Source organism: Rhinopithecus roxellana, chromosome 11, assembly GCF_007565055.1.
Source record: "Rhinopithecus roxellana isolate Shanxi Qingling chromosome 11, ASM756505v1, whole genome shotgun sequence".
Taxonomy (NCBI): domain Eukaryota; kingdom Metazoa; phylum Chordata; class Mammalia; order Primates; family Cercopithecidae; genus Rhinopithecus; species Rhinopithecus roxellana.
In genome coordinates, this window is record NC_044559.1 from 15,491,717 (window position 1) to 15,562,674 (window position 70,958).

General features: G+C 44.7%; 1 protein-coding gene across 6 annotated transcripts; it reads left to right on the plus strand.

The window, feature by feature from the left end:
• The first annotated feature begins 2,201 nt into the window (after window positions 1–2,201).
• On the plus strand, window positions 2,202–55,773 carry XPNPEP1 (X-prolyl aminopeptidase 1). 6 transcript variants are annotated; one of them, XM_030940725.1, is made up of 20 exons: window positions 2,202–2,370; window positions 10,825–10,949; window positions 26,765–26,828; window positions 28,024–28,128; window positions 31,263–31,355; window positions 31,666–31,809; window positions 33,536–33,631; window positions 36,059–36,140; window positions 37,658–37,868; window positions 39,362–39,451; window positions 40,099–40,149; window positions 41,959–42,017; window positions 42,149–42,226; window positions 44,745–44,816; window positions 46,931–46,991; window positions 48,814–48,883; window positions 49,768–49,941; window positions 50,642–50,718; window positions 51,856–51,954; window positions 55,231–55,773. In XM_030940725.1, exons 2-20 carry the CDS (start codon window positions 10,833–10,835, stop codon window positions 55,357–55,359), a joined length of 1,872 nt encoding a protein of 623 aa, XP_030796585.1. In that variant the 5' UTR covers window positions 2,202–2,370; window positions 10,825–10,832; the 3' UTR covers window positions 55,360–55,773. The 6 variants fall into 6 exon arrangements, with proteins under 6 accessions (XP_030796585.1, XP_030796591.1, XP_030796589.1 ...); XM_030940729.1 differs by lacking the exons at window positions 2,202–2,370; window positions 10,825–10,949 and adding an exon at window positions 26,316–26,335; XM_030940730.1 differs by lacking the exons at window positions 2,202–2,370; window positions 10,825–10,949 and adding an exon at window positions 26,350–26,469.
• The last annotated feature ends 15,185 nt before the right edge of the window (window positions 55,774–70,958 follow it).

The window sequence follows — 70,958 nt, forward strand, 5'->3', positions numbered from 1 at the left end:
AAAAAAGAATGATGTTAGCTGTAGGTTTTGTAATACCCTTTGTCAGGTTGAGGACTTTTTCTTCTAGTTTGCTAAGTACTTTTATCTTGAAGGGACATTGGATTTTGTCATGCTTTTTCTGCATTTGTTGAGAAGACCGTGTAGATTTTGTTCTTTATTCTGTTGATATGGCCTGTTATAGTAATTGACTTTTCATATATTGAGCCAACCTTGTATTCCTGGGATAAGTCCCACTTGGCGATGATGATCCTTTTTATGTTGTTCTAGATTCAGTTTGCTGGTATTTTGTTGAGGATATTTGTATTTATATTTTACAAGACATATTGGGGTGTCTTACTTTTTTATGAAAGAATAATATGTTTACCCTAGTTAAGAACATCCCATTCTGTCCAGTAAAACTAAAGTCACAGCCATATGAAAGCAGGCCTAGAGTCATTGGTAAAGCTGCCTGGTTATCTGGTTCTGGCTGTGCAGTAGACTGAGCTAATGTGTCCGTCTCTATCTTTACCAACATGTAAACATGTGGTTAAATTATAACTTAATCAACTTTGAGTTCATAGCTAAGTAAAATTCAAAACCTTTTCTATGGCCCACAGTAGGCCCCCTGGTGCCTCTATGACGTTGTCTCTGAAGCACTTACCTCCTCATCCCCTGATACAATCACACTGTGCTGGCCGTCTTACTTTTCCTCAGGTACACTAGACATACTCCTGCCTCATGGTCTTTGCACTTGCTGTTCTCCTGGAACATTGTTCCCCTAGCCGTTCACATGGCTTGCTTCCTCACTCTTTTTAGGTCTGTGTTAAAATGTTGTCTGTTACCAGAGAGGCTGTCCCTGGCTACCCCATATGAAATAATCCTTCCCCTTACCTCCCTGATGCTTTCTTCTCCTTGCCCTGCTTTACTTTTTTTCACAAAACACGTTCTTTTTACCTGACATATTGTGTACTTGTTTTGTGTCTGTTGCCTTCTCTTCCCTATCCTCTCCCCAGTCTCCCTGCCTTGCCCCATGTTCATTTGTTAAAGTCAGAGATCTTGTCTATTTTGTTCACTGTTGTGTCCAGAACAGGGCCCGGATTATGGAAGATTTTTCAATAAGTATTTGTTGACTGAATGAACTTGAAAGAAAGAGAAATCCTCAAGTGCCAAAAATGTAGAGGGAACCTAACACCTGAATGGTATACTAGTAACCTCAGCCTGGGAAAATTATCAGATTCAGATATAGACCTTCGTGCCTGGTGTCCAGGGCATTAGACTATCCCCATATGGGAACAAGAAGTTTGTGTGCAAATCTTCTAGCTAAGAAATTAATGTGGGCCAGGCACGGTGGCTCACGCCTATAATCCCAGCACTTTGGGAGGCTGAGACGGGTGGATCACGAGGTCAGGAGATCGAGACCATCCTGGCTAACACGGTGAAACCCTGTTTCACCTACTAAGAAATACAAAACCCTACTAAGAAATACAAAAAATTAGCAAGGCGAGGTGGCGGGCGCCTGTAGTCCCAGCCACTCCGGAGGCTGAGGCAGGAGAATGGTGTGAACCCAGGGGGGGAGTGGAGCTTGCAGTGAGCCGAGATTGTGCCACTGCATTCCAGCCTGGGCAACAGAGCGAGACTCCGTCTCAAAAAAAAAAAAGAAATTAATGTGAAAGTCTTAGAAGCCAGCAATCACAGAACTGCTTGTACAAACCAGGACCCATCACATTCTTATAGATAAATAGCCTCTATTGAAGATAAGCTCTTAATGAAAGATCGATCATAAAGCACAGAGGGAATGAACCACCAAGAGGGAGAGGCAGCAGACCCAACAGACATGAGGGTTAGTCTCCCAAGATCTGTTTGAAAGTATGGGAGAAATTATAAAATAAGGGCCTAAAATAATGAAGGCACAAAGAGAAGGCATAGAAACCATAGTGAAAGAATAGGACACCATAAAGAAAGAACGGGCCGATGTGAAAAAGAATCAAATAGAACTTGTGTAAGGAAAAAACATAGTCATTGAAAATAAGTCTTCTTAGTCTAGTTAAACAGGAGGTTAGACATAGCTGAAGAGAATTTATGAACTGGAAGCTAGAACTGAGAAGGTTAACCTGCAATGGCGATGTTTTACACCTGCAAGTTTTACATCAAACTTTTATTTATTCTGCCACTGATAATGAGGGTGAGAGTTCTTCTGATTCATGTTAGAGAACTGTTAAGTGAAGCGATGCCTCCTCTGATTGAGCCTTGCAACCTTTATTGTGGTCAAAGTCTGCAACTTCCTGTTCTTTCTCTCGTTAAGGGCGAATCACCAGGATTTTCAGCTGAGAAATTTAAGAATAATTGAACCTCACGAGGTGACACACTCAGGAGACACAGGTGTGGAAACAGGTAATAATTTTGTCTGGAAATTAGATGGAACATCTGTAAAGGATTTTAGATCTCCACCCCAACCCCAGGTTGGGTGAGAAAAGAGGGAAAGGAATTAGTAATAGATCATGACTGGGTGTGAGTATCTGGAAGTTAAAAACCATTTTGTTTTTTGGCTTCCTAAGTGGTTGGTTACTGTTTCTATATATTTACCATTTTTTAGAGAATTTCAACTTTTTTTTTTTTTCATTTTCCATTTTTGTTGGGGTGGTGGTGGTGGAGTAGGAGATAGGTTATTATTGAAAATGTTCTGTATTTCTCTAGTATAGTCCTTTATTGATTATCTTAGAAATTAGCTTTCAATTTTGATCATAAGATTGCAAAATGAGAAAAGCTTATACTATATTATTGTGCTTTATAAATTGAGTGTGCATTTAGGAAAGTCTTTTTGGGAAATATTTCTTGGCTGTCCCTTCTCCCTAGAACTGGTGAATTGTCTGATGGGTTACCAGAAACCTGAATTCTGAAAAGTTGTGTATTACTGTATTTCTATCCCATGTAAGCCAGTACTGTTGTACCGACTACTCAGGAAAACCACTTTTTTTTTTTTTTTTTAAGCTGACTGAAAAATTGATGTCTTTTTTTTTTTTTTTGAGATGGAGTCTCGCTCTGTCACCCAGGCTGGAGTGCAGTGGCGCAATCTTGGCTCACTGCAAGCTCTGCCTCCCAGGTTCACGCCATTCTCCTGCCTCAGCCTCCCGAGTAGCTGGGACTACAGGCGCCCGTCACCATGCCCGGCTAATTTTTTGTATTTTTAGTAGAGATGGTGTTTCACCATGTTAGCCAGGATGGTCTTGATCTCCTGACCTCGTGATCCGCCCGCCTTGGCCTCCCAAAGTGTTGGGATTACAGGCGTGAGCCACCGCACCCGGCCTGAAAAATTGATCTCTTAAAGTATATAAGAAACCATGCCTATCTAATCTCTGTTTGGAAAAGCAATGCTATAATTGCATGCAATTTTAGATCCTTTTTCTTTAAAAAATATAGATGTATCCCACACGGTTTGGACCATATTAGGAGGTAGCAGAGGAAGGAGGAAAAAGAAAGTAAAGAAAGGAAAAACGTGATGGAATCATCAAACTTGGAATTGGAAGATAACTTCTTTTTCTTTTTGTAATGTATGAGGAAATAGAGGTTAGGAAGCTTCAGTTGCCTGAGGTTGTAGATCCCAGTTGGAAACTGGAGCTCACTTGTTTTGCCTGTGTGGGTCTTAGAACACTTTAAGCCTCTGTTATTCCCCCAGATAATATGGTGTAATAGAGCATGGACTTGGGAATTGCGTAGACCTTGAGTCTTGGTTCCTGATGATCCGGCTGACTTGGGCAAGTACTTAACTCCTTTTAACTCCTGTTCCTTTATGTGTAAAATGAGAATAGTGAAACCTGCCTTGGAGAATTGTTGTGAGAATTAGCCACTAATATATGTAAATCCCTTAGCCTTCCCTCAGCTGTGCAACAGAGAAACCAACCACTACCTCTAAAGCTATGGATGCTGAAAGAGCATCTATGCCTGTGTTAAGGTGCTGAAATTGGAGTAAATGGCCCCTTCCATTCTTATGATGAGACATGTGGGAATTCCAGCTGGTGCTTCAGATCCAGATTCAAATATTTCTTGAGCTCCTGCAGTGTATTAGATGCTGTGCATGGTGCTTTCACACACGTTATCATGTTTAGTTTGCCTGGCCGCCAGTGAGATAAGTATGGTGTGCTTTTTATATACAATCAGTGAAAAATCTTGTTTGTGATAAAGGCTGAAGTTGTGGGAGCTTATTTCTAAAAGCAGACCTATATATGCAAGACTTTTTTTTTTTTTTTTTTTTTTTTTTTTTTGAGACGGAGTCTTGCTCTGTCGCCCGGGCTGGAGTGCAGTGGCCGGATCTCAGCTCACTGCAAGCTCCGCCTCCCGGGTTCACGCCATTCTCCTGGCTCAGCCTCCCGAGTAGCTGGGACTACAGGCGCCCGCCACCTCGCCCGGCTAGTTTTTTGTATTTTTAGTAGAGACGGGGTTTCACCGGGTTAGCCAGGATGGTCTTGATCTCCTGACCTCGTGATCCGCCCGTCTCGGCCTCCCAAAGTGCTGGGATTACAGGCTTGAGCCACCGCGCCTGGCTATGCAAGACTTTTAAGTGAGTCATTCTTTGTAAGGCATAGTTTGAAAATATCTGGCAGTGTATGGGCTAATGTTTCATCCTGGACTAGGCCTGTTGCTCTTGGCTTCCTACTTTCCTGCACACTTTGCTTAGCTCTTGACTGTTTCTAACATTTCTGAAAAGTCATAGGATGTGGAATGAGCAGATGTCATAATACAGCACCTTGCAAGAGCCTGTCACTGAAGATTCATTACTGTTCATTGAGTCTGAAAAAATCATACACACGATGTTGTGAATTTGATTTAGCCATCTTCAAGTGAGCGTATGTATATGTTAGTTATAGATACATGGATACAGAGATGACATCATCCCTACCTTCAGGAGAAGTTGTATGTACACCTATTACACGATTTATCACATTGCATTTATGGTTAGTTGTACGTCTAACTCTAATAACATTAAACATTTACATGACGTTTGTTATTTGCCAGGTACTGTTTCTAAGTGCATACGTATAGTAACTCATTTACTCCTTATTACAAATTACGAGGGTCATCAGCTACAACTTTCACTTCCTCCATCTTGGCTGCCTTTTCAACCAGTGCCACCTTAATGGCTAGGACTTATATAATTGCACCAATTTTGTTCTCTCCTTAGCTCCAGCTGCTCACACATTCAGTCACTTTCATCACCTGTTTTCCTTGTGGCTACAGCTGCCTCAGCCACCAGGGCCCACTGTATTCACTTCAGTGGTAGCTGCCTCACTGCCTCAGTCATTGCCTGTTGCTGTTTTCTTCACCTTCACTGTTGCTGCCACCGCCCCTTACCACATCCTAACTGTTGGTTATGGCATTGGGACTTCTTTCATCATGTCTGATATTGATGATAAAGAAGTAGTTGCATTTCACCCAGAACATGAATGTGATGGGCCTGAAGGATGAGGAAGTAGGAAGAGGGAAAGTGTTGAGTGTCGATGGGGGCAGGTAGCATTGTGGAGGGGAGTGGCAGTGAGACTGATGAGGCTCATGATTCTGTGGGGGTCTGATCCACCAGTCACCAGGGGAAACGTGATGATATGATGGTGGTGGTGATGAAGGTTGGAATGTGGAAATGAGGAGGCAGGTTGTGATGACCGGGAAGCAGAGGATGTTTTTGAACAGCTCCAGTTTGTTTTTGTTGGTTTTTTAGTTTGCAGTTGAAGATTTTGTGCTCATCATTGGTTGGGTTAACTTTATTGATGAAGTTAGTGACTGATAATATTGATACTATAATCAGTACTAAACATCCAGTAGTGCCACCAAAATCCTTAAGTCAGAATGTACCTAAATGGAAGGCACATTCTATAAAGAAATAAATGATCTTGAAAGAAAGTATATTGGACTCTTACATTTTTGCATTTTAAAACTTCTGAAGCCAAGGATGTACTCCAGACCAGTTAAGTCAGATGTTCCCCAGATAGTCCTAATGCGCAGCCAGTGTTGAAGTCCTGCTCTAAGGAAAGCTTTGTTTTTGCTTGACTGTTTTTAAGAATGATAACTTGCCGGGCGCGGTGGCTCAAGCCTGTAATCCCAGCACTTTGGGAGGCCGAGACGGGCAGATCACGAGGTCAGGAGATCGAGACCATCCTGGCTAACCCGGTGAAACCCCGTCTCTACTAAAAAATACAAAAAACTAGCCGGGCGAGGTGGCGGGCGCCTATAGTCCCAGCTACTCGGGAGGCTGAGGCAGGAGAATGGCGTAAACCCGGGAGGTGGAGCTTGCAGTGAGCTGAGATCTGGCCACTGCACTCCAGACCGGGCGACAGAGCGAGACTCCGCCTCAAAAGAAAAAAAAAAAAAAAAAAAAGAATGATAACTTGCTCAGAAATATGATTTGAGGCCGGGCGCGGTGGCTCAAGCCTGTAATCCCAGCACTTTGGGAGGCCGAGGCGGGTGGATCACGAGGTCAGGAGATCGAGACCAACCTGGCTAACATGGTGAAACCCCGTCTCTACTAAAAATACAAAAAAAACTAGCCAGGCGTGGTGGCGGGCGCCTGTAGTCCCAGCTACTCTGGAGGCTGAGGCAGGAGAATGGCGTGAACCCGGGAGGCGGAGCTTGCAGTGAGCCAAGATCGCGCCACTGCACTCCAGCCTGGGCGACACAGTGAGACTCCGTCTCAAAAAAAAAAAAAGAAATATGATTTGAAATCACAATAAATCTATTCTGAAGCTCCTGAAAGAGATCAGAGTAAAATTTTTAGATGCTGGCAAGCTTGTGAGATCACGATGGGCTTTATTTTCAACCCCCAGTGGAGGTGTTGACATATAAACTTGGATCAGACCAGATACTTCTGATCCCTTTTTCTCTGATAGGTGAGAAGTTATAGGCTCAGTAGATTAGACAAAAGGAAAGGATAGCTGGATGCAGTGGTGTGTATCTGTAGTCCCAATTACTTGGGAGGCTGAGGTGGGAGGATCACTTGAGCCCAGGAGTCCAGCCTGGACAATGTAGTAAGACCCTGTCTCCCCTCAGAAAAAAAAAAAAGAATGCCCCTCTGAACAATATTCAGAAGCAGCTGTAACACAAGGAACATGGATGTGCTTGAATTATGAGGACAGTTTCCATTGACTCTTCCTTTGAGTACTTCTCTCTTCTGAGACTCCTGAAGTTGAGTCCTAGGGCCTGCTGTTGAAGTTGCCCTTGCTGCAGATGGTAAGTGAGGCACTTTTTCTAGCTCAAGATCAGTATGGTACCCCATAGGGGATTCTGTTGGAGATAACCATAACAAGTGAGGCATAGAAGCCTAAGGTGCTGGTGATGATGAAAAGGAAGAAGCAAATGAGTATGCTAAAGAAAAAGATCCAAAAAGGACCTATGCCCAGCAGGGTTTAAGCTATAGTAAGTCAGGATGTCAGTCCTTGAAGATCACCTCATGTAATTGCCTTGATTTAACTCTCCATTACTTACAGAGTTGTATGTTACAATGTTTTTGATTAAGTAATTTTTTTTTTTTGAGGCGGAGTCTCACTCTGTCGCCCAGGCTGGAGTGCAGTGGCGTGATCTCGGCTCACTGCAAGCTCTGCCTCCCAGGTTCATGCCATTCTCCTGCCTCAGCCTCCTGAATAGCTGGGACTACAGGCGCCCACCACCATGCCCGGCTAATTTTTTTGTATTTTTAGTGGAGACGGGATTTCACCATGTTAGGCAGGATGGTCTTGAACTCCTGACCTTGTGATCCGCCCGCCTTGGCCTCCCAAAGTGCTGGGATTACAGGCGTGAGCTGCTGCGCCCGTCCAAATATGTTTATTTGTTAAAAAATGAGTTGGCAAACTCCAAAACACCAAAAACACCAAATGAGTTGAAATCTTATGTCCACCTAAAACCTGCACACAGATGCAGCTTTATTCATGGTTACCAGAACCTGGAAACAACCAATATGTCCTTCAGCAGGTGAATGGATAAATGGTGGTACATCCAGACAATGGAGTATTATTCAGGGCTAAAGAAATGAGCTATCAAGCAATAAAAGACATGGAGGAACCTTAAATGCATATTCCTTTTTTTTTTGTTTTTGAGACAGAGTTTTGCTCTTGTTGCCTAGGCTGGAGTGCAATGGTGCAATCTTGGCTCACCACCACCTCTGCTTCCTGGGTTCAAGCAATTCTCCTGCCTCAGCCTTCCGAGTAGCTAGGATTACACACATGTGCCACTATGCCCAGCTAATTTTGTATTTTTAGTAGAGATGGGGTTTCTCTATGTTGGTCAGGCTGGGCTTGAACTCCCGACCTCAGGTGATCCGCCCGCCTTGGCCTCCCAAAGTGCTGGGATTACAGGTGTGAGCCACCGTGCCTGGCTTAAATGCATATTCTTTTTTTTTTTTTTTTTTTTCAGACAGAGTCTCGTTCTGTCGCCCAGGCTGGAGCGCAGTGGCCGGATCTCAGTTCACTGCAAGCTGTGCCTCCCGGATTTATGCTATTCTGCTGCCTCAGCCCCCCGAGTAGCTGGGACTACAGGCGCCCGCCACCTCGCCCGGCTAGTTTTTGTATTTTTAGTAGAGACGGGGTTTCACCGTGTTAGCCAGGATGGTCTCGATCTCCTGACCTCGTGATCCGCCCGTCTCGGCCTCCCAAAGTGCTGGGATTACAGGCTTGAGCCACCGCGCCCGGCCTGAGGTTGTTTTTTTAATGTAGACATAGGACTACAGCTATGATGTTTATCAGAACATTAACTAATATCAGTGATTGTTGAGAAAAGGTCTTTTTGAAGAACCAACTAAAGTAGTTAAGTCAGCGTGCATCATCTGTGCCTCCACTTAGTGAGTACAAGAGACTATCCCTGACTATAGATATAGATGAAACAAGTTTACGAATTTCTAGTAGGACCACAGTTAACATCTTTTACATTTCATTTTAATTAGTTTTATATTTCTATTCCTATTTGTATTTTCTTTTTTTTTTTGAGACGGAGTCTCGCTCTGTCACCCAGGCTGGAGTGCAGCGGCCGGATCTCAGCTCACTGCAAGCTCCGCCTCCCGGGTTCCCGCCATTCTTCTGCCTCAGCCTCCCGAGTAGCTGGGACTACAAGCGCAGCCACCTCGCCCGGCTAGTTTGTTGTATTTTTTAGTAGAGACGGGGTTTCACCATATTAGCCAGGACGGTCTCGATCTCCTGACCTCGTGATCCGCCCGTCTCAGCCTCCCAAAGTGCTGGGATTACAGGCTTGAGCCACCGCGCCCGGCCCTATTTGTATTTTCTAAAGCTGGTGATTCCAGCTCTGGTTTTATTTAAATGGTAGACTCCCCTGGAGCCTTGGAACTTCGTTTGAAAACCTTGAGTCTCATCCACTCTCGCCATAGTTTAGATGAAGTATTGAGACAGAGTCTGCCTCTGTTGCCTAGAGCTGCAGTACAGTGGCCTGATCCTGGCTCACTGCAAGCTCTGCCTCCCGGGTTCACGCCATTCTCCTGCCTCAGCCTCCCAAGTAGCTGGGACTACAGGCGCCTGCCACCACGTCCGGCTAATTTTTTTGTATTTTTGGTAGAGACGGGGTTTCACTGTGTTGGCCAGGATGGTCTTGATCTCCTGACCTCGTGATCCACCCGCCTCGGCCTCCCAAAGTGCTGGGATTACAGGCATGAGCCACCGCACCTGGCCACTCCCACCATACTTTAAAAGAGGAGAACAGAGCATTGAGGCCCTGGCCCCCTTCTCCCTTGCACAGCTGGTTGGTAGCAGGTATTCACTAGAAGATAAGACTTTTGACTCCTAGTGGACGGAACTTTCTTCTCTAAATCTGTAGCTGGGTATTTAACAAAAGGTTTATAAAACATACTTCTTTTAAAGCAGTCAAATTTAAAAAGCAGAAAAATACAAGAAGACAATAATCACTCCAAATTTACTTATTCAAAGGTAACCACTCTTAACACTTGGGTCACTGTCCTTATAGAAACTTCTCTCTGCATATATACATACACAATTTTAAATAAGAACAATCTATATGTTTTTCTTTTTGTTATCTTTTTTGTTGTTGTTGTTGTTTGTTTTTTTTTTGAGATGGAGTCTTAGTCTTTCGTCAGGCTGGAGTGCAGTGGTGTGGTCTCAGGTCACTGCAACCTCCGCCTCCTGAGTGCAAGCGATCCTGCCTCAGCTTCTGGAGTAGCTGGGACTACAGGCACGTGCCACCACACCTGGCTAATTTTTTATATTTTTGTAGAGATGGGATTTCACCATATTGGCCAGGATGGTCTCGATCTCCTGACCTTGTGATCTGCCTGCTTTGGCCTCTCCTAAAGTGCTGGGATTACAGGCGTGAGCCACCTTACCTGGCCTGTCATCTGTTTTTAATCACCCACAAGTGTTCTCTAGGTATCTTTCCAAATCAAATATGTAAGTCTATGTAATTCTTTTCTAGGTCTGTGTAATTTGTAATGAGTACACAGTATACTGTTGTATGTATTATAGTTTAACTATTAACTATAAAATCATACACTTCTCCTGTTTTTTTCTACCATAAACAAAGATAAACACCTAAATTTCTGTATACTTGTTTATCTCCTATTCATGAGTGAAGTCCTAGGAGTGAAAGCGGTAACCAGTCAATTTGAAAGTGGTTAGTAACTAAACTTTTCTGGCCACAAATGGCTATTTGGAGGTAGTATTTAAGAACTGTGAACATTGGTGTTTCTGGCAGCTTTGGTCTCGGTCTGGTGGTGGGGTGGTCAGTTTGAAGACCTAACTGGGAGTGGGTCAGAACATGGAAGGCACTTCTCTCTGTGGCCCACTTTGAACTGGACATTGAATTGCAAGGGGCAGGTGGGTTTTGAAATAAACTCTCCTGTTGTTGCAGACAGCAGAATGCCTCCAAAGGTGACTTCAGAGCTGCTTCGGCAGCTGAGACAAGCCATGAGGAACTCTGAGTATGTGACTGAACCGATCCAGGCCTACATCATCCCATCGGGAGATGCTCATCAGGTACTGCGTGGAAATGGGCTGTGATGGAACTCCTCAGCCTCTCCTTTCTTTTCAGTCTGTTTTTTTGCCCAACCCTAATGCAGTTTGTAGGATTCTAATTGTCAACCCACAACCAGGGCCACAACCAGGCCTTTCCAGGGCTTGCTATGGGGATCTGTGTCCAGTAGGTCTCACTGAATGCTTGTGGATTGGCCCTGGGTTCCTTGATTCCAGTGACTTAGCCATCTTTCAATGAAGAATTAGTGGGCAAATTAAGGGACAGAAGTTCTAGAACTTTCTGTTGCTGGCATACTCCACATCTCCTCTGCCACACTCTGTTCCTAGCAGAATTGTTTGCCCTGTCTTTCTTTTGCCCAATCCAGGAGAGTTGGAGAGGCAGAGACCTCGTGTGATAGGGTTGACGGGCAGTAGGGTAAAAGGATTCTAGGATCCAGTGTGAGGTCATTGAGTCAGCAAGTGTTTGAGTGCTTACACTGTGGTTATGGTGCCGTGGGGTTCAAAGATGAACTTAAGGTTGAATGTCTGCTCTCACTGGGGTTATGGTTTAGTGAGAGATGAAATAATATAAGAGTGCTATTCTTCCACAGAATCATCTGTAAGTATAGTTTTCCCAGCCTTTGCTTATGTATAAGGCCCTACCCATCTCAGGTATTAGACATGATACAGAGATGAGAATTGTTCCTGGTTTTAAGAAGCATATAGCTTAATAATGGAGTTGAGATGTACATGCACATACCTGTATTGTAAAATGTGGTAAGTGTGATCAAGAAAATTTGGACAGAAGGCTGTGGAAGTTTGAGGGCGAGAGGGGAAGATGATAAAGAGCTTCATGGCGCAGGGGAGGCATTTGAATTGGACCTTGAAGGATGGGTGGAGTTTGGGTAAATAGAGGGATGGGGTGGAGAAGGAGGAAAGAGGTTCTAGGTAAAAGTATTAGTGGCAGTGAAGGCAAGAAACAGGGGAAGCTTCGAGTGCTTTTCAGAAACAATGGGACAGGTTTCCCTGGCAAGAGACCAGGGAAGTAAAAAGCAGTAGTGGGAGATAAAACTGTTGTTACAGGATTCTTCAGTTGCAGGTTATAGAAACTGCCTTGAGATACCTTGATCAATAAAAATGCTTTTATAAGGATTCAAGGGCAGAACCACCATATTGGCACAATGCCAGATTGTGAATGGTGCTCTCAGAGTTATGCATGTCAGGGCCTCAGATAGGGTGTCTTGTGGAACCTGAGGGCAATAATGCAGCAGGCCTTCAAGAAGAACTGGGACGGGAGAGTTTTCAGGTCTTGCTGCATATCAGTTTCTTTTTTTCAGCCAACTGGGTGGGTCGTATAAACCTGACAACACCTACATTTATATCTTTTCCTCTCTTACTTTCAAAATACCAGATTGAGCTAGAACCTTAATCCCCCAAATTCAAAGTCCAGGGTGAGAACTTGATTGGTATATGTAGCAACTTGGTTCTGTATGGTCCTGGTTACTCTGTGTGTGTGCACGTGCGCGTGTCTGTGTGTCTGTGTCTGTGTGTCTGTGTCTGTGTGTGTATCTGTGTGATGTCAGACATCACTAATGGGGGTCCACCAGTCCACCATAATGGAGGGGGTGGTAGATAAGGGTATTTCTGTAAGTTGAGCAAGATTCCAAAACATGTCCATACTGGCTGGCTGACTTCTTGCCTCTCCCCAGAGGTCCTAGTCTACATGATTGCGACAGTGTCAGGCCTGTGTTAACCTGGGGACAACTCAACCACAAGATTGGATCTCTGCCTGGAGACATGGATTTCTAGCCTTAGGAGCAAATGAAGGGCTTGAAATGAATAACCAAGGGGATTGGATGTTTGAGGCAATGGTATGAAGTTTAGGATACTTTGATGTTTAGAACAGTGTTCCCCAAACTGTGTTCTTCAGTATTCCTGTTGTGTCTTGTAAGATGCTCTACAAAAAAATATATTGGTTAGTTGAAAAAATAATGAAATGAGCTGAACAGCGTTTTTTTATTGTGGTAAAAAATGTATAATATGACATTTATTTTGATCATTTAAAAATGTACAATACTGTAGCGTTAACTACATGCACGTATTTTTTTTTTTTTTTTGAGACAGTGTCTCGCTGTGTCGCCCAGGCTGGAGTGCAGTGGCCAGATCTCAGCTCACTGCAAGCTCTGCCTCCCGGGTTTATGCCATTCTCCTGCCTCAGCCTCCCGAGTAGCTGAGACTACAGGTGCCCACCACCTCGCCCGGCTAGTTTTTTTTTTTTTTTGAGACGGAGTCTTGCCCAGGCTGGAGTGCAGTGGCCGGCTCTCAGCTCACTGCAAGCTCCGCCTCCCGGGTTCACGCCATTCTCCTGTCTCAGCCTCCCGAGTAGCTGGGACTACAGGCGCCCGCCTCGTCGCCCGGCTAGTTTTTTGTATTTTTTAGTAGAGACGGGGTTTCACCGTATTAGCCAGGATGGTCTCGATCTCCTGACCTCGTGATCCGCCCGTCTCGGCCTCCCAAAGTGCTGGGATTACAGGCTTGAGCCACCGCGCCCGGCCGTTTTTTTGTATTTTTTTTTTTTTTTTTTTGAGGTGGAGTCTCGCTCTGTCGCCCGGACTGGAGTGCAGTGGCCAGATCTCAGCTCACTGCAAGCTCCGCCTCCCGGGTTTGTGCCATTCTCCTGCCTCAGCCTCCCGAGTAGCTGGGACTACAGGCGCCCACCACCTCGCCCGGCTAGTTTTTGTATTTTTAGTAGAGACGGGGTTTCACCGTGTTAGCCAGGATGGTCTCGATCTCCTGACCTCGTGATCCGCCCGTCTCGGCCTCCCAAAGTGCTGGGATTACAGGCTTGAGCCAGTGCGCCCGGCCTACATGCACATATTGTTGTGCAACAGATCTCTAGAACTTTTTCATCTTGCAAAACTGAAACTGTATATCCATTAAACAGCTCCTCCCAGTCTCTCTTCTCCCCTTCTATCCCTGGCAACCACCATTCTACTTTCTCTTTCTAAGATTTTGCTGGGCCAGTCATGGTGGCTCACGCCTGTAATCCCAGCACTTTGGGAGGCCGAGGCAGGCGGATCATGAGGTCAGGAGTTGGAGACCAGCCTGATCAACATGGTGAAACCCCAGTCTCTACTAAAAATACAAAAATTAACCAGGTGTGCTGGCGCATGCCTGTAATCCCTCCACTTAGGAGGCTGAGGCAGGAGAATTTGCTTGATCCTGAGAGGCGGAGGTTGCAGTGAGCCAGCCGAGATTGCGCCACTGTACTCCAGCCTGGGTGACAGAGCGAGATTCCGTCTCAAAAAAAGTTTGCCTACTTTAGATAACGCATGTAATTGGAATCATGCAGTATTTGTCTTTTTGTGACTGGCTTATTTCACTTAGCATAGTGCCCAAGGTTCATCCATGTTGTAACGTATGACAGGATTTCTTTCTTTTATAAGGCTGAATAATATTCCATTTTATTTAGAGACTTTTTTTTTTTTAACCTGTTCTGTGGATGGTCATTTCAGTTTTTTCCACCTGTTGGCTATTGTGAGCAATGAACATGGGTTTGCAAATATCTTTTTGAGATCCTGTTTTCCATTCTTTTGGATATATGCCCACAAGTGAGATTGCCAGATCATATGATCCTTCTATTTGTAATTTCTGGGGGAGCTTCCATACTGTTTTCCACAGCACCTGTACTATTTTGCATTCCCACCGGTGGTGCACAGGGATTCCAGTTCTTCCACTTCCTCACCAACACTCGTTATTTTTTGTTTTGTTGTGAGGTGATGGCTCATTGTAGATTTGATTTGTATTACCTGATGATTAGTGTTGTTGAGTATCTTTTCATATGCTTTTTGGTCCCATTTGTATATTTTGTTTGGAGAAAATGTTTATTCAAGTCCTTTGCCCCTGTGAGTTTCATAGCTGCAGGACTTCTCAGGGCCTTTAATATGCTGATGTGCACTCTGTACCTCTAAGGAGGGGATAAAGTATTCAACTTTTTGTGGACTTAAATGTCCATGGAATTTTCCTAGTTATTTCAGGGGTGGGGTGGGAGAATCTAGTGTTCCATGGAATACCTTTATGTGTTGTTCTGTGATAGCACTTTTCATCTGATGATGGGTCTTGCATGTAGAGGTGGATGAAGGGAGAGGTCAGAGTGAGAGGTATATTCAGGCACCAGCTCACTGGCTGTTCAGCCTGGCAGAATATAGGAAAAGTAGAATATCAAGCTGGAAGCAGGGTGGTGGCATGTGAGGAGGCCATGAGGCTGGGTACATAACTGTTAAATTTAGTAGGCAGTGGGAAGGTGAGGATAGACTTGGTGAGGTTCATCTGTGTTCTTTAGAATAGACAAATAAGATTGATCAACTTCAGGCTGGGTATGGTGGCTCATGCCTGTAATCCGAGCATTTTGGAAGGCTGAGGCAGGCCGATCACCTGAGGTCAGGAGTTCGAAACCAGGCTGGTTAACATGGTGAAACCCCGTCTCTGCCAAAAATACAAAAATTAGCTGGGTATGGTGGCTCATGCCTGTAGTCCTGACTACTTGGGAGGCTGTGGTGGGAGAATCACTTGAACCTGGGAGTGGAGGTTGCAGTGAGCTGAGATCATGCCACTGCGCTCCAGCCTAGGCGACAGAGCAAGATCCTGTCTCAAAAAGCAAAAAAAAAAAAAACAAAAAAACAACAAAGTTTGACCAACTTCATATGAAGCAAAGTATCATCTTGACCAAGGACTGGATGAGTAAGTAGGCTGGCCACTGTGATTTGGGCCTGAGTTATGGTAGGAGTTATAGGTAGCAGAGGAGCTGGGCACTCCCCTGTTTAAGAAGGGCAGACCATTGCTTTGTCTTCAAGGAATTTTGTTTTTTCTTTGGGCCCCTCTGATGAGCTCTTCCTTGTTTCCTGTCAGTCCCAGGCCTCAGCCTTTGGATGTGGGCTTCATGTCACATGGATTCTCTGCTGGACTCACCAGTGGCATTTTTAATTTGCTGCCCTTCAAGCATTGGACAGTTGCCTTAGGCCAATTTGATTGCAGTCACCCTATTAGTGTTGAGCAGATGATGGTTCCTGCAACTGGAGCACGTTATGATTATGTAGCAGTTGGTTTGGCCAGTTCTGTAAGTCCCCTGGCACAGTTGTCTGAAATTGGGGCCCCCCTCCGAAAGGGTTCTCACAGGCCGTCATGGAACCCCAGCTGAAGACTCCTTAATAGCTCTACTATTTGTGAATCTTCACCTCCAGGGGAGGCCTCAGTATACAGAAAGATTCGACCAGCTTATGTAACTTGAATTAAAAGTGGAAGGTTTCTGGTTAAGGGTGTGTTGGAAGCTTTGTAGTCTTTGTATTTCAGTTTCAGTTTTCTTTTGCCTGGAGTTAGGATATTATCTGTGTGTTTACTGGTAGGAGACACCGACATCTTGTAGCTAAGTCAAGTTCATCTTGATGTTCTTGGTTCTGGGTGCTGTTCCTTTTCCAGCTTTTTTTGTTTGTTTGGTTGGTTATCATAAAGCTGATTTTTGGATACCCTGACTGATACTTAAAAATGTTCTATCTTTGACAGTAGGTGTGGCCTAATACACCCAAAGCAATTCCTTCTGGGAGTGGCAGTGAGGCCATCCAAGCCACAGGGTATGTTCTAGGCTTTCCCTCAGCTCTTTATCTCCTGCTAATGATCCTGCAATATCCGAATTAGATGGCTTTTCCCTCCATGAGGAAACTGAGGCTTTAATCCCAGACAGATGTGTTTTCTAGCAACATCCTGAAAATACAGAATGTGTCAAGCTTGCTTGGTGTTAGCTGTTGCTCTTATTGCAGAAGTTGCTGTTTAGACTTCGCACTCTTACATTTTTTGCACTCTTGCTGTCCTTCCATCTTCATCACCCCTCTCCACTTTTTCTTTTATAATCTCCACTGTCATTTCTACTGCTGTAGCTTAGCTGTCTGTCTTACGTATGTGGGGAGGTTGTGTTTTGTTTGCATGTTTTCTGACTGCTGCTCAGGGCTAGGTCCTGGGGCAAATGACTGCTACTTGGGGCCAGGTCCTGGGGCAAATGCAGAGGGCAGGTAGTTAGCATCTAGGTAAGTGTATGAGCTCTAGAGCCTCTCTGGGTTCAGATGCCAGATTTGCCACTTACTAGTTGCTTGACATCAGGCAAGTTACATGAAATTCTGAAGTGTCAGTTAAACTTTCTGGGTCTCAGTTTTTGTATTCTCAAAAAGGAGATTGTGACAGTATGTACCGCATGGGCTATTGTTAAGATGAAATGAGTTCATACTGTAGATGTGAATGCTTGAAGCACTTGAATGCTTGCAGCTTCAACGCTTGATGTCACCTGAAAAGTCTCATCATATTAGCTGCAGCTGTTGTTGTTATTATTACTGTTGTAGAGACGAATGAAATTCCTTTTGAAGAGATTAAAGAATAGGTAAGCCACAGTCATAAATGCAAACACAAAAAGAAATTGGTGCATGTCATGTGAAAGGACCTCATTTGCACTGTCTGGTAGAAATCCATGAGATACATATGTAATATTAAATGTTCTCGTAGACACATTAAAGTAAAAGAGCAGTGAAATTAATTTTAACAGCATATTAATCCAACATATCCAAAATATTATTTTAGCACATCATCATTATAAAAATTATTAAGAAGATACTTTACATTCCTTTTTATGCTGAAATTTCAAATATGGGAAGTATGGCCGGACGCGGTGGCTCAAGCCTGTAATCCCAGCACTTTGGGAGGCCGAGACGGGCGGATCACGAGGTCAGGAGATCGAGACCATCCTGGCTAACCCGGTGAAACCCCGTCTCTACTAAAAAATACAAAAAACTAGCCGGGTGAGGTGGTGGGCGCCTGTAGTCCCAGCTACTCGGGAGGCTGAGGCAGGAGAATGGCGTAAACCCGGGAGGCGGAGCTTTCAGTGAGCTGAGATCCGGCCACTGCACTCCAGCTTGGGCGACAGAGCGAGACTCCGTCTCAAAAAAAAAACAAAAACAAAAACAAATATGGGAAGTATTTTACATTTCCAAAACTGTGCAGTTTGAATGTGAAATTTTCATTGGAAATATTTGATCTGTGTTTAGATTTCATAAAACTAACAGTTGAAAAGGTGGACTCACATACCCAAGTTTTTCTAAACCTACTTAAAAGTTTTCCAGTAACTGAATCTTGAATATCAGTTTTTAAATTTGTATTTCAATTTATTAAAGTGAAATAAAATTAAGTATTCTGTTTCTCAGTCACAACAGCCACATTTCAAGTTCTTAGACACATGTGGCTGGTGGCAACTGTAATGTAAGTTTACTTAAAGTGTGAACTGAATTCAAAGGTGACAGTATTTTAAGCTGGCAGGATCAAGGAAGTCTTCATGGAGGAAGTAGGATTTAAATCGGGACGTGAACGGGTAGAATTTGGATGTATGGAAAGAGGGAGAGAAGTACAAGAAATACCATGGATATCTTTTTATTTTTTATACTTTAAGTTCTAGGGTACATGAGCACAACATGCAGGTTTGTTACACATGTATACATGTGCCATGTTGGTGTGCTGCACCTGTTAACTTGTCGTTTACCTTAGGTATATCTCCTAATGCTATATCCCTCCCCCATCCCCCACCTTGTGACAGACCCCGGTGTGTGATGTTCCTCACTCTGTCTCCAAGTTATCTCATTGTTCAGTTCCCACCTGTGAGTGAGAACATGCTGTGTTTGGTTTTCTGTCCTTGCGATAGTTTGCTGAGAGTGATGGTTTCCAGCTTCATCCATGTCCCTACAAAGGACATGAACTCATCCTTTTTTATGGCTGCATAGAATTCCATGGTGTATATGTGCCACATTTTCTTAATCCAGTCTATCATTGATGGACATTTGGGTTGGTTCCAAGTCTTTGCTATTGTGAATAGTGCCACAACAAACATACGTGTGCATGTGTCTTTATAGCAGCATGATTTATAAATCCTTTGGGTATATACCCAGTAATAGGATGGCTGGGTCAAATGGTAAGAAATACCATGGATGTCTATGGAATTAGGAGAACATGCATGACAATAAGCTTGAAGAAGAAAGGAAAACAGGGGCCTGATTAAGACTATCCGTGAGTTACCCCCGACTGGTCATGGTTGTTTTTGACCACGAGAATCAGGATTTTAGAGTGACATGATCAGAAGGAGCAGTGTTTAGTATGGATTGGAGAAAGGAGACTCTGGGAATTGAGAAACCTGTTAGGCCTTGCAGGATCTCATAGTTGGGGTAAAGAGGGCCTGGACTTGGGTACTGGGGTTAGGAGCAGAGAGGAGGGGTAGGATTTGGAGAAGTAGTAGAACCTGGATTAAATGTGGACCTTGCAGGCACGTGGCAGAGGGGATTGGGAAGGTTTGAAGCCTGAGAGTGTTTATGGTATCACCAACAGAAAGAAATGGGTTCCTTGTTTTAGTTCCTGTGGAGAAGAGAGACATAATTGGGGTGACTCTGTTAAGTGGGACTCTGGATCCTTGCTGTGATTGTGAGAACAAGAAGGAAGGGCTGGCTTCATGTGTGACCTGCCATAGCAGTCTCCTCAGTAATAGAGAGGCTGCTATTCCCTGCGGCTCTTGTTCCTAATTGTTTCGTTTCAGGGTAAATTCTGGGTTGATGGAGTTTCTCCTACGGTTGGGGAGGGGAGGGTGTTGGAGAAGTGAAGGGGAATCTTGAATTCTGTCCTTTGTGTACTTTCCAAAACACAAATATACACACCCACACACTGTTCCCTGCTAGAGAGAAAACGTACCTCAAATGCATAATTACGCAAGGACTTGGCACTCCAGTGGTCTGCTTCTCTCTGTCCTCTGTAACTCTTAAGGGTTTCTTATTTTTAAACTCAGAACAAGGGTTGTGGTATTAGGGTTGTGGATTAATGAGCTTGGGCCCTGGGGGACTTTTTAAGCAAGGGATTGTCTGTTCTCTCTGGTACAGACATGGATACTTTCATGTACCATCCTAGTCATATATCAGGATTTGTGGTCACCACTTGCCTCAAACCAGGAGAATCCTTGGTTGGAGTCACAGCTGTGCCAGCACTGCCTTTTAGAAATCCTGATTCCTCATTTTCCTCATCTGTAAGACCCCATATTATGTTGTTGGGCTTGGCTTAGTCAAAGGGTGATGTTTTGTCAGGGACTGACTCTGCCAGTGTGAATTTTTGGCTTTGTTTATGGTTCCTCCTCCTGGAAGACGTGAATCAGATTTTCCTAAACTCTTTGGACCCTACTCCTTTCTCCTGGAGTCAGCTTCCTGTTTTGTTTTGTATTTCATAAATAGGCTTTCTCTTGGGGTGGGGTTAATGATTTTTATCCCACAGTGATTTTATCGGTTGTGTTAGAATAATGCTAGCTGTGGTAACACATCTCGAAGTTTCAGTGGCCTGGTATTGTAAAGGCTTATTTCTTATTTCATGTAGCAGTATAGAGTGGGTGTTCCTGGTTGGTGGGGGACTTCTCTCTACCTTGAGGGAAAGTGATTCAGGGATCCAGGCTCTTTCCATCCCATAGTGCCATCATTTTAGCTGGTGGAAGGGGAAAGGGATGGACAGGGCACACTCATTTGTAAGAGCCCTGACCCAGGCATCACCTCTTACCCACATTTCATTGGTAAGAGTCAGTCATGTGACCTCACCTCAATGTAAGGAGGCGTGGGAATGAAGGCCTGGCTGGGCAGCTACTTTCCAGTGACTCTTCTACACTAAGGAAGGAGCATGAATCTTTGGACAGCTGTCAGTTTTTCCCACATACCCTGACTTGGTTTATTTAGGAGAGAAAAATATGCCAAAAACTTACATTTGGAAACAAGGAGTCTACATCTCCATTCACAGCCTAACCTTTGGTACTTCCTGTGGACCGATGGCCCTTTATTCATTCAGTTTCATTTTTCTTGAGAACCTTGTATGTTTGAGGCACAGTGCCAGGCTCATGACTGGTGGGAGAACAGGGTCAGGGAGGGGGAAAGATGTCACCCTAATGTGGACTCTAGTAACTTTAGTCGTGCTTATCTTGGCAGTCAGCTGTCAGCTTTACTTGGCAAGTTCCATCTCCATGTGACCAGCCATGTTGATCCCTCTTCTTAAAACCCAGCTCTGGTCATGTCACCACCCTCTCTTCAACTTTTAGTGTCTCTCTAGAACTTGCAGGATAAAGTTCAAGCCTCTTAGTGTGATATTTGAGGTCTTTGACTATTTGTCTTCAGACGGCCTTTACAGACATCTCTGCAGCTGCTGCCTTGAACTTCTTGCCCCTGCCATTAGGCTAATTGGCCTCTCGCCTCTTGCCTCTTGCTTCTCGGCCTTGTCACACCTTTCCCTTTCTCTGGACTGTTTTCCTGCTCTCTTCATCTGTCCTTGGTGGCCCAGTCAAACCTCTGAGCTTGGCCTGATGGATCTAAGGCACATCTGAGCATCCTTTAAACTGTAGCAAATACCACACTGCATATTCAGCATAGTTTATATGGCTGTTTATTAGTGTTAATGTTTCATGGAGTATCTGTCTAAAATTGCTGATTGTCTACTTCGAGAAGATAGTTTCTTATGTTTGCTGTAGAGTCAAGCTTGGTGCAGTACCTAGCAATAAGTGCTGCTGTTCATCAGATGTTCGGCATGCACTAATTGCTTTATGTCACACCTCAACCCTTCAAGGTGGGTATTATTTTCATCCCCATTTTACAGATGAGGAAGTTGAGCCCCAGGTTCACCCAGCTAGTAAGTGGGGAACCAGGCTTGAACAGAATTCTAACTGCTGGTTGTAGGAGATGTCTATTATGTGGCTGATGAAGGTAGAGGTAAGTGCAGCATACACCTTGTATTCCTTGTTCCCTCAGAATTTATAATTCAGTTGTGGGACTCGATGTGTACAACTTCTCTACAAAATTAAAAGAGGTTGCTTGGCAGCTTGGAAGGGTATGGGCTTTCAAAAGTCAGACCTGAGGCTGGGTACAGTGGCTCATGCTTGTAATCCCAGCACTTTGGGAAGTAGAGGTGGGTGGATCACTTGAAGTCAGGAGTTCGAGACCAGCCTGACCAACATGGCAACACCCTGTCTCTACTAAAAATGCCAAAATTAGCTGAGTGTGGTGGCGGGCGCCTGTAATCCCAGCTACTTGGGAGGCTGAGGCACGAGAATTGCGTGAACCTGGGAAGTAGAGGTTGTAGTGAGCCCAGATTGTGCCACTGCACTTCAGCCCAGGCGACAAAGCAAGACTCCATCTTTAAAAAAAAAAAAAAAAAAAAGTCAGACTTGAGTTAAGATTTTACTGTGGTGTTACCTTGGGGAAGTTAGTTATTTTTCTAAGCTTCATTTTTTTCATCTGTAGATTGGCGAGGGAGGATACCTTCCAGAACTGCTATGAGGATTAGAATGAGAGGAAATTAATACAGTTATTGACTAGTAGGTGTTGAGACAATAATAAACAATACAGACTAAATAATCTTAGCTAACATTATTTGTCAACATTACCCAAGGTAGGGTATGGATAAGTGCCAACGTGGATGGTCCTATAAAATTCAGAGATGTGGGAGCCTCTGAAAGCTGAAGTGGGTCAGTCAGCTTCATGGAAGAGGGGGCACATGAACCAGATTTTTGAGAGATGACTAGCTTTTTTTTTTTTTTTGTAGTTTACGGATGCTTTATTTGGCTATGTATTGTTTATATTGTTGGAATTAGATGCCAACATTTAAAAATTGGGTAGTTTCTCATGAACCCACATTTCTAGCTTCTTCTGAAATATTGAAGACTGGCAACACATGGCCTGCATTTCAGAAATCACAGCTGAGTAGGAGCTGCTGTCTTTAGAAAAGACATCCTTTGTCCTGTACCCTGAGGTATTTGAGTTTGAAACCCCATTTATAATCCCTTACGATCTTTTCTCCCTTAGATAATGTGTTAGTTTCCTATCACTGCTATAACAAATTACCACAGTGACTTAAAACAAATTTATTCTCTTATGGTTCTGGAGGTCTGAAGTCTAAAATGGGTGAGCAGGGCTATGTTACTTCTGCAGGCTCCAGGGAGAGTCCATTTCCTTGTCTTTTCCAGTTTCTAGAGGCCACCTGCATTCCTTGGCTAATGGTCCCTTCCTCCATCTTCATAGAGATGGTTGAGGTTTTAACTGGATGTGGGGAAAAGCTTCATGTCTCCTTCTGCTTGTTCATTTATAATACAAATGTGGATTGAGGATCTACTGTGTGTCACCTGTGCTGAGTGCAGGAACAGTGACAAGACAGATACCCTGATCTCATGGAACTTACATGCTTGGGGGTAAGATGGGGCTTGAGGAACAAGACAATAAAAATGTAAAAAGTTCATTAAGAAGAGAAACATTGCCCAGCATGGTGGCTTATGCCTGTAATCCTAGCACTTTGGGAGACCAAGGCAGGCTGATCACTTTAGCCCAGAAGTTCGAGACCAGCCTGGCAATGTGGTAAAACCCCGTTTCTACAAAAAAAGCAAAAACAAAACAAAACAAAAAAACACAGGGGGTGTATCCCTGCTGTAGCCCCAGCTAGTCAGAAGATTGAGGTGGGAGGATTGCTTGAACCTGACAGGTCAAGGATATAATGAACCATAATTGTGTCACCACACTTCAGCTAGGATAACAGGAGGAGATCCTGTCTCCCCCGCCCCCCCCCCCCCAAAAAAAGGGCAAATATCTAGAGTATGTGTGAGCTATACAGAGACTTAAAAGTGGCTGGGTGGCTATTATAGCTGGGTAGTACAGGTAGGTCTCTCTGTAGAGGTGACATGTGATCTCAAGTATAATGATGAGAAGGACCTAGCCATGCCGTGATCAGAAAGACTTTTATAGGCACAAGGAAGCTCATGTGCCAAGGCCCTGAGGCAGGAATGAGCTCAGGATATGCAAAGAGCAGAAAGGAGGTGGGTGTGGCTGGAGCATGGTGAATGGGAGCAGAGCTGCAAGAGGACTGGCAAAGTCAGAGTACCTTGACTGGGCCAGAGTTTGGATTTTATCTTAAATATTATAGGAAGCCATTGGAGGGTTTTAAGGAGGTTGCTAACATGATCTTAGATATTTGGAAAAGCTCACTCTGAGTGTATGTGCAGAGTGGATTGTAGGGGCGGTAGTCCAGGTAGAGATGATGGAGGCTTGGACTGAGTGCTGCTGTTAGAAATGGAGAGAAGTGGGTGGTTTTGAGAAAAAGCCAGCAGCTGTGCTTCTTTGTTCCTTTTTCCTAGCATGCTACAGCTTTGGTTTATTTTGGGCCCTATGCTGTGCTCTGAGGAGACCGCCCCTGGGCGTTGCCAGCTTCATGCCTGGGAGAAGGAGAGTGACAGTCCTGGGCACAGTGCTTGTCTGGCTTCTGCATAGCCTGTCAGTGTGGAGGTGATGCTGTGGCCAGCCTTGCTCAGCGATGTCTTTCTGGAATGTTGACCACTTAGGTCATGTCTGGACATTCTTACCCCAGACCTTGTCTCCATCCCAAACTAAACATGTCCATTTGCTGTTAATTCCACCTCCCTTTGGAGGAACTCTTTCCTTGCCTTTGCTGATGGAGAAGTCTAGCTAACCTGCGGATCTTCCATCTCTCCCAAGCTTGCCCAGAAAGGGATGGGGCATCCCTAGAGTGCTGTGTCCCTGAGTGGAAGAGTTCACCTGGGCTCAGACCTGCACTGCGTTCTCTGCCAGCCGTTGCCAGTATGTTCACCCTGTGTCACGGGTTGAAGAGCCCCAAGCCCATGGAGTCATGTTGTTGGTGGAGAGTGCCCTCACTGTGTATTCCCCATTGTGCGCAGTGATTTTTAGCACAAGAGTTATTTTTAACTTAGTTTTCCCAGCCCCTTAGATGCCTTGTCACTGTTTAGGAAGAAGAGATTAATAATATCTCTTCCATTGCATATGTGCAGCACTTTCCGGTTTCTGGTGAGTTTTCAAAGACATTAACTTACTGTTTCTTACAAGAGTCCCAGGAGACATGTGGGCCACCCTTCCTCCCCCATTGTTACTTTTTAATAAAAAGTCTTGCACACAGTGATTACTGGGTTAATAAACACAGGAGGATTCTGCAGTTCTAAACGATGCTGGTGGCCATTTCTTTCTATTTCCTTAGTGCTGTTGACTGAATGTTCCTTTATGCTTTAGGAATAAAATGTGCTTGCTGTTGCATTTAGCAATCTGAAATGACCTGTCTTAGAGATGAGGAAATGAGGCTGAGAGAGCTGCCAGGACTTGTTGCAGACTATGCAGCTGGGCCTGGGCTAGAGGGCAGGTGGCGCAGAGCTGCTTTATCCTGCCATTGCGGTTCTCTATGCTGAACCTTCTGGTATCTCCCTGGAGGCTGGTTTGAGACTGTGATTGCTGGTGCCGTGGTGAAAGAGGCAGTTCTTTTTATTTTTTTTATTTTTTGAGACAATGTCTCACTCTGTTGCCTAGGCTGGAATACAGTGGCGCAATCACGCCTCACTGTGCAGCCTCAACCTCCCGGGCTCAGATTATCCTCCCACCTCAGCCTCCTGAATAGCTGGCACTACAGGCACGTGCCACCGTGCCTGGCTAATTTTTGTATTTTTTGTAGAGATGAGGTTTCACCATGCTTTCAGGCTGGTCTCGAGTTCCTGGGCTCAAGCAGTCCTGCCACCTCAGCCGCCCAAAGTGCCAGGATTACAGGCATGAGCCACTGTGCCCGGCTGAAAGGGGTAGTTCTTAACCATATTGCAGGAAAGGAACATGAGGGCCTTTTCCCCCTACATCACGTTGACTGTCCTAAAAATGCCTTGGGTCTGGCCAGCAGCCCCATTCCCTACCCCGAACTTTCTTAACCTTGCCAGGTCCTTTGGCTTGGGAGAATCCTGATAACTGCAGAAGGAGCAGCAGCTCTGTACTCAGGCAGGCGTGGCTTTGGATCCTGGCCTACCATTAACTTGTCAGTGGGCAGGTTACTTAAAGATTCTCTCTTTGAACCTTAGTTTTCTCGTTTGCTATTGGTCTTATCCTAGAGAGTGATAAGGGTGAGAGATAAAGTGTCATGCATTGGCAGCCTGGCATAGGGCTTCAGAGTCCAGACTCTGGAGTTGACTGCCTAGGTTCAAATCCTGCCTCTGCTACTTAATTAGCTGTGTGATTTCGGGCAAGTTACTTAAACTCTCTGTGCCTCACTGGCTATTACCAGAAGTTGCACACTTTGACTTGTACCCTTTGCTTAGGCATAAGAATTTCTTACTTTCTTCACTCCCTAACCCCCTTACATACAGAAGCAAAGGGATTATCAGCCGAGAAGACCTTGGTTTTGGACGTGACATTTTATTTTGCTGAAGCCTCCTGGATTGGATGAAGCATTTCCGCTCACTCCCTAACAGGAAGGGATGGGGTCTGCATGGGAGAGATTGGTGATGCTACCTCAGAGGAGGACCCAAACAGGAAGTTTGGAAACAAGTCAGTATCTACAGAAACTAAGTTAGGGAATTATTGGTGCTTAACACAGAAATTCAGCCTTACTCTTCAGAAAAATAACAGATGCCTAAATGTCAGTGGCAAGGAGGGGAGAAGGCTATTGGTTTGATTTTTGAGTAAGATCTCAGTGAAGAAAGAGCAGTTTTTATCTGTTTCTCCTGATGTGCTTTTGTTCTCCTAGTGAGGAAATAGAGGTTAAAGGGAACAGCTCTCTCTGCCCTTAATTAATTAGAGTCTTCTGCAGTGTGTGCTAATCTGTTGTTTTCATCTAGACTATTGGCTTCTTGAGGGTGGGTGCCAAGGATTCCGCAGTCTTCGTAGTCCCTGCTGTGCCTAGCACAAGGCTAAGCAAGCAGAACAGTCTGCTCATGAGTGATCGAGGCCCACTTTGTTGTCATCTTTGTTTTCCAGAGTGAGTATATTGCTCCATGTGACTGTCGGCGGGCTTTTGTCTCTGGATTCGATGGCTCTGCGGGTGAGTCACTGCATTTTCTCTGTTCTTTCTGCACCTTTGTTCGCCTCCTAAAAATAACTGAACCGAGTTTCAGCCTGTGATATAGAAGCAAAAAGAAAATGCAAACCAGATGCTCCACATTGACTTTCTGCAGAAAGGTGTGGGTTCCCAGCCTTTCCCGGCTCCCCAAGGTCGCCTTGCAGTAACCCTTTTTATTCCTCTCTGTACCTTTGCTTTCAAAGTTTGAACAATTCTTATTTTTAAAAAGTTTTTGAACTTTTTATTGAATATAATATACATATAAAAGTTCTATCAATTAAAGTGAATATACCTGTGTTACTAGCGCCCCAAATAAGAAATGAGACTGTAATATTATTTCAGACCCTCCTCTCTTAGCTTATTGGTCCCAAGCAATTCTCCCAAGTGCTTGGCTTTTGGTTTCTCTGTTTTCACTCTTGGCTTAAATAACACAGGTTAATGTTAAGCTGCATTGGTGTTCCTCAAAACCATTATGCCTTTGAGTTTAGGGTGGACTCCCCACTTCAGATTTGTCTCTAAAGCAAGCTGGACAAGGTGGGAGCTCCCCTCCCCTCAAGGTTATTAGCACGCTGCTTCCTTTGGCGTAAGTGCTTGTGTTGGTTGGCACATTAGGATTGACTTTGGCTGACACCTCTGCCAAAAGCCCCAAGTTCTGCCAGGTCTGTGGGAACGGAGGGCGGATAGAGGTAGGAGGCATAAGCTTCCTGCTAGTGACCACAGCAGGAACACTCATAGGGCCCACTTGGTCTTTCTCCAGGAAAGGTGAAACAGCTCTTCTGGGGTGTCTGGTGGAGCAGAGGAGTGGCTATGATTGCTGAGCAGGAACCATCTCTCCCTGTGTCTTGATTATACGAGACCACTTTGGCCATATGTCTGCAGTTCTCCATTCTCTGTTTTTGACTCGTACTGCGCAAGTGCAGTCTTTTTTGTGCAGGGACCAGTGCCAGGCAGCTTGGGTCTCAGGACTGTTCTTTCAGAGCTTGACACACAGCTTGTTCTCAGTGGTGTGGTCTTCTCTTGCCCAGAAGTTTCTTTGGAGTTAAGGACCCATCTGCCCCACTAGGAGGAGCTGGTGCCTCTTACTGCTCTCACCTGCCTGCTGTCATTTTGTGCAGCTTCTGGGCAGTTGTTAGAAACCTTTCTTCTTCTTTTTTTTTTTTTTTCTCCCCTGCTTCAGGCACAGCCATCATCACAGAAGAGCATGCAGCCATGTGGACTGACGGGCGCTACTTTCTCCAGGCTGCCAAGCAAATGGACAGCAACTGGACACTCATGAAGATGGGTGGGTACAGGCATGGCTAGCCTAAACTTAATTGGCCTGGTCTCGGCAGGGATCCTAGAGGTCCTCAGGACTCCTGGATCGTACTCCTTTTATGTAGTCGTGGACCTTTTTGAGAATCCAGGGGAAACTGAGGGGAAAAAAATGGCATGCTTATACATACATACCAATGTACATTCAATTTTGGAGGACCCTGGTTCAGGATACTCATTTTATTGAGGGGAAACTGAGGGCTAGAGAGGACAGTTGATTTGCTGCAGATCACATTGCAGTGCATTTCGCTCCGGTACTGGGAGCCTTCTACTATTTGCTGCCTCATGATTCAGAGTGAGATAAAGGCAAGGAGTCATTGGCAATAGGAGCCAGAAAGTTTTCCCCTGAGGCTCTCTCTGAGGATCTTGGATTTGCTTCTGGCAGTTTAGCTCTAGAGAGGAGCAGCATGCAGGACAAGCGAACGGGTCTGGAACTTTCTTGGGCTAGTCGCTTCACTTGCAGTGCTTTAGTTTCCTCATCTGTAAAATGGATTAATCACAGTAAGTAAATAACATATAAAGTGGTGAGAATTAAAGCAATACTATGTGGAAAGCGTGTAGATCAATATTTATTGAATAATGTGTGTATGTACTCTGTTTTCATTTAATTTACTGCTGTGTGTATTTTCCTGTCATTAAAATAGTCTTTAGAAACACGGTTTTAGGGACTGTACAAAGTCTTTGCTTCCTGATTTTTGAACTTGGGGAACAGAAGATAAGGAAGGGCCAAGTGAGAAAGAGAAGATGAAACAAAATACCTGATGCTTCTTATTTGTTGTAGGAAATAATGAGGAAAGGAAATAGTCCCCAGACTCACAGGAGGGAACAGAGGACTAGACCATGACCCTGAGATCCAGGCAGCCAGCTGACCGAGGGGTGTGTGCACTCAGGTGTACGCCACACACCCTCCACACACATACACGTGTTCTTTGTCTTTGGGAAGAACAAGGAACATTTTTGTCCTGGCATTGGATTAAGTTTCTATTTCTCAAAAATCATTTCATAAATATAAAAACACCAAAGCTACAGATTGTTGCCTGTGCTGCATTTGATTTCTCCTTCCCCTTCTCTCTCTGTCTGTCTCTCTCTCTCACACACACACACACACGCAGGCAGGCATTTGAGACTGGCTGTTATAAATGGACAGGCTAGTGGTCTTTAAATTTTTTTGTTTGCGTGCTTCTGTTAATGGGAGTCAAGTACCCACGACGTGCATGTATGTTTATATGTTATTTATATGTGCTAGTGTTCCTCTATATTCCAGATATCAAAAACTAACTTTGTAATTTCTTTATAAAAAATAAATACAAATAGAAGCTCTGATACTTTCTTCTTGTACCCAGTAGAACATTGTGTCCGCCCCTGGGGAGCAGGCATCTCTCTTTGGGGCCCACAGATTCCGTCTGTTAGGTCTGTTAGGTCTGTTAGCATTTTGGGGATCAGAATGTCAAAGAGGTGTGAACACTGCCTACCTGTTCCTTAATGTAGGTATGTGGTAGCACGGGGGTGGCAGAGGGAGTGAATCCTCCTCTCTTCCAGGCTCCTCCCTAGTTTCCTCAGTCAAGTCTTCTGTGTAGGGAGATTCTGATGGGTTTGGTTGGCCAGTGAGTGATTCATCCCTGGGGTTTTGCCGGAGATCTGTCTGCGAGGAAATGACATGGCTTCATCCTATGAAAGCTATACTATATAGTGTACTAGGGCGTTCGGAGAAACTGTGTTAATGAGTGGCTTGTTTAGTGGTTTGAAAAAAAATAGGAAAGAATCAAATAGAATGAAACTCAATGTCAGCTTCTAGGCGTTTTTTTGGAGTTGGAATTCATGAGCTTCTTTCTTTATAAACCTTTGCACTTCTCTTCTGTGGTTATGTGGTTGTATCAGTAGTCAGTAGAGAAAAGTAGTAAAGATAAGTTTCTACTGTTTTAGAATATGTGAACTTTTACTCTAAATATATGTTTATTTTATCAAGATGTTAATTATTTGGCCACAATCTGATTGGTTAAAAAAAGTATACATCTCAAAGATAACTGGCTAGATATGGAAGATGTTGGCTTAGATTAAAGGAAAACTGGAATATAGAAGTAATTTTAGTTCCATTCTGGAGGCTGATATAGTGTCCTATGACTAGCGTCTTAGAAATAGAAAGGGCTGTCTCATCCTGGAAGTTGGGGAACCCAGAGGCCCATGTTAAAGACAACAGGACGGCCAGCACTTTGGGACGCTGAGGCGGGAGGATCACTTGAGGCCAGGAGTTCGAGACCAGCCTGGCTAACATGGTGAAACCCCATCTTTACTAAAGATACAAAATTACTTGGATGTGGTAGCATGAGCCTGTAATCCCAGCTACTTGGGAGGCTGAGGCAGGAGAATCGCTTGAACCCAGGAGGTGGAGGTTGCAGCGAGCCGAGATGGTGCCACTGCACTCCAGCCTGCGTAACAGAGTGAGACTGTGTCTTCAAAAGTAAATAAATAAATAAATAAATAAATAAATAAATAAATAAAGACAGCAAGATGGGTGCCTGCGTGCCTCTCCTATAAACTTTGGGAAGATCTCTTTGCCACCGAGACTTGTGCTTAGCCCTCTATGCAGAGGCTGGTTATGGGGCAGGGGCCTTCTCTTGGCCACCCTGCCGTTGCAGATGAGTGGCGGGCACTGGGAGCATGTTATCACCTTACCTGGTGTGTGATATGTGGGAAGCTCCCAGTTCCCAGACTTCACCAAATCACTGCCCACATTCTCATCAAGTGACCAGTAGTGGGGAAGTGACTAAACTGAGGAGATTATCTTTGTGGTGACACCATGTGCCTACGTGGCAGTGATCCCCAGGATATTTTTATAAGGAGTCAAGTGAAAAATCGTACTTTTTTCCCTTGTGTCTCACCCTCGTCTTAACGCTTTTCATACACACAAACTTAGACTTCTCCCTCTTTCTGTCGCCTTCCAGGATTAAGGGAGGTTCAAAGATTTTCTAAGTCATATCAATCCACTTTAAAGAAGCTGCTTAATAAAGACCCTGCTATCATGATGTTAGAGAATTGTATCCTTCTGGTGGGATAATAAGCATGGACCCACTGGGAATTGTTTCTTACCAGTTCTTCCCCGCATAGGTCTGAAGGACACACCAACTCAGGAAGACTGGCTGGTGAGTGTGCTTCCTGAAGGATCCAGGGTTGGTGTGGACCCCTTAATCATTCCTACAGGTAAGTGAGCTTGGTTCCTTTCTGCTTGGGTAAGGAAGTGGCTTTTAGACTCCCCTCCATCCTTTTTGTTTTACTTGTGGGGTGTGGAACATTGGGGGGCTCAGCATGACTGATTTTATAGTAGAGGTCAAGGTGAGGAGAGAGTTCCACTGTTGGTGAAGATGTGCTTTTACAGTTCTTCATCCTGCACACCCAGCTCTGGGCTGCGGCAGGACCACCTTTCTGAAGGTTCTGGACTTTCAAGGCCCTGCTGCCTGCCCCGCTGCAATGGGCATTCGGCTCATGGCTGGGCCACAATGTGTCTCCTCAGATTATTGGAAGAAAATGGCCAAGGTTCTGAGAAGTGCCGGCCACCACCTCATTCCTGTCAAGGAGAACCTCGTTGACAAAATCTGGACAGACCGTCCTGAGCGTCCTTGCAAGCCTCTCCTCACACTGGGCCTGGATTACACAGGTCAGAATCATGGTTCCACCCAGCAGGGACCCCGTCATTGTCCCCTCACCTCTTGCTATTGTCTCCAACCTCTTTCTCCGAATCCAAGTCGAGTTTGAGCTGACGGGAGGATTTTGCCCTCCTCTGCCCCAGTGAGATATTTGAAGAAGCAGGAGCTTTATTTGTTTCCACTGTTGCCACCTACTTGCCACTTAGTTTGGCTTTGGTTATTTTTGCAAAGCTCGTTTGGGTGACTTTTTGGGTGCTGCTGAAAAGACTGAGTTTTTTTTTTTACCATTCAGCTGCTAACTGCCACTTGCACATATTTGATATTGGAAACAGAGCATAGAGGTTTCTAGGTTCCATTTCCCTTCTTATGTCAGCATTTGTAGATTTACCTTCCTAGGCCTCTGTCCTCCATCTTGTACCTTCTGCTTTAGAGGCTTTGGGGTGTGGGTGTGTTTCCCTGGCCTGTGTGATAGTGATGGGTAAGCAGCATGTTCTCTGAACCATTGTGTGGATTTATGAAGCAGTGAAGGGGCAGAGGGAGAGACCTGGAGGTGGGGCTGCAGGGGAGGGCGTCTTGCTGTAGAAACAGAGGTAGATGGGAGATGGCTGTGGAATGTAGGCAGGTTGCCCAGAGGGGTCCTGGGAAGAAAGCATGACAGCCCAGATTCTGGGCCAAGTTTTAAACAGCATTCCCGAACTGATCTTCAAAGCGTCCCCAGCCTGCTTTCTTGTGTGACATCCTCACCAGAGGGGTATTGCTGAATGGGGAGGATGGGTCCAGTGAGTGGCCCAGGGTCGGCTAAATATTTTCTATCAGCGTGGTTTGAAATTTTTTTCACTAGAGCAGAAGCTCTGACTTGTTGCTTGTAGGAGAGGGGAGAGCAAATGTTGGTGATAAAGCTTTTGTTCAGTACACATTTGGGTGCCTACTATCTGCAGGATGCCGTGTAAGGTGCTGAGTGAATAAGACAGATGCCCACCCAGTTGGCTGTTCCCTGAGTTATGAATGCTGCTCCGGTAGGGTGGTTGTGGTGGCAATGGAGTGAGCTCCTCTAGCACCACGATTTCATCTTGCAGAGCAGCAGGGAGGCCTTGGCAGTGTCTGAAAGGGCAAGTGTGATTTGGAAGTGGTAATCACAGAGAGTCAGACTACAGGGAATTCCTAGGTCTTAGCACCCAAAAGCAAGTCTTGCAGCCCCAGGAGCATCAAGTGGTGGGTGCTGTTCCCCTGACCTCTGAGACTGGGTGAGTTCCCTCTGCTGGGTGGTGTGTTGAAGTAGCTCCCTGTGTGTCCCCTATTGCATCAGTATTTACAGTAGTGTGTTAATTGCTGGATTCATTGTCTGTCTTCCCTTCTATATTATAAGCCCCATGAAGACAGGGACTGGGTCTGGCTCAGAGCTGTAACCACAGTGACCAGCAGAGTGCCTGGCATGTATCTATGCCTGGCAGATCTAGATGCTACACAGGCATTTGTGGGATGTGTAAATGAATGAATTTTACTGGTGAGGCAATCAAGGCTCACGACAGTTAAGTGGCTTGGACACCTCTTGTATAGGGCTTGAATCCAGGCCTCCTGTCTGTGTAAATATAGCATGCTCCCTGTAAGAAGTGGTGCTGATGTTTGGGGTAGGTTCTTTCACTGGGTAGGTTCACTGGTTTCATGTGGTTATACCATAATTTATTTAACTGCTTTCTGGGACCAGGGCTGGAGTTAAAGCACATTTGTTTCTTGCAGGCATCTCCTGGAAGGACAAGGTTGCAGACCTTCGGTTGAAAATGGCTGAGAGGAACGTCATGTGGTTTGTGGTCACTGCCTTGGATGAGATTGCATGTGAGTGCTCTGGTTTCGCTGTTTGGGCATGTTACCCGATCTCTCCTTTGGGTCTCTGGGAATCTGTGTGCTTATGCCATTCAACTTTTCTGAGTGGCCAGGGAATAAGCAGAAGACTGTGTCACCAAATGGGTATAGGAGATGCCAATTAGGATGAAGGAGAAAGAATTACAGGGAATTGGGGAGGGGAGTGAGGCTTGCCCAGAGCACTATTACAGCTGGGTGATGCCCACCTCTGGCCCGTCCCTCAGGACCATGGCACCTCTAAGGAAGGGCATTTCCTACAAATATTTTATGTCTGTCAGCCTCTCTGTAGGTGTAGAAGTGGGATCATAGCAGAAGCCTTCTTTCTTTACACTTGTCCTGTAGTTTCCTAAGGTCTTTATAGTGAGAATGTTCTGGGAACAGTTCTACCTCAGAAAACTAGGAACCAAAAGTTCTTCCCCAAGCCCTTTGATATAATAGCAGTTTCTCAATCTTTAGACCTAAACCCACCTTCATGCAATTGTTCAGCACCTTCTTTCATCTAAAACCTGATGGAATCTGGTTGAACCTTCCTGTCCTGTCTTCTGGTTTCTGAGTCGATTTGACCCAGAGAAACGGAGAAGAGGCACTGCTTTATCTGTTTGCCTTCTTGCTAGAGAATGAGACCCTGCTGCAGTGTCCTCTCTCTTCAATCCCTGCGTCTTCCATCCCCAAAACATTGTCAAGTGTATCAGTGACCTACATCCCTAATTAACTTAATGACCTCAGTGTCAGAGAAAAACACATGGAAAACTTTTTTCTCTCCCTGATTGTAACAAAAACACAATCCCATGATAGAAAACTTGGAAAATGCAGAGAAAGTAAAAAGAAGAAGAAGAAAAAAAAAATCACCCATAAATTCTGTTACTCAGAGATAATCATTGTCAGTATTCTATGCATATATCATTTTATAGCTTGATTTTTTTCACTGTATCAGTATACTATAAGCATATATAAGCATAATTTTAAGGGAGTATTAAATATTCCATCATGTGGTTATACCATAATTTATTTAACTGTTTCCCTAAGGATGACCTTTGGGTTATTTGCAGTAATCCCATAATTTATTATGATGCTACCATCAAAATCTTGGTTCATGAATTCATGTCTTAGTGTTTGATAATTTTCTTCCTATTTCTGGTTGGCTTTTAGGGCTTTTGACCCATTTTGCCCTTTGCCTGCCAGAAAGTTTGCACCTTGGTATTTGAATTTGTCCATCTTGCCACACCCCTAACCCCAGTTACTGTCATTTTTTAAGAAGTGCTAGTACGATAGGTAAAAAATGTTGCCTCAGCCGGGCGCGGTGGCTCAAGCCTGTAATCCCAGCACTTCGGGAGGCCGAGATGGGCGGATCACAAGGTCAGGAGATCGAGACCATCCTGGCTAACACGGTGAAACCCCGTCTCTACTAAAAAATACAAAAAACTAGCCGGGCGAGGTGGCAGGCGCCTGTAGTCCCAGCTACTCGGGAGGCTGAGGCAGGAGAATGGCGTGAACCCGGGAGGCGGAGCTTGCAGTGAGCTGAGATCCGGCCACTGCATTCCAGCCCGGGCGACAGAGCGAGACTCCGTCTCAAAAAAAAAAAAAAAAAAAAAAAATGTTGCCCCATCACTTTAGTTTGAGAAGCCATTATTTTAAAATAGAGGTTGTATGTTTAATGCCCAGGCCTTTTTTTGCTCTGATCCTCATGAGAACGAGTGATGGAAGCTGGAAGTCGTGGGACCAGAACTGTGCTCTCTCCTGGTCTCTCTAGTTCTCAGACGTTCAGCGACATCACTGAACCTGGCTGTCCGCAGGTCCTCCACCCAGTCGTGGTGCCGGAGCAGACCCATGGGTGGGCTGCAGGCTCTGATTTCATTCGCGAGCTGCAGCCTCGCTGACTCACTGCTTTTCTTTCCACCTCTGACAGGAAGCTCCGTCTCCATGGGGCTCACTGACCCTTACAGAGGAGGCTTGCCTGGCTTCCCTTGTGTGAGGGTCTCAGTTTTTCTACCCTAGGTCATCTGCCTCAGAAGGGAGGGAGTGCTTGTCTCCTTCCTGTTATTTGGGAGTGCTAGAGGTTTGTCGGCTTCAAGGCCAGGCCTGGCAGGTCAGCACTAGGCGGATCATTTCAACTGCTTGTGGGGGCAGTTCTCAGGATTTTGACTGGTAGCGTTTATTCCCTTCTCCCGGCAGTGATATGGAAGCATGAGAAACAGCTCTGGTGCCCTCACGTGGTGGACATGAGCAATTGCAGTTCAGAGGTGGCACCAGACAGGAGTCAGGCTTCCAGCCTTTCTGTGCGATTCCATTGAATCCTTCCGCAGCAGCTGGACTCCAAGCTGAAGCTCTTCCCTCCCCCGACAAGCGACCGCTTAAAATCTTAAGTCAGACAGGTGACAGGGACTTTGATTTCTTTTCTAGGGCTATTTAATCTCCGAGGATCAGATGTGGAGCACAATCCAGTATTTTTCTCCTACGCAATCATAGGACTAGAGACGATCATGTGAGTGTTTGCCCCGCTTCTGGAACTCCCTTCCACAGCTCCTCAGAGCCCGCGTGTGCCCTTTCTGGTCCTGGCCCACCCATCACTGTCTGATAGTTCACTGATGTGCTTCTTTTTTCTTGCCCTTTTAACATTTTCCCTTCTTGTCTTCCTTAGCAGTAGGTGTTTATTTATATCCTGCCTCTCTTTGAGCCCCCAAAATGATTTGGAACGTATGAAAGTGTCTGTAGTACTATGAGACTAAAAAGCAAGTAGGTGAGGACGTTAGGACCAAGCTGGAGTGAGGTTAGTTCACAACATTTTTGCTGCAAGGTCTTGTTCAGGCCACACATTCTTTGGCAAGTTTTCTAGCAGCCAGTGTAAAGGGGTATATGTGTTCAGCTGTACAATTCTGGGTCCACAATGCAAATAAATGCAGTCATTTTGAAGGTCAAAAATAATATGGGAAAACCCCTCCAGCTACGCTTTGTTGAATTGTCAGTTTATTTTTTCAAAGCATTTCTTGTAGCCTTTTTTTCATTTCTAGTTAAATAGCTTTTTGTATTAAGACAACACATTTATTAAGTGCCGGTGATGTGCTTAGGGTCTCTGTTAGGTGCTAGGGTGACTGAAACAGGACGGGGTCCTGGGTTGGAGTCAGGGAGATGAGCATGTCTTCTTTCTAAAGTATTTGGGCACATAAGTGGGCACCAGTCTGCCTGTGGGAAGGATGTAGGTGTTATGAGAGGGGCCTGACCTAGACTTGGAGATCAGAGGAGACTCTTGGGGAAAGTAATATTGAAGCAGAGAGTAAGGATAGATGTGGGTGAGTTGGGTGAATGGCAGGGGGAGGAGGAGCGGGGAACCGTGATCCAAGCAGAGGGAACAGCATTTTCAGACACTCTGGGCAGTAGAGAGCACAGTGCATATGGAGGACCTGAAGTGATTCAGTGAGGTCAGAACATAGTGAGGACAGAATGTGAGCAGGGGCCACAGAAAAGAAAGGCCTTGTGGGCCGCATTCAGGAGCTTGGGTTCTTGTTCTGAACAAGAATAGTGGGAAGCTGTTGAAAGAATTTTCAGAGGGAACCACGTGTTAGACGTACGACTTGTAAAGAATAATATGACTGAAACATTGGTAGACGGGGAAAGGCTTAGAGGCTGTGGCACTAACCCAAGTGAGAGATGGTGGGACCTGAACCTGAGGGGTGACTGGGCGAGGTCGTAGTTGAGCTGGACAGATTAGGTGGAGATTTAGGCTGTGGGTCCCAAGGTCTTAATGAAGGACGGGAAGAGGGTTATCAATGAAGGACACTGCCCAGATTTCTGGCTTGGCGAATTGGGTGGATGATGACAACATAAACAGGGACAGGGAATGCAGCTTGGAGGGCAGGATTTGGGAAAGGAGTGGGGAGGAGAGAAAAGGGGCTTCATTTTCGTTGCCAGGAAACAGAGCCTGATGTGTATGTGTGTCTGTGTTGCCACCCTCTCACTCATGTTCCCTCCTTTTGCTGCCACCCACCTCTCCTCCATCTGCAGGCTCTTCATTGATGGTGACCGCATAGACGCCCCCAGTGTGAAGGAGCACCTGCTACTTGACTTGGGTCTGGAGGCCGAATACAGGATCCAGGTGCATCCCTACAAATCCATCCTGAGCGAACTCAAGGCCCTGTGTGCTGATCTCTCCCCAAGGGAGAAGGTGTGGGTCAGCGACAAGGCCAGCTATGCTGTGAGCGAGGCCATCCCCAAGGTTGGTGGCCCTACTTTGATCCATCTAAACTCTGCCACCCTCTTCTCAGTTCTGGTATTGTCTTTGGAGCAGAGGCAGATTTCTGAGGCTGCCCGTTGGATCAGAACTGTGGTCTCCCTGGATGAGGCCTTAGAGCTGGAGCCATATCAAGAGCCTGAGGGCCCTTATTGCTTGTTGAGTCTTGTGTTTTCCAGAGCGTGGCATGAGAGATTATTTTAGGTGGTACACATTATTATTTAGTTTACTTAAATGTATCTGTTTTAACAGCATTTAGCATATAGTAGAAAAACCATAACTAGCATGAGTTCATGATATTATAATTATTTAAAATAAAGTTGAATTTAATAAAGCTGATTTAAAGATGGTCTGAAGAAAAGTACTAAGTGAATAAGGGTACAATGGATAAGAAGCTAGGGTAAAAACTGTGCAGGTGGTATGAGAATGCTTGAAGCTTGGGAAATGCTTCTCTACCCCCTCCTTCTGCCCCACCACATTTTATAGCTAAGGACACTTGAGGCCCAGAGAGGATTGGGGAGTTGGGGACTTGTCAAATTCAAGTGATAGTGATAGGCTTGTCCTTTACTGAGCCCTTGCTGGGCAGTGCTAAGCAGCTGACACTTGTTGCCTCATTTTAATTAGGGTCTGGGATAGGACTGGAATCCAGGCCTCTTTAGAGGTAGGCTTTTCTACTGTCCTGCCCTTGGCCTCTGGCTGCCAAGTGGCCTTTGGCAAGCCCAGTGATGTTCTCTCTTCTCCACTGATCAGTGGGCCATCCTGGGAAGAGACCAGGCCTGGCTGTCTAGATCTGGCTTGCCATTGTACCCCTGCCACCATCACACACAGTGTGACACCTCCTCTCTCTCTCTGCTCTCTCTGGAGAGAAAGAGAAAAGGAGATAAGATCACGAAAGCAATTTGAGAAGCTCTGTGCAAGTGTCAGGTGTGCTGAGGCCCGTCTGCTGGATTCTAACTTGTTCTCAAATTGGAAAGGGTCTTCTCTAGCCTTTTAATATCAGATCATTATCAGTAGCTGAGATAGGACCACTGGGTGGGAAGGGAGGGAGCAGGAGACCTCACTCATCAGGTCATGTGCATCGCCAGACAGGGAGAAAAAGCCCCTTTTGTACAGCAAGAGAAGGGTGATTTCGGTCAAGCTTTCAGTGGTTAGTGAACTCTAACCACAACCACAGTGGCTTGGAAAGCAATGTCTTGCTGATGGCAGGCAGCCAGCAGTCTCAAAGAGCTAAGGGAGTGAGGGATGGAAGAGAGACACCTTGTTTGATGTACCTACTCTTTTTGGTTGAGCTTAAGCTCAGGGTCATCAATCAAAAGGTACAGGTCATTGGGGCCCCAGGGGACAGCTATGTGGGTCCCCAGGGGAAGCTCTTCAAATGATTGGTCTAAAGTAAGTTTTGCTAAGCAAACAGGTTGTTGCCTTGGTCTTGGGTGGGCGCAGCAGGTTTGGTTTCCCACCCTACTGCCCTTTGCCTCTAGGACCACCGCTGCTGTATGCCTTACACCCCCATCTGCATCGCCAAAGCTGTGAAGAATTCAGCCGAGTCAGAAGGCATGAGGCGGGCTCACGTGAGTAGAGGAGCTGGTGCAGAAGATGGGATGTGAGGTGGTCAGAAGGCCTGGCTCCTTCACCTCCTCTGTGGCATTGAGCCTGGCACAAGGTTAGAATCTCTCTGAGCCTCAGCCTCCTGGCCTTCCAGAGTTAATGAGGGAATGAAATAAAATACTTGATGGATTAGATCTTTACAAAGTATAGTACACAACACAAAAGGAGATATTGATGATAATAGTGTAGATGATGGTGATGACATGATGCTGATGAAGCCTCATAAAAGAGCCAGATTGTGTTTCAGAACAAAGGATGGGTCTTGAAAGATTTTGGGCTCAGAGGTGGCTTTTGATAGTGGCCTATTTTTTCCTGGCCCCTGTAGGGTTCTTAACCTTTAAGTTAACCTTTTGGAGGAGCTCCCTGTGCTCTGAGGTGGGGCCTTTCCTGATTGTACCTGAGCTACCGAATAGCAGAGGAGCCTTTCCCTGATAATGGGAGTTGCTGCACACACCGGCTTCCCAGAAATGTCCACATGTAAAGCTCTGGTTGCTGATGGTGTGTGACCCTGCAGGTACAGCCTTCTCAGTATTGCATTAGGGCTAGGCTCTGAATCTGGTCATGTGACTTTCAGTAATAACTTAAAAAAATGTCTCCATTGTTTGCACAGATTAAAGATGCTGTTGCCCTCTGTGAACTCTTTAACTGGCTGGAGAAAGAGGTTGGTTCTTAGTCTTTGTTTAATATGTGGGTATACATTATTCAGACCTACCTATATGTGATTCTAACTCTAGCATCCCCCATGCTCTGCTGACCATGAGGTCTGAGATCTTGATCAAATTTTTGGGCTCTATTTTAATAATACTCTCTGGAAATTTGGTGTGTGTAGATTTCAAAATTCCTTAATTATGAAAATGGTAACAAGAATGAAGAAAGAAGTTCCATAATAGAGTGGATGCTTTTTGGGTTAGGGAATCATAACTAAGTGGAATTTCATTATAAGGAAAAATGACTCATAATATTATTATAGGCAAGCTGATTGTATTAGGAGAAAAAGATCTTTGTGTACATTTTGAACTTCAGTTTAAGCCATGAACCTTTTTATATTAAATTGACTCTTGGCCGTTAATTTCTTGCTCTGATTGGCAAGAGGGTGGTTTCTCTGTGCTGTTGTTAAACAATATCATGTTCCCTTTAAGTACTGTATAAACAACTCTTTAATTGGAAAAAGAAAATATTGTCTTTATTCCCACCAGTGTAACTTTTTTCCTCATGTTTCCTTCTGGTGATTGTTCATCTATGTAAATTATTATTATTATGTTTTATTTTTATTTTTTTTGAGATGGAGTCTTGCTCTGTCACCCAGGCTAGAGTGCGGTGGCACAATCTCTGCTCACTGAAAGCTCTGCCTCCTGGGTTCACGCCATTCTCCTGCCTCAGCCTCCCAAGTATCTGGGACTACAGGTACCCACCACCACACCCGGCTAATTTTTTGTATTTTTAGTAGAGACGGAGTTTCACCGTGGTGTTGATCTCCTGACCTCATGATCCACCCACCTCGGCCTCCCAAAGTGCTGGGATTACAGGCGTGAGCCACCACCCCTGGCCGTAAATTATTTTTAAAAATATAAATTATTTTTACATGTCTCTTAGTGTGCAGATACATTTTTTTTTCTTTTTCTTTTTTTTCTTTTGAGATGGGGTCTCATCTGTTGCACGGGCTGGGGAGTAGTGGTGTGATCACAGCTCACTGCAGCCTCAGCCTCCCCAAGCTCAGGTGATACTCCCACCTCAGCCTCCCGAGTAGTTGGGACTTCAGGAGTGCATCATCACGCCCAGCTGATTTTTTTCTGTTTTTTTTTTTTTTTTTTTTTTTGTAGAGATGGGGTTTTGCCATGTTGCCCAGGCTGATCTCAAACTCCTGGGCTATCTTGACCTCCCAAAGTGCTAGGAATATAGGTGTGAGCCATCACACCTGGTTTAGATATGATTTTGTGTTTTGTTTATTTTATTCTCTTAGACTCATAGTGTGAACCTTTTCCATTTACGTTGAGGCCTTAAAAAAGCATCCAAATGAAAACTCATCTAGTGGCTGTTCTGATTTACTAACCCAGTCCTCCTATTTTTAAATGTTCGGGTTGTTTTTAATTTTTTGCTGTTATCAGTAATCCTGCAATAGTATCTCTGCATTTATCTTTTTTATTTCTCTAGAATGATTTTCTTAGGATGATTTCTTAGGAGGGGATGCTTTTGAATTTTTAAACTTAGATACATTGTTTTGGGAGGTTTTAGGATACAATACTGAAGCACAATAGTTGAGTGAAAAATTAAATGAATAGAAACGATTATATTTTAGATAGCTTTGGTGAGAACCTTTGGGAGTTCTCCCTTGCTAAGGATGTGTCCTGTAGATTGGGCAGTTGGGATGAAGAAATTGAGGAAAAAGTAAGCTTTTAAAGTATCTCCTCTAATTTGTAAGAGGCACACATGAATTTATCTCACCAGATGATTATAAGCAATTTTCTCATAGGTTCCCAAAGGTGGTGTGACAGAGATCTCAGCTGCTGACAAAGCTGAGGAGTTTCGCAGGTAAGGATCCATTTGGGGGGACCCAGGAACCTCATGCTGATTTTCTTGCAAGTTGAATGAGGCTGGAAGGGCCCTGAATCTTAGCACAGTAAAAACCTTTAAGCCACTCTGCTTCTGTCTTTCTGTTACAGGCAACAGGCCGACTTCGTGGACCTGAGCTTCCCAACAATTTCCAGTACGGGACCCAACGGCGCCATCATTCACTACGCGTAAGGCATGCGGAGGAGCATGCTGCCGGGCATTGCTGCTTCTGCACAGGAGCCTGAGCAGGGGTGACATTATTTTACCAGAGGCCTCTGTGCCCACCTTCATCTGTCTGTTGAGACTGTAAAATGAAGAGAAATAAGACCTCTAAGGTTTTATTTTCTCCCAATCCCCAAGCCTCTGCCTTTTGGGAGCCTCCTCTTAGGCTTAGTATGGCACTGGCATTCTCTACATTGTAGTCAGCTGGGTGTCCCTCTTTCCTTTTTGAAGCTGCAGGAACTATATGTATAGCCCTTGCATCTTGATGACTGGTTTTTTTTTTTTTTTTTTTTTTGAGACGGAGTCTTGCTGTGTCACCCAGGCTGGAGTGCAGTCGTGCGATCGCCGCTCAATGCAAGCTCTGCCGCCTCCCAGGTTCACGCCATTCTCCTGCCTCAGCCTCCCTAGAAGCTGGGACTACAGGCGCCCATCACCACGCCTGGCTAATTTTTTTTTTTTTTGTATTTTTAGTAGAGACGGGGTTTCACCGTGTTCGCCAGGATGGTCTCAATCTCCTGACCTCGTGATCCGCCTGCCTTGGCCTCCCAGAGTGCTGGGATTACAGGCGTGAGCCACTGTGCCCTGTGGGTTTTTTTTTTTTTTTTTTTAAAAAGACAAGGTCTTGCTCTGCTGCCCAGGCTGGAGTGCGGTGGTGCTGTCACGACTCATTGCAAGTTTGAATTCCTAGACTCAAGCAGTTCTCCTGCCTCAGCCTCCTGAGTAGCTGGGACTAAAGGCGTGTGCTACCACTCCTGGCTAATTTTTACATTTTTTTTTGTAGAGATGAGGATCTTGATGTGTTGCCCAGGCATGTCTCGAATTTCTGGACTCAAGCAGTCCTCTTGCCTCAGCCTCCTAAAGTGCTGGGATTATAGGCGTGAGCCACTGTGCCTGACCCATGGCTGGAATTTTTGAGTGGTTTTCTTTCCTGGTAACAGCAGTTGTTTTGTACTAGTCCGTATGTCTTGTGAGCTCCGTCAGTTACATACCAAAAAACCTTAGCACTAGGTTGTGGGGCAACCTGTTTTGGGTGGAGAGTACCCTCTCTTCCTGTCTCCCTGAGCCTGAAGCCTGGCATCCCAGTATGTAGTATTTTTGCCACATGGTCTACAAGAACCCATGGACCCACAGGGCCGAGCCTCCCTTCCCTGTGAGACAGAGGGGCACTGATATGTTTAGGATTGACAGATCTTCCTGTCAGTCCTAAGACAGGATGGTGGGAAATGTCATTAGGTATGGCCGTTGGGCTTCAGCCTCGGCTCTGCCTGATTCAAACTGCTTTGCTTTGCATTGGGTATTTTGAGTTCTGTGCTTCCCCGTCTGTGATATGCACAGCCAGTGAAAGAACACTGTCTCTCTGTGCTGTGCTTGGGCACACATTTTTCCCCCTTTGAATAATTGCTTTTAGAGTTTTTGTCTTGGGGCAGATTTTGAAGCTGTGTGTGGGAGACAGTCACAGATGTGACAGTACAGTTCCCTCGCTTAATGCTTCTGTTCCAGATAAAAATATCAGAGGGACTTCAGTTTTTGTTTAACTCAGGATGAATTTCCTGGCTGGATACTATCCTAGAATTTTGTGTATAATTAAAACGTTAAACAATTTCATGCCAGTGGGGAAGAAATTTGCCTCTGCTTTGGCATTTCTTCATTGTGGGTGGTTGGAAGCCTGTTTAGAGGCAGGGTTCTGGAGGGCACCGGTTGTCTTTTTCAGTTGTTCAGCTTGTGTGTGGACTGGTGCCCTTATTGCTGAAGGAGGGGGTGGTACCTGGAGATGGAGGACAACCTCACTTCAGCTGCAGGGCAGAGGCATGGAGTGCTCTCATCCCTTCGGGCGTTTCCCAGTGCAGTGATATTGTTTCGAAAATGGCGTGGGGAAAGCGATCACTTTTTGAAAATTCCTCATGTTTGTTTGAAAAAAGTGCTCCAGCAGAAGAATATCATGATCCATTCCTTTTCCCAGCAAAATTCCTTTAGTTTTTCTCCCAAATTGAGACATTTACTCCTGCCTGTCCAGTGGTCTGGGGAGCGAGTGGGGAGGTACCTGCTGGGGTCAGGGCTGAAGGAGGGGCCTGGGGCTCCCAGAGACAAGCAAGTCTGCAGTGACTCCAGGCTGCTCCTGTCCCAGTTCCCAGGACTCTAGCTAGGTCCTGTTGCTTCTAAGGATTCTCATTTTTTTTAGCTTTGACAGTTATCTTTTGAACACCTGTTTTATTCCAGACACAAACAGAGGTAGACGTAAAGAAATGTGTTATTTTTCCCCTCTTGAGCGCTTTATCTCAGTTGGGGAGATAGGTTGATTGAATTTTTGAAAAGTAGAAGTTTAATATTAGGTGAAATAATTCATTTATTGGGTAACTTATTTTGATATGATTTCAGGCTTATGTAAGTTGCAAGAATAGTATAAAGAGCTCTTGTGTGTCCTCCTCCCAGATTCACTAAGTGTTTACATTTGTGGAATAATTAATTTTTTATTAACTTTGTTAGGCCAGTCCCTGAGACGAATAGGACCTTGTCTCTGGATGAGGTGTACCTCATTGACTCGGGTGCTCAATACAAGTAAGTAAACCAGGACTGCTGTGGAACTTGACTCTGTGATTCAAGGCAGTTGAGAAGGTGGACAGCTGAGCTCCAGCTGAGAGTACTCAGCTGGTCATCACACCCTGTGCTGGCCACTAATGGAATCGTTCCTATGTCTTGTCCTTTTTTTCACCCCTATTTGAAATAGCCCAATTGTGACTCTGTTCTCACAAAAGACTGTTTGATAGAAATGTTATAGTCCTTGGCCGGAAGTTTTAAAAATATAATTAAACAACTGTGAAATAAAGCAAGCTTTTGGAACTGTTGAAAGTTTTCCACCCCAGCCCATGAACCACCTGCCGGTTCCCTGTACTTGCAGCCGCCCCAGGGCCTTATGAAGTCAGGGATTCATTTTGAATGAATGGGTGAGAAATGAGGGTTGCCGCCAGATTTCTGAATTCCCTTCTCCATGTTTTGCTGCTTTCACAGCTATCTTCTCTGGAAAAGTTCCTCAGAGAAGAACCCAAGATTTGGTTGGGTCTTGATACGGAACCCAAGAGAAGGAGTAAGAATAGACCCTGTCTGCGTTAAGAGAGCACGAGCAAGGCCTTTTAATGCTGCTCCATTCCCCACTGAATTTGGGACTGTGGCTAAGGGAGGACCTAATTATTGAATGAGCTCAGCCAATTATGTGGCAGCCATGCCTGGCCTTGGGACACAGGGGTGTTAATAATATTAGCCTAGAGCTAAGGATTGCTTGGTAATGGTGTAAACTTTTGTTTGCTTCTAAATTTTAGCAGAATTCTAGAAGTTATCCTTTCTATGTCAGGGATATAGTCTAGTATGTGTTAAGATACGTACTTAGATACTTTTAGGGTCTCTGTCCAGGAATCCCCCTGCTGTTCTAACAGGAGGAGTTGGGTTTTGGTCCTCTTTTGCTAGAGATGGGCTCCTGTTTTCTTTGCCTTCTTGCGTCTTGTTCATAACCCCAGTGATAGTGTCTCTCGTAGACCAAGAATGTGCGTGTCAGGGGCTGATGTCACTCCCACTTTATTTAGCCATCCCTGCATTCACATTTTGTTTCATTTTTTAAAATAACTTTACTGGGGTAAAATTTATGTGCCATGTAATTCACCCACTTAAAATATACAATTAATTTTGTGTGTGTGTGTGTGTGTGTGTGTGTGTGTATTCACTGAGTTTTGCAGCCATCAGCACAATCAAGTTTAGAACATTTTCATTACCCCAGAAAGAAACCTCCTACCTAATAGCAGTCACTCCCCCTTTTCCAATAGCCTGGAGAACCACTACTCTCCTTTTTGTTTCTATGGATTTGCCTATCCTGGACACTTCATAGAAGTGGAGTTGTATTACGTATGGCTTTCTGTATCTGGCTTCTGTCATTTAGCACAGTGTCTTCCAGGTTCATCCATGTTGCAGCATGTATCAGTATTCCATTCCTTTTTTATTTATTTATTTAGTTTTTGAGACGGAGTCTCGCTCTGTTGCCCAGGCTGGAGTGCAGTGGCCGGATCTCAGCTCACTGCAAGCTCCGCCTCCCGGATTTACGCCATTCTCCTGCCTCAGCCTCCCGAGTAGCTGGGACTACAGGCGCCCGCCACCTCGCCCGGCTAGTTTTTTGTATTTTTTAGTAGAGACGGGGTTTCACCGTGTTAGCCAGGATGGTCTCGATCTCCTGACCTCACGATCCGCCCGTCTCGGCCTCCCAAAGTGCTGGGATTACAGGCTTGAGCCACCGCACCCGGCTCCATTCCTTTTTATTACTGAATAGTATTGCACTGTGTGGATAATCCCCCATTTTGTTTATCCATTCATCAGTTGTTGGACATTTCAGCTGTTACCACCTTTTGGCTGTTATGCATAATGTGGCTGTGAATCTTCATGTACAAGTTTTTGTGTGGATGTATGTTTTTGGTTCTCTTGGATATATAACTAGAAGTGGAATTACTGGGTCATATGGTGACTATGTTTAACCTTTTAACGAACTGCAAACTAGTTTCAAAGATGGCTGTGCTGTTGTACATGCCCACCAGTATTGTGTGGGGGTTCTTACTTGTCTGCATGCTTGCCTGTGTCATGTTTGACTTAAAGCTTATTTTGACGGGAAACCAATCTGTCCTTTTTTTGGAAAGGGATGGCACCACAGATGTGACGCGGACAATGCATTTTGGGACCCCTACAGCCTATGAGAAGGTAAGGCGGAGGCCAAAACCTTAAGAGGTCCTCTCTGCTTTCTTAAGAAGAGCATTGCTTTTATGAAAAGAGATAGTATAAAGAAGTAAAAATTACATGTGGGGTAGTAAAATTACTCACTGCTGTGGAGTCAGGCTTATCTGCTTTACAAGGTTCATGTAATTAATTATTGGAGTAAGACATTTGGAGAAATTTTTAAAGCATTCTGCTCTGGTTAGGGCAGCTCAGTTGCAAGTTTAGATATAATAGCTTTGGCCTTCTCGAGTCAGGAAATGCCTTTGAGGCTGGGGATGAGATAGTGAAATATATGCTTTATAAGCAGTGTCTAGATTTGATTTTGAAGGCCACCCCCTTCTTTTTTCGAGATTCTTATTTATAGGCTTAACTCTCTGGGAACTTTCCGAAATGACAGACTCTATTAAGTTTCTGGTATGATTGGCATGGAAAGGGGAAAGAGAGCTGTGAGGCGGAGAGATGTGTACCAGGGGTCTGGAGACACCTGGCTTCAGAGCTTCTCTGCCATTTACTAGCTCTGACGTTGAACAAAGCAGTCACCATCCATAAAAATAAGAATAAAAGGACTCACCTTCCCAGCTGGCTGTGAATTCCCTTGAGCCCAGCCAGTTCCTGGATCATAGTCACTGCTCAGCAAATGCTGATTGAGCACCTAAATGAATCTGTTTGTCCGAGGGAGCTCCTTCAGGAAGATTATCCAAGGAAAAGGGTTTTATGCAATGTAGTGGGGCAGGTTTCATTGTCTTGGTCCCTTGCCTTGTCCCTTTGTATGCACCAGTGCCTTAGAAGACTTTAGACCTTGCGTCTAGGATTATTTTGGTGTGACTCTTTTTGTGCTTTTCTTTTCTTTTTTTTTTTTTTTTTTTGAGACGGAGTCTCGCTCTGCCGCCCAGGCTGGAGTGCAGTGGCCGGATCTCAGCTCACTGCAAGCTCCGCCTCCCGGGTTTACGCCATTCTCCTGCCTCAGCCTCCCGAGTAGCTGGGACTACAGGCGCCCGCCACCTCGCCTGGCTAGTTTTTTGTATTTTTTAGTAGAGACGGGGTTTCACCGTGTTAGCCAGGATGGTCTCGATCTCCTGACCTCGTGATCGCCCGTCTCGGCCTCCCAAAGTGCTGGGATTACAGGCTTGAGCCACCGCGCCCGGCCTTTTTGTGCTTTTCAAAGAGCTCAACCAGACTGAGGAGAAAGGAGTTTTAGTCCTGACTCTGCACCTTACTGGCAAGCTGCTACACTTCTGGGTAGCACTTCTCTTGTCCAGAAAGTGGGGATAACCCCTGAAGATAGGATGGTGGTAGGAAGCACAGGTGCTGAAGCAAGACTGCGTGGCCCCAAGGCCAGATGCTGCCACTTCCGCACTGTGTGATCTGGGCATGCTACTGAATCTCTGTGAAGCGAGGATAACAGTAGTGCCTCCATCGTGAAGTGTGGGATCAAACATGCAGTGCTTACAATAGTGCGTGGCACAGAGGACTCGCTCAGTAAATGTTAGCTACGGTCATCAGTACTTTTTATTACTTTTCCGTTCTTTCTAAGGCTCACATGATGGAGTATGTCAGAGTGTTCATTATAGAGTCCTGTGGGGTCATCTCTCTGACAGTGCTCTTCTACTAAATTGAATTTCAAGATTTTCTGGGAAATTGGCCCCATGGCCAGGCTTTTTTTCCACCAGATTTTTTTCTTTTTACTTACGTTGTCTCTGTGATATTGCTAAAAACTTTAGCAGGCAGGATTTTGTGAACTACCAGAAAACTACAGGATTAGGCATCTGTCCCCATTCTGCAACATGCCCCTGGGTTTTCTTTGCAGGAATGCTTCACATATGTCCTCAAGGGCCATATAGCTGTGAGTGCAGCTGTTTTCCCGACTGGAACCAAAGGTAGGTGGTGCATTCTGTCACATGGCAGGCTCTTTTTCTTGTTCGAGAATCAAATATGTCTATGTTTGAGTGAAAGAACATGTCCTTCCCTCACTGTGAGGTCCCCAGCCCACTTCAGGCCCAGCCAGGTGCTCATGGGGTGAGTCTGCAGAACCCACTGACTGAGCCCAGAGGCCTCAGGGAGCTGGGGTTAGGATTGGGCCCAGTACCCACTGTGCACCTTTCTCCTGACCACTTAGGTATTGGATGACACATGTGGATGGCCCCCAGGAGAGAACAAACCAGATGGGAAGGTCACAGGGCCTGAGTCTAAGTTGGTGCAGCCTCCTGTCTGCCCTTTAGTACTGAGTGCTTCCTTTCTGGATTTTTAGGATTTATTTTACTGGGACCCTGACTTCAGCTATGTACTACTTTGCTTGAGGCCTGGTAGGTGGAGCATTGGACTGGGCATTGACAAGACCTGGGCTGCCTTGCTTCTGGGTAGATGAGATGTGTACTCATCTCCCTAGGCCTCAGTTGCCTCATCTGTCATGCCTGCCTGCCTGCTTGCAGTCTGGTTAGAGTCTCATCTTTGTAATTCTGAAACCTTAGGGTCGCAGAGCTGGGAAGGGAATGTCCTTGTCTTCTATGGCCTCTGTGTGCTGTAGGTGTCTATCGTGCCTCACCAGCATCCTGAATGGATGATTGCCTAGCTTCAGACTGAACTTTGATTGTTCCTCAGGAGATCTGATTGTTAGAAAGTTCTTCCTTGTGCTGTGCTGAAATCGGAACCCTCCAGTAACTTACCTATTGGTTTCTGTTTCACGTTCTGGAGCCAAACGTAATAAATCTAATGTCTTAAAGCTCTGTGCAAATATCATTAAGTGGCTCTTTCTATCTTTCAGGTCACCTTCTTGACTCCTTTGCCCGTTCAGCTCTATGGGATTCAGGCCTAGATTACTTGCACGGGACTGGACATGGTGTTGGGTCTTTTTTGAATGTCCATGAAGGTCCTTGCGGCATCAGTTACAAAACATTCTCTGATGAGCCCTTGGAGGCAGGCATGATTGTCACCGATGGTAAGCATCCATCACATATAGGGCATGCATGGATCCTTGAGCCTTTTTGAAAGCTATTTGTTGTTTTTTATTTTTTAATTAGTTTAAATTGGCAATAATTTTCCCTTCCTAACAGTAATGAAGTTTTCTGATTATAGAACTGATACATGTTCATTTTAGAAAAAATGAGATGGGAACTGTGTAAAAAGAAAATGAAAATCATTTGCAATCTAAACACTCAGGGGAAACATGACTTAATGTTTTGCTGTATTAGCTTTGGTCTTTCAGATATGTAGATATCATTTTAAAAAAAAACCACTGAGATCATACTGGGCGTCTTGTCTATGTTCTGCTTTCTGACTTGATATACTGCTTTCCCCAGGTCATTGCCAAGTCTTTGTAAATATATTTTAATGCCTTCATTATTGTGTCTTATGGATGTGAACCATGATTTATTTAGTGGATCCACTGTTATTGTACTCCTTACCCTGTAGCCAGTGTGCAGGGACTTCAGAGTCTAGCTTTCTGTACCTCAAATGCTTATAAAAAAGTGGCCATATGAGAGAAGGTGGCATCTCTGGGCTCTTACACCGGATAGAGTGGGCCCTTCACCTATTTCTTCTCCTTTGGAGTAGGGCAGTCATCCCAGGAGTGAAAGGTTCTCTCTGTGGACATCGTCATCGTGGGCTGCTTCTCATTTTTGGGATTTGGTTTGTTTTAGAGCCTGGGTATTATGAAGATGGGGCTTTTGGAATTCGCATTGAGAATGTTGTTCTTGTGGTTCCTGTGAAGACCAAGGTGAGTATTTATTAAAAAATTTTTTCCTGTTCCTTAATGTGGGAAGATGAAGACTTAATGTCTTTGGAGCCGAGAGTATGCCATTCTGGGGCCGACGTGGAGCCTTCTTCTCCAGATATCAGGGACTTTCCTGGAAACCACACTCCTTGCCTGTACAGCCAGAAAGAAAATCCTTAATGAACTGGGATCCAGAACTGGGATTCACCACATAATTTGGGGCTCAGAGTTTCCTATAGGCGGCCTGTTGTCTCTTCTGACTGGGGATGCTCGTTCAAGGTGCTAATTTCCAGGCCCATCCCAGACCCTAGAATCTCCAGGGTGGGGGGCCTGGAAGCTGTAATTTTGTCACCCTCCCCAGGTGACTTTTATTAGGTAAAGTTGAGGAACCCTGAGTTATCTAAGGGTCAGCCTCAAAGGCAATACAAGACAGGTGTTTCACCCTCTTCCCCCATCAGTGTTACCAAGGCTGCAGGGTTTTAGGCCCTAGGCTTTACCTAAAAGACCTGTTTGTGCCTCCTCCATTGGTGGAATTGAACAATTGGAGGGAAGTAGCTTCCTGTGTCAGCAAGGAGGTTGACTGCAGGGATTTGCTGTCTGCTTTGGCATGGAAGTCACTATTCTTGGAAGTGACCTCCCATCTCATTCCCAAAAGCTGCCATGAACAGAAACCCAACATGTTCTTTTGTGCTCCAGTGGATAGATGTGTTGTCGCCTGATGGGCCTGGCTGGGTCAAGGCAGGCCACACAGTTGACTGCTAAAAAAATGATATTGAGGACTTACACCCCTGCATCCTGGAGAATCAAAACCAGAGATGCCCTTGAGCCCAGACACCCCCATGCCCTGCCCCTGTTTCCGGTCACAGTAGACATTAGCCTTGTGGAACTGCTGCTGGGAGCCCCTCAGCACCCTTTGTTTGGCCGTTCCTGATGGCACAGGCCGTTGTTTGCCCAGTGGAGGAGCTCTTGGAAAGTGGCATCAGGTTTCCTGTGTGTCTATGAAAAGTGGTGACCAGCTCACCACGTCTTGGCTCCCAGTTACCCCTGGCTCTGAGGGATGGCATGCTGATGGAATGACGTCATGGTGCTTCAGCATAGTAAAGAGGAGGAAACACGTCTATTTTCTTCTTTCTCCCACAGTACAATTTTAATAACCGGGGAAGCCTGACCTTTGAACCTCTAACTTTGGTTCCAATTCAGACCAAAATGATAGATGTGGATTCTCTTACAGACAAAGAGGTAATGGGGAAGTCTTGGTGGGCAGGTATGTTACTAGGGGAGATGGAGACTACCCTAAATAGTTCTAATCCATTCTCTAAATCCTAAATTCTCTAATTCATTTTCACTTTGTAATTTTTAAATTTAGAGGTCTAGGCCAGTTGAGTCTGAAAGCCCTAGGTTTTCTGAGGACTCTTGAGCTTTTCCTGTATTTGTTGGGCCTCCAGGTGGAGATAGTCCTCTTCCCTATAGCCATTCTAGGGCTGTAGGGTTTTGTGGGTGGAACTCGTATGCCATTGTTTAGCTGCACTGTTCCTCCATAGCTGCACTGAGGCGTGTTTAGCAAATATGAGCCTATGTGTGTTCCCTACAAAAAGCCAGATGGATGGTGGGGCCTCTTGGCCACTGTACATACCAGATTGTTTTCTTGTGTTACATGAAACAGTAACGAAATGCAAAGCAAAATCTATTATCGTGTGTCCCATTTTCACACAGACAAGGAGAAAGATAGTACCAGCCCTTCTCGGTTACTACTGTGGTCACTCTGGGGCAGTGAAACCCTTCACAAGGCCTGGGGCACAACAGTGCTTACTTGCTTAGCTCAGAGGGTTATGGGTCTTAACTCCTTCAGACCCTGGACTGGTAAGGCCAGGTGAGATCGCAGTCCTGGGGACATGAGTAAGGCCTGAAGAGTCACACAGATGATCAAGGTCAGAGCAGAAACAAGGGTAAGAGGTGGGGTAGGAACTGTTAGCACTAGACAGACAAAACAGTTCCCAAACCAGGAAACTGGAAGCCAGGAGGACACAAATTCCAGAGCAAGGCAGGGGTCAGAAGTTTCAATGAAAAGCAAATGACTGGTGGGAGCCGAAGGCAGGGTAAGCATGATGGGTTACTCCAGCAATAAGATTTTGTTATTTGAGGCAGCCACTGGCCCTTGAGTGCCTCTCAAGGCAGGAAAATTTCCTCACTGGTGCCCACTTGGGCCTTGTTCTTGGCGCTATAAAGGAAAGGGTCTTTGGGGGTCAAGGACCTTCCCTTCCACAGGAGCTGTGGAACGGGATTCTCCCAGCTAGAAGCCTCCTGCCTGTTCCAGCTCACAGGTGGGTGACGAGAAAGGCCATCCACTTCCTGCTTGGCTTTCCTCTGTGCTTGAGTGCCTCTGCTTAACCATCCGTGCCCTTGGTTCAGCTAAACATTTGCACTCACAGGACCCACATGGGCCCTGTACTGGGTGGGTTATGCAGCTTGCAGATGGATATGGAAAAGGAGACTCAGCCTATCAGCACAGTGTCCAGTGTGTCTCTTCAGCAGGAAGAGTCCTTCCAGTGTCCAGGGCTCTTGTCCAGCCCCTGTAAGTGTTGCCTTAGCTGAGAGGAAATGAGAACACATAGGTGGGCATGGGAGCCACCCTGCTTAGAATCCCTCTGCCCCATAGGAACCAGTGTCTTTTGTAATGGCCCTTGGGCACAGCTTCCAGGGACTTAGCAAGGGGCTTTCCAGTAATATGTCATTTCGTACTCTTGGGAGTCCAAGGCTATGGCTTCCTGCCAAGTAATTCTAGGTCATGCTGTCGAAATGTACATAAAGTGTACCCATCAGGAGGCATTTCTCCCATATGACATTCCCCTTTATCCAGGAAGTAGTGTATGAGGAAGTTTAAGCGAGGCCATTTTTCCTTGAAGGAGAAAGAATCAGTCTACTCCCGTGACATTGGACATAGACCAGGGATCTGTGTTATGCTGTGGTTCATTGCTGCACCTTGCATGCCCACATCATTGAGCTATTCTTTTGGCCAGTTACTCTTTGTGGGGCAGATAATGTCTTCTTAAAATACCTGGCTTTTAAAATATCTGGTCATTTTCCCTTTACTATTTAGCCTGTCTTTTTGGAGTCACTTTAGGGACTCCTTGGTTTGGGTCTGCATTCTCATCACTTATCACCAGATGGCAGCAGAGGACCTTGTTCGGATGGGAATATGGCCAGCTGCAGACTATCAGGGCCTTGTGATGGTCCTCAGGCCCCGCCGAGGCTGTCCACACTCCCACTTTTCCCTCCCTGCTCCCAACCAAAAGGGCTTTGGGAGTTTGGCTGTGGCCCCAGGCTTACACCAGGATGCTGCCTTCAGCTTACTGTTGAGCTGCTTTGGACAGTAGGCTGCTTTGTAGCCCTGCTGGCCTTGCTGTGGACACATAGCAATTTGCCTGCTTTTGACATCGTCCCCTGCCCCCATCACTTCCCTGACTCCCAGAAGGGGCTAGTAGGCTAGTAGGCTCTTCTCATTAGGGATTGGAACCCTGGCTTGGTCACAGCCAGTTGGTAACACCACTCTATCTGTCTGCCGTCAGTCCTTTGTAATTAATGGGCTTGTGTGCCCATCCTGACCCCAGCTGGGGTTATTTAAAGCCAGCTGGGCTTTGGTACCTGGCTGGATTGTAGTCCCTGAAGCCAGTACTTTTGTAACATCCTTGCCCTCCAAAATGGCCTTTGACTCATTTATGACAACCACACCCGTGGCACTATCGGTCTCCTCAGCTTCCAGACAGCTACCCCATAGACAGTGATGAGAGTGGCTTGTTGTCCTCTTGGTAAAACCTGCTTCACTCCAGACTTCACCTTTTTCCCTGTACAACCAAGGGGGATTTTGCCATCATGTCTAGTGGATCAGCCCCTGCCCAGGCACCAAGTCCTGCCAGCAGGTCCTTCCTTTCACTCTCTTTTTTTGTCTCCTGCTCTTGTGGCATGTTGAGTTGAGAGTCTGAAAACTAAGCTTACTCCCAGCCCCACTCTGCTGCACCACAGTCTTTAATCACCACAGGTTTTGGGTTCATCTAGGCAGCTACACTCAAAAGACACTCATGGGCTTGACTGATCCTAGTTTTTTATTCAACTTTTTCAGCGGATATAGGATCTATAGCTCAGTGTGTTGGCAGGACAGTTTCGGGTGTCTCTCTTAGTAGGAGCTTTCAGAGAGTCCAGGGGCTATTCCCCAGCTTACCACCTCCCAGGATGAAGCCACACAGGTGGGAGCAGGAGCTACTGGCTTAGAGTCTACTGTTTATAATAGTAAACTGTTCTGGGGGCCTTTTCACCAGAAGTCATGAAGTCTGGTCCTGTGTATTTCCAGGGAAACTGAACACAAGGAAAACACTTGTCTGTGAGTAAGGAGAAAGGGTGTTGCACACCTTTTCTCTCAGCTTGTGATCTTAGCACATGGGGGCCCTTGCTGTTGACCTGTTTATCCAGTTGTTAAAGATGGGGTGGTGAATACTGTGTCTGTCCTTCTCTCCCCTGCAGTGCGACTGGCTCAACAATTACCATCTGACCTGCAGGGACGTGATTGGGAAGGAATTGCAGAAACAGGGCCGCCAGGAAGCTCTCGAGTGGCTTATCAGAGAGACGCAACCCATCTCCAAACAGCATTAATACCTCCCTGGTTTTGTTTTTACAAAATGCTCTGGGGAAAGGAAGAAACGTGGCAGATCCCTGACATCTTTCCCCTTTCCTCTCCTTCTTCCCTACCTCCCCTTTTTACTTTAGACTTTAAGAAGAATAGAAAATCTTCTTATCCTCTTTGATATTTTATTGCAAACACTCAGTCTTTTATGATTTTTTAATTGTTGAGAACGAGCCAAGAATAAAATTGCTGCACCAGAAGGAGGGCCCCTCCAAAGTTGAACACTTGATGAAAGGGAGTTGCCCTGACTTCTCTGGCCAGTGATGGGGAAACAATGAGTGCTCCATGATGGTCATGTTCCAGGTGCTAGTACATCATTCATGATCACCTTAATGCTCATGAGACTATATTTATGATCAGTGAATAAAAATGTCAAAACTGTGCTTTGTCTTAGCTGTCTCTTTCTTCATGGTGCTGTCCCCTGGCATGTCAGGTGAGCTGATCTCCAGGGCTGCTGGCTCTGTGGCAGACATTTCCTAGGTGGTAGTGCCCCTTTGAGAAGAGACCCCTGGCTTTGCTGCACATTTGGGGGCTAGTTGTAAGCTTTTTCTTTTCTCTAGAAAACCTAATATGGTATTTTTATCTCAGTTTTTTTTTTCCCCTGATTTTAAAATGTGTCACTGCTATGCAAAACACAATAAAAATTATGTCAAAAGTCAGTTTTCCAGAACTCATCCTATAGTAGATGCCTCCAGTGTCTTACCTACATGGCCACAGCTCTCATTGTTCTGTTACTTGTAGGCAGGATTCTGTGACAAGTGTCTGCAGGATTTCTTTTGACTTGTATATGTGGGGCAAGCTCCAAGGGTTGGAGAGTTAATGTCCCTGAGATCTCAGACCATCGTGTTTGGGGATGGGCAAATAGACTTCCTCATCCCTTGGCTAGGATATCTGAGATGTGTCTTACATTGTCACTTAGGGTTTTCCAGTGGGTTTGAGCCCCACTTGCCCACCAGGGTAACTTGCTCAATAACCAACCCTTTGTTTTCTTTGTTCTCTTCCGTGTCCTACTTTCTCCCTGTCCCATTAGTGTTTCCTGGTACCATCCTGAATGAACTATTTACATGCGAATCCTTGTTTTAGGGTCTGCTTTTTTTTTTTTTTTCTAGACGGAGTCTTGCTCTGCTGCCCAGGCTGGAGTGCAGTGGCCGGCTCTCAGCTCACTGCAAGCTCCGCCTCCTGGGTTCACGCCATTCTCCTGTCTCAGCCTCCCGAGTAGCTGGGACTATAGGCGCCCGCCTCGTCGCCCGGCTAGTTTTTTGTATTTTTTAGTAGAGACGGGGTTTCACCGTATTAGCCAGGATGGTCTCGATCTCCTGACCTCATGATCCGCCCGTCTCGGCCTCCCAAAGTGCTGGGATTACAGGCTTGAGCCACCGCGCCCGGCCAGGGTCTGCTTTTTTATTAATCCAACCTGACATACTCCTTGTGTATAACCACTATTATCTGCTTTATATTTTTGCTGACTCCTTTTTTGTATTCAGAATTCACTAAAATACTGATTAGTTGTATATGTATAAAAGAATATGCCACATATGAACATAACATACCACATTTACAAATAGTGGATCATTCTGTATGTATACAATTTTATCTTTTAACTTGGCAATACATTAGATCTAAGTATTTTTAACGACAATTCCATTGTATAGTTATATTATTTTTAAACCAGTCTCATTGACTTTTTAAAAACAATAATACTAGCATTTAGGCATAATTTTAAAAAAATTATATTAGTCTTAAATCATATAGAAAACAAAAACTGGAATCTCAAGCTATTGGTACAATAATATTGGTTTTTTAAATTGCCCAATGTATTTATTTTTCTTGAGATCTTTATTTCTTCATATTGCTTTGGGTTACTGTCTACTGTCCTTTCATTTACTTTGTGGAACTCCTATAAGCATTTCTTGCAGGGTGGGTCTAGTGGTAATGAACTCCCTCAGCTTATGTTTACCTGGGAACCTCTTAATTTCTCCCTCAATTTTGAAGGACAGTTTTGCTGGATATAGGATTCTCTGGTTGCCAGTTTTTATTTTATTTTATTTTTTTCTTTTAACATTTTGAATATATTGGCCCACTGCCTTCTGGCCTCCAGCATTTCTGATGAGAAATCTGCAGGTAATCTTATTGAAGATCCCTTTTACTTGGTAAGTAGCTTCTCTCTCACTGCTTTCAAGATTCTCTCTGTTTTTGACTTTTGGAAACTCAACTATAATGTATTTTGGTGTGTATGTCTTGGAGTTAATCTTACTTGGGGTTTATTGGGTTTCTTGGATGTTTACATTCATGTCTTTTACCAGATTTGGGAATTATACAGCCATTATTTCTTCAGATATTCTCTCTGCTGCTTTCTCTTTTCTCCTGGGACTCTTACAGTATGTATTTTGGTCAGCTTGATGGTGTCCCACAGGTCTCCTAGGCTCTGTTACCTTTAATCTTTTTTCTGTTTTTCAGACTCTAAAATGTCTATTATCCTGCCTTCAAGTTCACTGATTTTCTCTTTTGCCTGCTCATATCTGCTATGAATCCCTCTGGTGAATTTTTCACTTCAGTTTACTGTACTTTTCAGCTCCAGAATTTCATTTTGGTTTCTTTTTATGTTTATATCTCTTGATTGATACTTCCTTTTTTTCCGGTGGATTTATCTTCTCCTCTGAATGGGCCATACTTTCTTGTTTCTTTGTATGCCTTGTGAGTTTTGGTTGAAAGTTGGATATTTGAATCTAATAATGTAACTCGAAATAAGATTCTCCTCCTTCCCTAGGGTTTGCTCTCTTTTGTTAATGTGTGTGGTTATTATTATTATTTATTGTTATAAGGGAGTCTGTGGGCCAAGTATTAGTCTGAGGTATCAACTTAAGGTCTCTCAGGTTTTTTTCTGAGCTTGAGCCTTTCCCTGGATATATGCAGTCAGTTTCTAATTTCCCCTATATGTGCAGTTGCTTTTTGAATGTTGTAGTACTTAATGTCTGGCTCCCAATGAGGGAAAAAGAAAAATGAAGGGCAGAAAAAGGGCACTGGTCCTTTAAATCCTCTGGAAGTCACTTCAGCCAGAGGGGAAGAAGGGACTTCTAACTGTCGGGGGATGGGATATACAGCAACAGTGGCTGCTCACCTGTTTGTCTGCATCTCTGTGTTCAGAAGCACTTATCAGAACACAGGTCTCCAGCATTTGGAGGGGCAAGTTTCCTATTGTTCATTTTGGCTCCCGCAAGCTGTATGCCCGTTGCTCCGGGAACGTGTGCATGAGTGCCTGCCAAGGGGTTAGAAGTAGACATTGGTAGCTGCTACTGTGCTAAGAGCTGAAATGGATTGAAATTAACGTTAATTCACCGTCCAAGTTGCCCCCTGGAAGCTGCAAGCCTTCAGTAAACTCCAGAGTTCTAAAGTAGTTACATCAGGCAGATTCTGCCAGTGCAATTGTTGTCGAGGTGGAGAGACACTTTCCGAGTGCTTCCCACCACCTTCCCAGAATCTTCTCATTAAATCTTAAACCATAACTTTAATTTGAATGGCTTTGACAAATGAATAAATATAAGCATACTTTGGCCATTTACCAAAGCATGGTTGTAAGTGCCCATTACTTTCTCCACCTGGGGGAGCAGAAAATGAAATGAAACAATCTCTGTTTACCATTCAGAACCAGAGTGGTCCTAAATAGAGTGCCTAAAACACATGAACCAGCATTTATTTGCTTTTCGTCTCCCACCCTCCTCTCTCTCTCTCTCTCTCTTTTTTTCTCTCAAGGATCATTGATTTCAATGTGCTGTGTGGGAGGAAGCAAGATTCACTGCTGCCTCTCAGAGTATATTTCTAATGAGGTCAGGAAAGCATAGACGCAGTGCCTCCTGATAATAGGACATATTTTGATCCATCAAAGACCAATTCTTGAATGCCTTTTGTCCATGCCTGGTCATATTTCTAATATGTACCGTAACACTGGACTTAAAAGAGAAATTTCTCCCCAAATGATAGAGCGTAGTGAGCATGTTTCTCATCTGTCATTCCTCTGGAAGTTGGAAGATTTCCCTTAGGACTCAGGCTGTTGTCTTCTCTGATATCCCAAAGGCTTCTCTTGCTAAGGAAATGTGAGGCATGAATCACAGTTGATTTGGAGTTGAAATAGCCATAACTCAAGTGTGACGGCAACTCCACTGTTTGTTCATCAGGCTGTTAAGCCTGTTACTTCCCAAGGCATCCTCAGAGCAAAGTTTGATTTAATTGGCTCTAGCCCGAGAAGCAAAGGTAACAGGTGCTGGGTGCTTGGAGCTTCCTGCCTGGACCTGCTTTGTCTTGGCGTTAAGTCCAAGAGACAAACTAGGCAAGATGGGCCCATAAGGATTGAGGACCAGAATAAAACTCTAATGTGCCAGATCTCAGAGGGAAGATGAGGAGATAAAAATGTAGATAAAAAAAAAATTACTCTTCCTCACTTTTAAATAAATGATAAAATAGATGTTGGGTAGGAAAATGGGCATTGTGTTGAATTTAAAGAAGGAAGCTGGTCTCGTTTCTTTATCTTGCTCACTGTATTCCCCGGCGAAGTTTTATGTATAAGGTAGGATTCAAGGAAGGGGACAGGTGTGGTGCCCCTGCTGTGAACACTCCAGGGGCTGACTTGTGGGAAGCTGGTTCGCCCTTTGGAAAGAGTCCATCTGTGCCTCCTGCCGATGAGGGGGCTGCCCCCACCACCCCAGCTCTCAGTGCTGCTTTAGTTTGAGGGCTGTGCCTGGCATCTGGCTGCCTGACAGTAACCATCAGTTGTTTCTCATCAGGCTCATTCCCGGTTAGGGGTGGGCAATTGTGAAAGGAACCAAGGTTGAACTAACAAGCCACGAGGGAGGTGTTGCCCTGGTGTTTCCCAACAACTGGGGGTTAATACCGGTAATGATATGAAGACAACGTCGAGTTCTTTGTGGCATCTTTCAAGCACTGTTGGCCTCTAGCAGGAGACAAAATGGGGGCCTGGGAGGGCTGCGAGAGGGGAGGAGGGATACTGTGCTTGCTAGTTCCTGCAAGTAGTTGGTGCAGCGATTAAGAAATTTATAGAATCATGGATTAAGAACAATGATTCAGATCCTGGCAAGGTGGCAGCAGTTGTGCCATAGTGTTTGAATCTCTCCAAATAACTTCATAAAAACACGGAGAAACCGGTAGAAAAACTAAAATTCAGGGATGAGCTTTACACCAAATATACAGGTGTCAAGCATCTCCACAATCCCTTAATAAGAGCACGTGAAGACTAACCAGCGTATTATCAGCATCTGTGCAGGGGGAAGCCGAAGGAAGTGATGGTGTGTCTGATGGACCTGAGAACAGAACCCCACAATAGCCATCAGGAGCTCAGAATCTCAGTGAGCCAATCTGAGAACAGCCAGTAACGCAGGGAGCAGTTTGCACCTCCAGTGGGTGAGTATGAGAGGTTTTTGGTAAGGCCTGCAGGGCCTGGAGCAGTCTGCACCCCAGGAACTCCCAGGACAAAGCCGCACGCTGAGGGATAGAGCCAAATAGGAGTAGGACAGGTACAATGGAGGCAAAGGAGAAAGAAGGTTCTTTTAGAGGGGAACAGAGCCAGGAGATCTACAAAAGTAAATGCTGTATTTTTGAATACTTCAGAAAATCAACAGAAAAGGGAGCTCTAGAGCCCTAAATAAGAAAAAACTATTCTAACGTCTCCCAGAAGTTCAGAAAAATTTCACTTAAAAAAAAAACAGAATAAAAGATTGAGGTAAAATGCTATGCAAACTTAGAAAGGAAAATAAGGTGCAGAATGAGAGACATGCCCATAAACAGATGAAAATCTGTAATGTTCAAAGCACATTTACAGGTTTAAAAATAGTGTATGTAAAAACAATATACAACAGAGAATTAGAGAAGCTGAGGAATTAAGCGAGGGAACTCAGGAAAGAATGAGAAAAAAATCAATTTAAATAATGAAGACAAAAGTAGGAGGAACACAGGAATGAATAAACACCACAGATAATGTCTTAAGATAAACAGGAGATGACTAAAAGGAGAATTGAAACCAAAATGAATAAAAATTATTTAAGCAAAAGAAATATAGAAGATAGGCAACAACATTCAACATTTACATAATAGGTTTCAACAAAGAAGAAAGCTAAAGGGAACAGAACAAATATAAAAAACTATAAGAAAACACTCCTGAGAAAAAAAAGTTTGAAACTACACTTTGAAGAGGCACATCCTATAACTGAATAAATAAACCTAGATTGGCCAACAGCGCATACTTACGGTAGAATTACTCTACTTAAAAAACTTCCTTGGTTAATCAGACAAAAGACCAAGTAACTTACGGTGAAAAAAATATATTGCCATCAGAAATTTTCAAAGCAACAGTTTAGGTCAGAAGAAAATAAAATGACATGAGTTGTAGTGACAAGGGTGTTCATTATGTAATTCAGCAAGCCCCATGTTTGCTTTACATGGTGTTCTGCATCTGTGTTAAGTTTAATAACAAAGTTTAACCCAGCAATCCCATTACTGAGTATATACCCAAAGGATTATAAATCATTCTACTATAAAGACACATGCACAGGTATGTTTATTGCGGCACTATTTACAATAGCAAAGACTTGGAACCAACCCAAATGCCCATCAATAATAGACTGGATAAAGAAAATGTGGCACATATACACCATGAAATACTATGCAGCCATTAAAAAGAATGAGTTCATGTCCTTTGCAGGGACATGGATGAAGCTGGAAACCATCATTCTCAGCAAACTAACACAGGAACAGAAAGCCAAACATCTCATGTTCTCACTCATAAGTGGGAGTTGAACAGTGAGAGCACATGGACACAGGAAAAGGGGGCATCACACTGGGGCCTGTCAGGGGGTGGGGGACAAGGGGAGGGAGAGCATTAGGACAAACACCTAATGCATGCAGGGCTGAAGACCTAGATGATGGGTTGACGGGTGCAGCAAACCACCATGACACATGTATACCTATGTAACCTGCATGTTCTGCACATGTATCCCAGAACTTAAAGTACAATAATAAACCCCCCAAATTTAAAAAGAAACAGTACCAACAGGTGGGCAAGGGAATGAATTAGAGCTGGTGGGATTAGCCTATGATGGATGGGAGAGCAGTACCCTATGTAAAGGCGGCAGGAGGTCCCATCTCCAGCCTGTTTGCCTTGGGATAAAGAGAACTCACAGGGGAAGAGTGAAAATGTGATTTTACTATTTTTATGTCGTTTTTACTTTTTGTGAAGAACAGGGTCTTGCTATGCTTCCCAGGCAGGCGTCTAACTCCTGGGCTCAAGGTAGTGTCCTACCGTCTCTGTCTCCCTAAGTGCTGGCATTGTAGGCATGAGCCATCGCATCTGGCCTGAAATGGGATTTTAAAGAGGAGCTGAAACTGTGTGTGTGTGGGCATATCCTAGTTTTTAAACATTTACAACCAATGTAACATTTTACAAACCCAAGCAAAATCTCATGTAGATCTAACAAAACACATGTGTGATCTCAAATTGGTTCTCGGGCAGAAGTTGTGGTTTCTTACTGCACTGCAAGCTCTGTAAGGACAGGTACCCAGCCAGGATCTCCCTCTTGGCGGCCTGGAAGCCAGGGAAAGCTTGGCGGCTGAGCAGCATCACAGATACGTGAGGCTTAAGTGTTCCCGTTGCACACTCTGAAAGCAGAAGCTGCAAAAGACAAGCTAGGTCATTTGGTTGGGGATCTCTTACTTATTTAGAGACAGGGTCTCACTCTGTTGCCCAGGTTGGAGTGCAGTGGCACAATCATAGCTCACTATAACCTCAAACTCCTGGGCTCGCACAATCCTCTTTCTTCAGCCTCACAAGTAGCTGGGATCACAGGCGTGCATCTAGTTAATGTTCTTATTTATCTCTTTCTCAGTCCGCAATGCTCTGTTTTCTAATTGTTAGGGTGGATTCTAAACATTTTTTTTTCTTTTTTTTCTAAAGAGTGTTGGAAGGGACGGGTACGGTGGCTCATGTTTGTAATCCCAGCACTTTGGCAGGCTGAGGCGGGCGGATCACTTGAGGTCAGGAATTTGAGACTAGCCTGGCCAACATGGTGAAACCCTGTCTCTACTAAAAAATAAAATTATAAAAATCAGCTGGGCATGGTGGCACATGCCTGAAATCCCAGTTACTCGAGAGTCTGAAGCAAGAGAATTGCTTGAACCTTGGAGGTGGAGGTTGCAGTGAGCCCAGACCTCGCCAGTGCACTCCAGCCTGGGTGACAGAGCAAGACTCCGTCTCAAAAAAAAAAAAAAAAAAAAAAAAGAGTTGGAAGGAACCATATGAGGTCCAGATTGAAGGCTAAGAGCCAACTTCACATCAATTCCTGGTCTCCTGGCTCTCAGGTTTGTACCAGGTGGATTGTGCTACTTCCTTAACACTGATTCTGCAGGCAGAGAGGTACAGTCATTGGCTCCAACCTCTCTTCCTGGAGGGCTTCCTCCTGTCCTTCAATTTTGAATTCCTTCCCATCTTTAGAATCTAGTGCAATTCCTACATAGCTTCTTCATGAAGTGTTTCCCAATTATTCCAGCTACAAGTCCTTGCTCTAAGTTTTGTTGGCATTCATTTTCTTCACAAACTGTAATTGACATTCTCTTTATGAAATTTAACCTTTCCCATGTCTCTCCAACCAGACTTGTAGTTCCTTGGGGCCCAGCCCCAGGTATTGCTCAGGACCAGGCACATAATAGCTACTCAATAAATATGTATTGATTGATACATTTTAAAATTGAAGACATTCTGAACAAGTTTACAACAGAATGGATGATGGGAGCAGAATTGAATTCAGTCCCATAACTTCTTAGCTGCTGATCTTCATTGGGTAAATTATGTATTTTCTCTGACCTCCAGTTTCATCCTTTACAAAATGAGGGTGATGATATTTTCTGACAGCATATTTGTGAGGATTAAAAGAAATAATGTGCACACATCACTTAGCATGCTGTCAGACATGTAATCAGCTCTCAGTAAACGTTAGTTGTTTATCATGACCTATATTTTTAAACAAGAAGGAGATGTGCAATTCTGTTTTGAATCTGTTTATTGTCCCTTATTTCTTCCTTCCCAAATACCTCCCAAATTTCCTATATCATTATTTTTAAAAACAAACTTCATTGTTTAGAACAGTTTTAGCTTTACTGCAAAGAAAGTATAGAGAGTTTCTTTATGCTCCACACCTAGTTTTCACTATTATTCACATCTTAGTATAGTGAATCTGTCACAATTAACAAACCAATGTTATTGCAGTAGTGGTAAGGAAAGCCTCACTTTATTCAGATTTCCCTAGTTTTTACCTAATGTCCTTTTTCTCTTCCAGAATCCCATCCAGAGTCCCACATTATTATATTTAGTTGTCATGTCTTCTTAGGCTGTGACAGTTTCTTAGATTTTCTTCATCTTTGATGACCTGAACAGTTTTGAGGAATACTGGTCAAATATTTTGTGGAATATCCTTATATTGGGATTTTAAATGTTTTTCTCATGATTAGACTGTGGTTCTAGTTTTATAGGCGGAGTCGATGGAGGTAAAATGCCATTTTTGTCACATCATGTCAAGGGTACATACTATCAACATGGCTTTTGACTGCTGAGGTTAACCTTGGTCATCTGGCTGAGGTAGTGTTTGTCATATTTCTCCACAGAAAAGTGACTTTTTTAACCCCCTTGTTATCCTGTATTCTTGGAAAGTCACTACGTGTAGCCCATACTTAAGGAGTAGAAGTTATGCTCAACTTTCTTGAGGGTACAGTATATATGTAAATTATTTGGAATGCTTCTGCACCGATTTGTCTCTTTTTCCACATTCATTTATATTTTCGTATTTGTATAGGCTTGCAGATACTTATTTTACACTTTGGATTATAATCAATACTACTTTAAATTGTTCCAGCTTTGGCCACTGGGGGCTCTTTCAGCTGTCTCCTGTGTTCCTTTGATATATATCCCATTGTGTGTGTGTGTGTTTGTTGTAAGCACTTCTTTACTTTCTGGCACTACACGTTGCTCCAGGCTCATCTTGTGTATTTCCTGCTCCAATTCTAGAATCAACCATTTCTTCAACGAGCTCTACTAAAAAAAAAATCCAAAAATCAGCTGGGTATGGTGGCATGCTTCTTCAAGAAGCTCTAGTTCCTTTTACTGGAGAAAGGTATTTAAAACCAAGATCTTGGCTGGGCGTGGTGGCTCACAATTGTAATCCCAGCACTTTGGGAGGCTGAGGCGGGCAGATCACCTGGGGTCAGGAGTTCGAGACCAGCCTGGTTAACATGGCAAAACCCCATCTCTACTAAAAATACAAAAATTAAACCTTGTCTCTACCAAAAATACAAAAATTAGCTGGGCATGGTGGTGGGTACCTATAATCCCAGCTACTCCAGAGGCTGAGGCTGGAGAATCACTTGAACTCAGGAAGTGGAGGTTGCAGTGAATCCAGCCTGGGCGACAAGGGTGAAACTCTATCTCACGAACAAACAAACAAACAAACAAACAAATAAAACCAAGATCTGGGCACTAGATCAGTTCTCTTACTGGCTTGTCCTTGCTTCTAGGCTGTCTCAGCTGAGAGCAAGAAGAAAGAGGTATGCATATGTATATATACATATACACATACAACTATCAGTGTTTCTATATGTAACCATCTTTTTCTATATAATGCTAAATATGAGTTCATACTGATGTCTCCAACTCTAATTGGTGATCATCTCTCCTTGCTTCTCTGTGACCTCCTACTTCATCCATGAGAAACTGGCTCCCACCATCTACAATCCATTTCACTTACATTTCACTTAATTGTTCAATTCTAGTGTACATGTATAGCAGTGTTAAGATTGCTACCCTGTACCACTGTGGGGAACAGCTTTATCAACTTGAGTATAGTGTTTATATGCAATTATTTTTGCTTCGGTTTTACAGACTCCACTCATTTATTTCCAAAGTTGCTTAGGTCAGCACCTTCCTTCTCACCCCTTCCCCTTCTTTCAGTGAGGTATTACAGTTTCATACATTTTAATATAGTTAGATCATTTTGTCACATACCACATTTCATCCTGGGATTCTTTTGACCTCCTAAATGGTTTTTTTCTCAATTTGCATACATTATGGTTCACTGTTTGTGCTGTAAGGTTCAGTAGGTTTTGATAAATGCATAGTGTCATGTATCCACAATTACAGAATTATACAGAATAGTTTCACCACCTGAAAAAAATATCCCTTGGGCTTCACTGATTTCAACTTCCCATTTACCCACAAGGTCCTTGCAACCAGTGATTTTTTTTTTTAACTGTCTTTATAGTTTTGCTTTTTCCAGATATCGTATAATCAGAATCAAACAACACATAGATTTTTTCAAGCTGGCTTCTCTCACTTAGCAAAATGTATTTCAGGTTCATCCATGTCCTTTCATGGCTTGATAGCTTATTTCTTTTTATCACGGAATGTTCTTGTTATAGATACACAAGTTTGTTTATACATTCACCTATTGGAGGACATCTTGGATACTTCCTACCATAACTTTTTTTTTTAATCAAAAAAGAAAGTTTTTTTCTTACAACAAATTTTTCTTTTATTTTTCCTTTGTAGAAGTAACATGTGAAAGAAGAGTATCTAGTGGTTTGGAACATGGGTCCTAAAGCAGATGGCACTGTGTACCAGCCGTGAGTCCCTGGACAAGAGCACAGCCTCTCTGAGCCCCCATTTCCCGCTCTGTAATATGAGGTTAGTGGTGACGTCTCCTCGTTTGGCTGTGAGGACGGAATGAGAAAGCTCCTGTATGCAATTATCCTTGAATGTTACCTTTGTGTATACATCCATGCTCCTCAACCCAATACGAGACAGCTTTAAGCAAAAACTAAGCGTAGCCTTATTGAGATAAAATTCACACATCATGCATTTCAACTATTTAAAGTGAGTCACATTAATACTGGTGCTTCTTGATCTCTCCAGAAGGTGTCAAAGTTTTCACACAGAGACCTTGTGACTCTAAGATGCATCCTCATTTCTGAGTTGTTGAAATGTGAAACGAACAATTCACAGATCTCGCTATAGAAAATCTAACCAAGCCTGCTCGGGCATCATGATCTGTAGTGAAGTGCCTTAGAGAAGGGCTGAGCTGCGGAGTGGAAGGTGTCTGGCTGTCTTCTGTGCTCTCTTTTCTCTACCCCAGGGTTAAAGGAGTCTGCAGTATGCCCAGGTGGGATGGTGGAGGAGGACACGTTTCTGAACTAGAGAAAAATTTGTGAAGAAAGGGAGGATGAGTCCAGGGAGATGCTTGGGAAATCACAAGGAACAGAGCCTGAAGCTTCCACGGCGGACACTGTCACATGCCAAGGGTTAGGAGGGCGTGACTCTGAGCATCAGGCATTGGGAATTGCCGCAGGCCCTGCAGGGTGGGCACATCGGCATTGAGATGCTCCTGCGCCTTCTGCCAGCAGATGGCAGTGTGGATCTGTGGAGCGAGTGGAGCCGGCCAGCCAGCTGAGGAAGCAGGTGGGTTATAGAGAAGGACGATACTGGGAGGACCCTCTCGAGCTCTCCTACTGACCTGGAGGCGCTCAAGTGGCTGCCACTCAGTGTCCTCTCAGAGGCCATTGTACCCAGCCCATGATTGTAGGCAGGAATGTAGGGAGAGTTGATTTAATAAAGATGGGCTGAATGCCAGCTCTGATGGGACCCTCAGCTGGGTGTGATTTGAACAGAAAGATACATCCTACGGGGCCCCTCACAGAGCCTGTGCTTTGACGGAGACTTGACATGCCCAAATGTGACTACAGTACAGAGGAGGTTATGGTTATGATGCAATGGAAAAGGTGGAAGGCGTCTGTAGAACCTCTCTAGGTTGTCCCCTGGCTGGGTCCCGGTGCTTTGTCTCATCTGTATGGCCTGTATCTGGCTCAGACTTCCCCAGCTATGTGCGAGTCCATTTCATTAGAACAGCCTACATCTGGCCTCTGTGTAAGGCGGCTCACCGTGCCAGCACGTCGCCCCAGCCTTTTTATCTTCAGTGTCAACAATCTCACCTCCCTTCCCTTTCCCTCTGGGACTCTTCTGATGCATCCCTCTGTGACTTTCCTCTGACTTTGTCCCAAACAGGAAACCTAATAAGGATTCTATTCTCTGCAATAGGAAGGGGAGGGCTAAGGGCTCCCTTCTATCCTGCCATTTCCTATTTAAACAAAGGCTTTGTGCTGTGATACCACTAGGCGTTTATGTTCACTCTGACCCCAGAATCCTTTCTTCTCTCTCTGTGTGTTGTGCTTTGTAGTCTGTCGCCTCAGGTAGTCTGGTTAGTTCAGTGGTTTGGAGCTCAGCACCGATAAGATCAAAATCCTTTGCTGAAACTGTTAAAGAAAAAATTTTTCAATGATACTTGTTAAAGCACTGTAAGGCAGAGTTTATTCAGGACCATTGTGATAGCTAGAGGGACCCCTGCAATGGGGTCTTGCAGTTGGGGAGAGAGGTTTAGCTCAACTTTGACTACATCATAGCATGGGTGAGCAGCAATTTATAGCCAAGGCGCAGAGTGGGGTCAGTGGATGGAAAATTACTTAGAAGAAACATCAGGGGCTAGGAGGTTCTGGTTACACTGACCTAACAGGATTCTTCCTGAAGAAAGGTGGAGGGATCAGATATCAGTTGGACAATGGAGGATGAGAAACCTGATCAGATTTTGAGGGTGGTCTGATATCAAGGGTGGGAGTGGGGATTCTTGCTAAACTGACTTAGCAGGATTCTTTGCTAAAAGTGGACTTTACAAGGGAGTACATAGCTGGGCCTAGGAGAAGTTTCCAAAAGTGGACTAAAGTTTGGCCAATCAAAGAATCTTTGTCAAGAACTCAGGTGATCTAGTAAGTTTCATTTGTTCCATGATCACAGCCAATACCTTTCACCTTGGCCCTGTTGTCATGATGTCCTGGCTTTACTTCCTGCATCCCCATCTCTCCAGATCCAAAATGATCTCCTTTCATCCCCATCTTCAGAACCAGCCCTGCCCAGACTCTAGGACCAGGGCCGCCTCTGTGAAACTGAATGCTGAGCAGATTCAGAGTCTTCTTTTTGCAGGCCTGTTTCCCTCTTCTGCCCACCTTTTTTTTTTTTTTTTTTTTGAGGTGGCATCTTGCTCTGTTGCCCATGCTGGAGTGCAGTGGCGTGATCTTGGCTCACTGCAACCTCTGCCTCCCAGGTTCAAGTGATTCTCCTGCCTCACCCTCCTGAGTAGCTGGGATTACAGACGTGTGCCATTACATCCAACTAATTTTTGTATTTTTAGTAAAGACAAATGGGGTTTCACCACGTTGGCCTGGCTGGTCTCAAACGCCTAACCTCAAGTGATCCACCTGCTTCAGCCTCCCAAAGTGCTGGGATTACAAGCTTGAGCCACCTGCACCCAGCCCCCTTGTGCCCACTTCTAAGAAAGGGCCTGGGCGTCTGAATTACCTTCTTTGCCTGAAATTCAGCTTTGGTTTCTTGCTCAGCCCTCTGGTGGCTTCTGGACTCTGAGAGGGCAGAGGTACTAGCTTGGTGGGGTGGAGCTTACCTACCATTTTCCCACCATGTGCCTTGACTTTGTTCCCTGACTTCTCAGAAACACACTTTCTTCCTTTCTTAAAAATATAAAAAGTTAGCCAGGTGTGGTGGTACATGTCTGTAATCCCAGTCACTCAGGAGGCCGAGGCAGGAGAATCGCTTGAACCCAGGAGGCGGAGGTTGTGGTGAGCCGAGATCATGCCATCGCACTTCAGCCTGGGCAATAAGAGCGAAACTCCGTCTCAAAAACAAACAAACAACAAACAACAACAACAAAAAAGGGATGGGAGTGGCTCATACTTGAATTTGAACAAAATGGACATCAGTTAATGCTAATTCCAACTCTCCCACTTCCCCCATCTTTGCATTCCTAGGGCCTAGAAGCTTAAGCTTGATTGATGCCAATTATTTCTTGAAAGTCTATGCTCTACTCACCCTCAGACTACAGAGCTCCATGTTCCTTTATATCTGGTGGAACAGGCCCCTTTTTGCTGGACTCCTCAGAGGAGGTGCCACTAGCCTAGACCACCCACTGTCTCTCACCCCCTCTCTAACACCACTTCGCTGTCACTGTGTGTTGTGTTGCTGCCTGCCCCAGGGATTAGATCCCTGATCTGGCCTGTCTACCCACTACCCTTCTGTTCCCTGGGGAGTCATAGGACATGTTGCCTACATCTCTGTAGCACTGGATTTGGTGGCAGCCAGGTAAGAGAGAATGTGAATGAATTAGAGCAGCCCATTACCATCCTGGGCACCTGCTTCATGGAGCATTTGGCAAGGAAAGTGGTAGCCTGCAAAAAATAAAACCAAACAAAGCAAAGCCAAAAAGTCCCCCAAACATTAGGAACCTTTGGGTCTGTGGGATTTTTGTAAAGATGGACAGAAAGGTCTCCACAAAGTGTACAAAGTTGAAGGCACAAAGTTGAACTCCACAAAGTTGAAGGCAGAGCAATAGCAAATGCTTATTAAACATTTCGTAAGTGCTGGGTTATTTTCTAAGTGCAACACATGTTATTTCATTTAGTCCTC

What these genes read in the sequence shown, in the direction of transcription:
- XPNPEP1 (XM_030940725.1), top strand. Translation starts at nt 10,833, where the DNA reads ATGCCTCCAAAGGTGACTTCAGAGCTGCTTCGGCAGCTGAGACAAGCC. An exon ending in CATCGGGAGATGCTCATCAG is followed by an intron (nt 10,950 to 26,764) that starts GTACTGCGTGGA and finishes TTTGTTTTCCAG; the next exon opens with AGTGAGTATATTGCTCCATG. An exon ending in CCCCTACAGCCTATGAGAAG is followed by an intron (nt 46,992 to 48,813) that starts GTAAGGCGGAGG and finishes TTTTCTTTGCAG; the next exon opens with GAATGCTTCACATATGTCCT.